Source organism: Oncorhynchus kisutch, linkage group LG11, assembly GCF_002021735.2.
Source record: "Oncorhynchus kisutch isolate 150728-3 linkage group LG11, Okis_V2, whole genome shotgun sequence".
Lineage (NCBI taxonomy): Eukaryota > Metazoa > Chordata > Actinopteri > Salmoniformes > Salmonidae > Oncorhynchus > Oncorhynchus kisutch.
This window is the reverse complement of record NC_034184.2, coordinates 17189382-17261470: the sequence shown is the minus strand read 5'-3', so window position 1 is coordinate 17261470 and position 72089 is coordinate 17189382. Positions and strand designations below refer to the sequence as shown.

At 44.2% G+C, this 72089-nt stretch overlaps 2 protein-coding genes across 3 annotated transcripts in view; both read right to left on the bottom strand.

Moving 5' to 3' along the window:
- LOC109899155 (tripartite motif-containing protein 16-like) overlaps positions 1 to 10810 on the bottom strand; it is a 19224-nt gene extending 8414 nt beyond the window's left edge. The window contains exon 1 of the mRNA XM_031835387.1: positions 9871 to 10810. Within this exon, the coding sequence (XP_031691247.1) occupies positions 9871 to 10785 (915 nt within the window). The 5' untranslated portion in view covers positions 10786 to 10810. The remainder of the gene's footprint in view (positions 1 to 9870) is intronic.
- Positions 10811 to 29690: 18880 nt separating this feature from the next.
- LOC109899934 (fatty acid desaturase 6-like) lies at positions 29691 to 70145 on the bottom strand. 2 transcript variants are annotated; one of them, XM_020495588.2, is made up of 6 exons: positions 69604 to 70136; positions 60849 to 61015; positions 59429 to 59609; positions 48197 to 48384; positions 47476 to 47655; positions 29691 to 33121 (listed from the first exon to the last, which is right to left on the bottom strand). In XM_020495588.2, exons 1-6 carry the CDS (start codon positions 69923 to 69925, stop codon positions 32972 to 32974), a joined length of 1188 nt encoding a protein of 395 aa, XP_020351177.1. In that variant the 5' UTR covers positions 69926 to 70136; the 3' UTR covers positions 29691 to 32971. The 2 variants fall into 2 exon arrangements, with proteins under 2 accessions (XP_020351177.1, XP_020351178.1); XM_020495589.2 differs by lacking the exon at positions 29691 to 33121 and adding an exon at positions 36225 to 36336 and having other exon boundaries at positions 69604 to 70145.
- Positions 70146 to 72089: the final 1944 nt, after the last annotated feature.

Below are 72089 nucleotides of genomic sequence, written 5' to 3'. Positions count from 1 at the left end.
CGCCTGGGCTGGATCATCGGCCCCCGGGACTACAGCGAGTCCTTTCGTTCTTGGTGCTCCAGCCAATACAGCAGCCGACGAGAGATATTGCACTCCAACCGCTGCCACAACCAGAAACCCAGCCTGTCCCTGATCTAGGGGCCATCCAGCAGCACCTGACTTGCCTGCTGCAACCTACGATGACCGGCCACACCACTGTCACCAGCTACTGACAGCAAAGCCCCACCAGACCCAGCCACAGCTCTGGGTCCCATTGGGATGTCCAGGATACCCCTGCCCAGCATGCACCACCTGACCCAGCTCCAGTCCTGGTCAAACCGCCGCTTGTCTTTCTGGACGTACCACCACTGAGTCCTCACCCAGCCTTAACCTTGGGTCTACCACCAGGGCCTGCTCCAGACCATCCTTCAGTTCCTGCACATCCACCGTGCCTGGGTGTATAACTTCTGTGAGGCTGTCTTATAACCAGGGTGGTGTCAGTGGGTCACTGATCAGGAAAACATGTAGAACAGGTCGCTCTCTTTCACCAATCTTAATAATTCAGTTCAATTGATTTATTTGTCCAATTTATCGAAAACATTTACTATGCTGCTGGGTCACATAAAGAATGTGTTTCCCTCTCTGTTTCTCTACTATCAGATTAAGTTATTTTTGAAAGAAATTAAGCTTTTAGACATTTACAAACATGTACCTACAATTGCTTACAGCCATGAGAAGTATTGTGAGATTTCTAGACAACTTACAGAGGCAATTATTAGGCCATTATGTCACGCCCTGACCTTAGTGAGCCATTTTATTTCTCTATTTGGTTAGGTCAGGGTGTGATGTGGGGTGGGCATTCTATGTTTTGTTTTCTATGTTTCTTTAATTCTATGTTTTGGCCAGGTATGGTTCTCAATCAGGGACAGCTGTCTATCATTGTCTCTGATTGGGAATCATACTTAGGTAGCTCTTTTTCACTCCTTTCAGCGTGGGTAGTTAGCCCTGATAAGCTTCACGGTTGTTTTGTTATTTCTTGTTTTGTTGCCGACATTTTATATAAATAAAAGAAAATGTACACTCACCACGCCGCACCTTGGTCTCCTTCCAACAACGCCCATGACAGAACTACCCACCACCAAGGGACCAAACAGCGTGGCCAGGAGGAGCAGGGATCCTGGGCCCGGGAGAAGAGAGAATGGAGGACATCTTGGACATGGGAGGAGGTTATGGCAGGGGACAAGACCCTGCCATGGAAACAGGCTAAAGTAGCGAGGGAGGAACTACTTCGCTATCAGGACTCACGGCAATGGAGCAGGCATGAGAGGCATCCCCCCCAAAACATTTCTTTTGGGGAGAGGCACACGGGGAGTTTGGCTGAGTCAGGTTGGAGACTTGAGCCAAGTCCCCGCGCTTACCGTGGCGAGCGTTGTACTGGTCAGGCACCGTGTTATGCGGTGGAGCGCACGGTGTCTCCAGTGCGCGTTCACTGCCCGGTGCGCTACCGTCCAGCTCCCCGAATCGGCCCGGGCTAGAGTGGGCATCCAGCCAGGTCAGGGGTCGCCGGCTCAGCGCATCTGGCCGCCAGTACGTCTCTACGGCCCAGGATATCCTGTGCCGGCTCTGTGCACTGTGTCTCCGGTGTGTCTGCACAGCCCAGTGCATCCTGTGCCTGCGCCCCGCACGTGCCAAAGTAACCATCCAGCCAGGACGGGTTGTGCAGGCTCTACGCTTGAGACCCCCTGTGCCCGCTCCCAGAACCAGGCCTCCTGTATGTCTTCCCACCATGGTGAGTCCTGTGCCTGCTCCCAGTGCCAGGCCTCCTATGTATCTCTCCAGCCCAGTGATGATCCATGGCAAGAAGCCTCCAGCGATGATCCATGGCACGAAGCCTCCAATGATGATCCATGGCAAGAAGCCTCCAGTGATGATCCATGGCACGAAGCCTCCAGTGATGATCCATGGCAAGAAGCCTCCAGTGATGATCCATGGCAAGAAGCCTCCAGTGATGATCCATGGCAAGAAGCCTCCAGTGATGATCCATGGCACGAAGCCTCCAATGATGATCCATGGCAAGAAGCCTCCAGTGATGATCCATGGCACGAAGCCTCCAGTGATGATCCATGGCAAGAAGCCTCCAGTGATGATCCATGGCAAGAAGCCTCCAGTGATGATCCATGGCACGAAGCCTCCAGTGAGGAGTCATGGCACAAAGCCTCGAACGACGGCCTCCAATCCGGAGCCTCCAGCGACGGCCTCCAGTCCGGAGCCTTCAGCGACGTCCTTCAGTCCGGAGACTCCAGCGACGTCCTCCAGTCCGGAGCCTCCAGAGACGGCCTCCAGTCCGGGGCCCCCAGCGACGGCCTCCAGTCCGGGGCCATCAACGAGGGTGCCCAGTCCGGGGCCCGCAGCGAGGGGGGCCCACACCAGAGGCGCCACCAAAGCCCAGTCCGGGGCCCACACCAGAGGCGCCACCAAAGTGGGGTGAGCCAGAGGTGGAGCGGGGTCTACGTCCCGCACTACGTCCCGCATAATACCAATTAAAATACAATGTTAGAGTTTACATAATTGGCCATTAATGGATGTTGCATTTTACTTTATGGGTTAGTTATGTATGCTTCTTCTAACCAATTGCTTTTTACTATAAAATAATATGATTAGGCTATATCTTTACAATAAAAACCCTTGATCTTCAAGAATAGGACTTGGAAATATGGAAATATAGACTAGCCAAAATTGTTTTCTTAAATGAAACTATTTTTTTTTACAGTATGAAGCACAATACCACGGAGGAGTTTAGATGGGAACTCCCTCAAACTTTTATTCCGTAGGCTGGGATCCGCACTATGCAGCTGTTGCAAGAGCACATTTTTCACTGGCCACATAAACAATGATTGATAGGCAGCTCAAGCTTTTTCACAAATGATATTGAGCAATAAAAGCCCCACTCGTGATCTTCTTAAATTAAACTTGTTTTTGAGAGTATGAAGCACAACACAGGCTTTTTGATCCTACAATCCTAAGTAACAGTACATATCAATTATCACATGTACATATTACTGTAGACATTATTGTTGATAGAAAGTCTAGGTTGGAACTGTTGCTGTTAAAACACATATATTTTATTCTGAACTGGAATAAAATGATTGATCACATCACACAGATGTAGACCAGAAAACTCACACGTACACACAATCCTAAAAAGAGGTTTTTGACAATGCAATAGTCACGCCCTGACCATAGTAAGCTGTTTATTCTCTATGTTGGTTGGGGCGTGATAGTGACTAGGGTGGGTCATCTAGGTTTTTGTATGTCTGGCTAGCATGAGTCCATTTCATGACAGTGGTGGGTGATGTCGAGTGGGAATGACAAGTCAGTGGCGCATCGTCTGCTGCTGAACAACAGCACTGCAGCGTATGCATCGCAGAGTGATCTTCAAGAAAACTACAGAAAAAAGATCTGGGAAAACCACAAAGCACACGGGCATCACCCTCTATCTCTCCCACTCTCGCAGCTACCAAATTGAGCATTAATTAAATAACTATACATTTACGTTGCGACCCATACTTTAAGGAACGCTGGTCTACACGGACAAGTTCTTGCCTGATTTAGTTCTTATCTGTTGGAAAGATATAAGTTAGTCTCTGTGGATGGTTTGTCCTCTGACAAATCAATTGTAAGTTTCGGCGTTTCTCAAGGTTCCGTTTTTGGACCCCTATTGTTTTCACTATGTATTCTGCCTCTTGGTGATGTCATTTGGAAAGACAATGTCAACTTTCACTGCTATGCGGACGACACACAGCTGTACATTTCAATGAAACATGGTGAAGCCCCAAAATTGCCTACCCTGGAAGCCTGTGTTTCAGACACAAGGAAGTGGATGGCGGCAAATGTTTTGCTTTTAAACTTAGACAAAACAGATATGATAGTTCTAGGTCCCCAAGAAACAAAGATATCTGCAATTGGATCTGACAATTAATCTTGATGGTTGTACAGTCGTCTTAAATAAAAACTGAAGTACCTCGGCATTACTCTGGACCCTGATCTCTCTTTTGATGAACATATCACAAATATTTCAAGGACAGCTTTTTTCCATCTTCATAATATTGCATAAATCAGAAACTTTTTGTCAAAAAATTATGCAGAAAAGCTAATCCATGCTTTGTCACTTCTAGATTAGACTACTGCAATGCTCTACTCTCCGGCTACACAGATAAAGCACTAAATAAACTTCCGTTAGTACTAAACACGGCTGCTAGAATCCTGACTAGAACCAAAAAATGTGATCATATTACACCAGTGTTAGCCTCTCTCCTGTTAAGGCTAGGGCTGATTTCAAGGTTATAATGCTAACCTACAAAGAATTACATGGGCTTGCTCCTACCTATCTCTCTGACTTAGTCCTGCCGTACATAGCTACACGTACGCTACGGTCACAAGATGCAGGCCTCCTTATTGTCCCTAGAATTTCAAAGCAAACAGCTGTAGGCAGGGCTTTCTCCTATAAAGCTCAATTTTTGAGCAAAGATCTGCCTATCCATGTGAGAGACGTAGACTCGGTCTCGACCTTTAAGTCATTACTGAAGACTCATCTCTTCAGTAGGTCCTATGATTGAGTGTAGTCTGGCCCAGGGGTGCAAAGGTGAACGGCAAGGCATTGGAGCAACAAACTGCCCTTGCTGTCTCTGCCTGGCCGGCTTCCCTTTCTCCACTGGGATTCTCTGCCTCTGACCCTATTACGGGGGTTGAGTCACTGGCTTACTAGTACTCTTCCATGTCGTCCCTAGGAGGGTTGTGTCACTTGAGTGGGTTGAGTTACATACGTGATCTTCCTGTCCAGTTTTGAGCCCCCTCATGTGGTGGAAGAGATCTAGCTTGTCCCGGACATGCTGTTTTTGACTCTCTATCTCTGTTCCTCACCTGCTCTCTCGACCTCTGAATGCTCGGCCATGAAAAGCCAACTGGCATTTATTCCTGAGGTATTGACATGATACACCCTGTACAACCACTGTGATTATTATTTGATCCTGCTAGTCGTCAATGAACGTTTGAACATCTTGAAGAACAATCTGGCCTTAAATGACCATGTACTCTTATAATCTCCACCCAGCACAGCCAGAAGAGGACAGGCCACCCCCTCGGAGCCTGGTTCCTCTCTAGGTTTCTTCCTAGGTTCCTGCATTCCTGTACATCTGCATTGCTTGCTGTTTGGGGTTTTAAGTTGGGTTTCTGTATAGCACTTTGTGACATCTGCTAATGTAAATAGGGCTTTATAAATACATATAATTCAGAAAACAGTGAAAGTAATCCTAGAAGTAAACGTCTATTTTTCAAAAGTATCTAATCTGAGTGAAATATTTTTGCTGGTAAAGGTATGTCTATTGGTATGTTATCCTCCTCCCTTACCCAATATTTTAGTTCTCAATGTTTATTATGATTTTATTGGCAAAGCAGAATAAAAAAATCTAAATATGAGGTAAACTCCCAGCAGAGCCCCAAGTCCAATGGGTATATCCTCTGGCGTGTTCATGTTAATGTGTTGATGTTCTCAGAATCCATAGCCAGAATGATTTTGCAGTGCATGGTGATGAAACAGGTTTCCTGTTATATTCATCAGAGGTGTAGGGAGGGTGAAGACTGTGAATCCAACAAATAGTAATTATACAGATGATTAACAAAACTTGCACATGGTGGTTTTTGTGGTGAATGTGAATGAAAAAAACTATTTTGATAATGGTTTTCATACACATACCATGTCCATAATGTAGATGCCTATGGGATATTAATTGAATAGGTAAGGGAGGAGGATGGTAAATGTGATCTGCATAACATACCAATACCAATTGACATACCTTTGCATGCCTCCTCATAAGTATACCTGCAGACACAGGCACAAAAGTGTGCAGTTCATCTGCACGCTATACAGCTAGCCTCCAACATATTCTTATAGCCTATATATTCTGACCTTTTTGTTGATTGATATCCATTGAATTGTGTCCATTTTCTGTTTTAGAAAGATTGGCACAAATATGAAAAGATAAATGGTATCATCATAAACACGATCAATTTAGATCATACAAGGGACAAACCTTACCTTAAATTGAGAAGATTTAAAGTGGCTGAGTTAACTTAAGTGCCTCAGTTAAATGCCTGCATCTGCTGTCCTTTCAAATCAAAATGTTTCAGTTGGGCAGTTACATTCCTGCAAGAACCCCCACCAACTAAGGAGGTTCCTCGATGAACCCCCACCTCCTATGTGGTTCTTGGAAGAACCTTTTGTGGGCCATTTACAGTGTCAAGAACCCTAAGGTTCCTCCAAGAACTTTGAGGATCTTAGTTGAACCCTTGTCGAAACTTACATTTTTACAGCTAGTTTTTTTTGTAATCTGTTAATCCTTTACTCCCCAACCTTGGCTGTGGATGAGATGTGTGATCATTATGAGCACCCTATTGAAAGGCAACACTTTGAAAACCTCCCAGTCAGCCCAGTGTGTGACTTTCAATGTTGCATTTCCACATTCTAGCATGGTGCCAGATCTGATTGTGCTGTCTTGCCAACTACCTATGTTCCTTGTCAATGATGGAGTTAGCAAAACAGCACAAACAGATCTGGGACCAGGTTACTCAACATCTGCACTTGTGTCTTTCCCTCTCCCTTCCCCTCAGTAGATTCCTGTTCAGGTCTGAACATGCTCTCCTTGCTCTGAAAAGACCCATACCTTGTTCTAAAGACAGGAACAGCAAAGCCACTCGACCTCTTTGGGTTTAAACCATTTGTAGATGATGTGTAAATTTGAATTATGTCAAAGACGGGGCCATCATTCAGTCCAGAATGTCGACACCTTCTCCCGAAGGGAATTCTATTGTCCTATATTGTCTCATAATTTGGCACAGAGATGCATATCTCACGTCACAAAACATTACTTACAGCTATTCATCTGTTGTGTCTTGTTATGTTGCGAGACAACAGTTAGAACCCTTGAAGGGAAACTGAGTCCAAAATCATGTGTCTCAAATGTTACCGAAATATCTTGTTTTGATGTTCCCTGAGCCAGCATTAAACAGTAACTCAACAAAGATAATTAGATACATCTAGATAAATGGCACAAACTGTTGTATAATGTTATGAGTCAGCACAGACAGAAGACTCTGCCTCCTGTTCAATCCCACCCTTATTCCATTATGTAATTCCTCAAAAGAGGTATTTGCTCAGGATGACACAAGAAGAACATGAGGAATGAGCTGTTGACGAAGAGGAGCTTTCCCTCCTCAGTCATACTTTGAGTTTAGTTCAGAATATGAGCTTATTGCAGCTACATTGCATGTAAATTACCAAGGATTCAGCTAGTAATTGAGTTGTTGCATGACTATTGTCAAATATTGACTTATTGGATTGTCATACGTTTACTTAAGGAATGGCATTATTACAAGTTTTGCAACAACTCACTGTGCAAATAACAGGTGTGAGCTACACTGTAAAGCCCAACGTGCTGTCATTACTCAGAACTTTTGAGGAAATCCATTGCACATACTATGCATTATCTGAGTGCGGTTAATTAAAGTGATTTTGTATTTTTACTCAAACAGATAGTTTCTGTTTTGATTTGAAATTTTGAGTAACGCACCCACTTGCAGGTAGGGTTGCAAAATTCCCAGGTTTTCCAGAAATCCTGGTTGGAAGTTTGCTGGAAAAGGAAGCAGAAAATATTGGAATTTTGTGAATGTCACAGGAATTTTGCAACCCTACTTCCATGCCTGATGTGGCCTGAACTGGGGTACAGTATGAACTGGGGTACAATTATGCACTTATAACTAAAGGGTACCACTACAGTGACGACCAACCAGTGCTCCCTCACATTGGCTAACCGGACTATCTGCATTGTGTCCCGCCACCCACCACCCACCACCCACCACCCACCAACCAGTTTACACTACTGCTACTCTCTGTTCATCATATATGCATAGTCACTTTAACCATATCTACATGTACATACTACCTCAATCAGCCTGACTAACCGGTGTCTGTATGTAGCCTCGCTACTTTTATAGCCTCGCTACTGTATATAGCCTGTCTTTTTACTGTTGTTTTATTTCTTTACCTACCTATTGTTCACCTAATACCTTTTTTGCACTATTGGTTAGAGCCTGTAAGTAAGCATTTCACTGTAAGGTCTACACCTGTTGTATTCAGCGCAAGTGACAAATAAACTTTGATTTTAAGTGTTTGTACCCTTTTAGGAACAAATCTAGACCTTTTTGCCTGAGAGTGTAATATAATGGCCTGAAACACATGGTTTACAGGCCACATCAGGCCTGCAAATCACATTATGCTAGCTTGCAAGGTGATGTGTAATTCCTATTTGAATCCAGCTTTTGTGGTGAAATTGTCTGATGTGGCATGTAAACCAGGAGATTCAGGCTGCAGTATTAGAGTAAAACTAGGCCCTCAAAATAAGGCAATATGAAAGTGTTTGTACCCTTTTAGGAACAAATCTAGACCTTTTTGCCTGAGAGTGTAATATAATGGCCTGAAACACATGGTTTACAGGCCACATCAGGCCTGCAAATCACATTATGCTAGCTTGCAAGGTGATGTGTAATTCCTATTTGAATCCAGCTTTTGTGGTGAAATTGTCTGATGTGGCTTGTAAACCAGGAGATTCAGGCTGCAGTATTAGAGTAAAACTAGGCCCTCAAAATAAGGCAATATGAAATATGTATCCTATTGACTTAAATATATACATTTTAATGATAATATATATTAGCTTTGGATCTCACTTGGTGAAGGCTATAGGACAAAACATGTATGACTGCAACAACCATGTCTCTGTCATTAATCAATACAGCCATGGGTAGTAACTCTACAATCCACTCGAAAGGCAAGACAACCTGGGAAATATACAATTAAGGCTTTACACTAAGCAATGTGTTAATTTAACACTGAAAAGTGTAGACCCGTATAGACATTGGAACAGTGTTACATTTAACACTCTCAGTGTTGATTTAACACGGGATAATTTGCTGTGTTGTACCAGCAGGGGTTGAAGCTCTCTCTGTGACAGAATGCACTAAGAATGTCAGTCAATATATTATTTTGGTCAGATTTTCCATTCTGTTCTTGATTTGCTGTCTCCTTGTGGTGTTTTTGTTTGAGTGCTAAACTGTATATGTTAGTCCAGAGTTTCCAGAATGTACTGCTGTACTGTGAAACTTGGACAATAATCACACAGTGATATCGGACAACCTTTATATGGGAATATCCCTGTAATTGAATTAAAAGTAATCCTGTCGTCTTTGCAGTCAATATGAAAAGTCAACTTTATTAAAAAGCAGTGTGTCATTACAGTGACTATAGACTGAGACCAAAACGACATAGTGGGACTCCATCATTCTCCATGTCCTGGCTGACAGAAGTGCTAACATAACCCCCACTGTTAAGACCTACCGGTCAGACACTACTATAGCCTAGCTGTTGTCAAATGTGTGAAGGCTCTAGTTGATACAAGTTCATTATTACTTTAAATAAGAGCAGCTGCCTTTGATGCAAGCCAAATTCATTATGGCATAAGACTTGGGTAAGAACATGTGGACTGATGAAGGACATCTTCTTTATATACTTTTTATGGACAAATTATGAAGTTTGCCATATTATCATTAAGGATACTAATACAAGCTCGGTGCAGGCTACCATGACAATAGCCAATGTATTACTACACGTGCTCATGCTGGTGAAATGTTCCTGGATGTTTTAGACTTCCACACCTGTTGTAAGGCTTTGGATGAGTTTGTGAACAAAACATCCTGTTTAGAGAGAAGTGAGTTTTTATTCCACTCTAAACTGAGAATAAGAGAGAGGGTGAAAGATTGCATGCAGAAGAGAAAGTGCAATACCTCTATGGTTCTGCGCGCCTCTAACACAGGAACAGTGTTATGTCCCCTATGGTCTTCTGTCACACAGTCCTGACAGACACACACAGCATCAGAACAGCAGAACAGCTCCAGGGACCATTTGTGAATCTCACAGGTCCGTCTCTCGATGTCCCTCAGCGGCTCCACCAGGCGGTGGTTCTGGAACTTGGGGTTCTCCAAGTGGGGCCTGAGGTGGGCCTCGCAGTAGGACACGAGGCAGGTGTGGCACGACTTTAGGGCCATGCACGGGCTCGTCTCCATACATGAGTCACACACAACATCATAGAGTCCCAACGACTCTACTTTCACCTCTTCCTTGACCTCTTCTTTGTTTGCCTTGTCTTCTTCCTTTGCGTTCTCTTCTTTTGCTTTCTCTTCCTTTGATTTCTTGTTCACCCCATCCTCATTCACTTCCTCTGCAGGCTGTGGAGGGTCACTCTCTTTCTCTTTCCTTTTCTCTTCCTCTGTTTTTTTAGGGTCCTCTGCTTCCTTCAGCTCTTCCTTTATCATTGTTTCCTCTGCGGTCTTTGAATCCTGAGCTTCTATGTCCTTTATGTATTTTTCTTTGGTTTTGATCACCGGTGGAGACTCAGCCACCATTCCATTCAACATTCCATTCTGTTCCACAGGTGCAGTTTCAGGCTTGCCAGAGCTCTGTAGACACTCAGGACAGCCTTTACCTTTCTTCCCCAAGCAGGATGCACAGACTGAGTGGCCACAGGTAGCGAGCTTATCCTTATTGAGAGGACTGGAACACACAGTGCAGCAGAGTTTCTGTTCTGGTTTGGATTTTGATTCGTTTTGTGTGTCTGCCATGTCTCTCTCTACAGTAGTTTCCTCTGCTCTCTTACTCTCTCTGAGACGAACTTCCTCAGCCGCTCCTGTTCCGTTCTGCATCTGCCTCTGGCTAACCCGAGTCAGTTTCTTCCTGGATCCCTCTGGAGTCTCCCAAGCCACACCTCAACTATGTGATTTCTATAGTAAGTAGGGTAGTATTCTATAGTAAAGTGATGTATTTTTTTCATGTGGGAGCCCTCCCCTTTTGCTTCCTTGTGTGTCAGATCACAGAGAAAAAGAAGCAACATGGGTGGAACTCATGTTACAGATTGTACACAGAGGTGTAGTACTGCTCTCTTCTGTGTGTAATGGTTTAAATGCTGGAGTTGATCATGACTTGATAATTGACGATAACACTATCAGATGATTATACAAAGGTGTCTATCAAGCCTTTAATTATTAATTGATTCCCCATATTTTCTGATAAGAAAAACTAGGGTATCCTACAAGAGGAATAGGCTTGTCCTTCATATTTCCAAGCGGTTGGTCAATTTCAAAATTCTGAAATGCAGGGAAGTTCAATTCAAAGGCAAGTATTGATTGAATCTTTGATATTTAATAGAGGCCAGGGCCCGTATCCACAAAGTGTCTCAGAGTAGAAAAATTGGTCGTAAGTGCTGAGAATAGAGACAATTTACTCCTACTCTTATGTGCATAAAAAAATGCTATGCACGAAGCGTCTTTAGTCATAAGCGTCACACCTAGTCGGCAGATATTATGGAGACCTCAAGGCCTGTCGTAAGCAGTTACCAGCAGGTGTCTTGACAATAGAAAAAGGCAGTGAGTCAGTGGTTCCTGCACCATAGACAGGCAATTGGTTTGGAGTTGTTGAAAGAATGTTTTGATATTTCTACATTATCAACCCATAAATTATAGACCTATATGCGACAAAATATTTTGTGAGTTTGACAATGATTTCACATTAGGCCAAATTCACATGATATGCCTAAATACTTATAACAACTAGGCTAATAAATCATTTTATTTTGATTATTTAATTAACCTACATCATGTTATTTCAAGTTATCCCTTCTGAGCGCAAAATCATGTTGTTCAAAAATATGCCTAAGCTTATAAGTTAGGCAATTGAAAGCGTCTACGGCCTATGTTAACTTGGATCGTGTTCAGTAAAAATGATAGACCTTTCAAACGTTTATGCAACATTATCAGCAAGTAACTTGATGCCTACTGTGCCACATTTTTTAATTTGTTGAACGGGAGTGACGAGCGTGTTGATACAATGGTAATATTATCCAAATTCAGCTTTTAATCACCATCATTGAGTGGTGAGTGGTGTAAGTTGAGCCATTCAGCATCACTCCGTCAAGGGACATATAGTGTTCTTTCTAACAAAGATATCTACTTATATTTACAGATGTTGTGCATCCCTGGAAATGTATCAGCACTCATGTAAACATTACAGTTTTTAAAATATAGCTTGTCCAAAAATAGTGGTCTCTTGGCACAACTTAACCCATGTATGGGGTAAGTTGAGCAGCGAGACAGGCTAAGTTAACCCAGCTACCAATTTCTGTACTGAATTGAATATTATACTACATTTTTTAATACCATATCTATCTTTATTTCCATAACACAATCACAATCACTTTTTTGTGTTTTAATCATTTTAAACATATTTTAACACAGACTTACAGTAACACCAAACAAACACTTTGTACTTTTTAAAACACCTTAAACATAGGCCAGGCCCTGTTGTTACCTCATATTCCAGCGATAATGCCTTGCATTGCACCTGGGAAGAAAACAATTTGTTCAACTTGCCATTGGCTCAACCATTGGCTCAACTTACCTCATTGCCATTGGCTCAACTTACCCCAAGGCAAACTATTTTTCTGCAACAAGGATGTACTTTCATGCTAGGTCTAGGACCTCATATTGCAGCCAACTGATGTATAGAGAAATCTTTAAAATAATTTACTTTGGATTTGATAAAAGCATCATAAAACAATAAATTATTTTGACCTTGTCAAAATCATTTTTTTCTGAGAACAGAAGTGAACATTTCAACCTGTTCTTGGAATAGTAATTTTTTGTTTTACTGTGTTTCCCTGAAAGTTTTCCTGGGAGACGTTATTAACGCTCTGAGAATGGAAATTATAGGTTATTTGAAGGTAATTAAATAACATTCTAAGAAATTATCTAAATGTGAATGTTTGATAGTTGAATGTTTTCTTAACACTATAAGAACAAAATGTAAAGGTTATTTAGAGGTTTTTGAATAACTTAAATAAGAATGTTCAAAACACTGCTAGCGTATTTTGGGTTGACTTTTCAAACGACAAGCACGGAAAAAAAAAAATATATATATTTGATTTTTTTATTTCACCTTTATTTAACCAGGTAGGCTAGTTGAGAACAAGTTCTCATTTGCAACTGCGACCTGGCCAAGATAAAGCATAGCAGTGTGAACAGACAACACAGAGTTACACATGGAGTAAACAATTAACAAGTCAATAACACAGTAGAGTCTATATACATTGTGTGCAAAAGGCATGAGGAGGTAGGCGAATAATTACAATTTTGCAGATTAACACTGGAGTGATAAATGATCAGATGGTCATGTACAGGTAGAGATATTGGTGTGCAAAAGAGCAGAAAAGTAAATAACTAAAAACAGCATGGGGATGAGGTAGGTAAAAATTGGTGGGCTATTTACCGATAGACTATGTACAGCTGTAGCGATCGGTTAGCTGCTCAGATAGCAGATGTTTGAAGTTGGTGAGGGAGATAAAAGTCTCCAACTTCAGCGATTTTTGCAATTCGTTCCAGTCACAGGCAGCAGAGAACTGGAACGAAAGGCGGCCAAATGAGGTGTTGGCTTTAGGGATGATCAGTGAGATACACCTGCTGGAGCGCGTGCTACGGATGGGTGTTGCCATCGTGACCAGTGAACTGAGATAAGGCGGAGCTTTACCTAGCATGGACTTGTAGATGACCTGGAGCCAGTGGGTCTGGCGACGAATATGTAGCGAGGGTCAGCCGACTAGAGCATACAAGTCGCAGTGGTGGGTGGTATAAGGTGCTTTAGTGACAAAACGTATGGCACTGTGATAAACTGCATCCAGTATGCTGAGTAGAGTGTTGGAAGCAATTTTGTAGATGACATCGCCGAAGTCAAGGATCGGTAGGATAGTCAGTTTTACTAGGGTAAGTTTGGCAGCGTGAGTGAAGGAGGCTTTGTTGCGGAATAGAAAGCCGACTCTTGATTTGATATATATTTCACCAGATACAGCTGGATGGAATAGATGGAAATTCATTTGGTTAGGCATTAATCATGCAAACATTTATTTCTATATTATTGTGATACAGCATCAGTGATTTAAACCTATGATGTTCTATTCCCCAGAATGAATCCACTGCGCCACCAGGATGGAGCAAAAATGTCATGTTTATTGTTACGCATACAAAGCTGTTCAATTTAATCTGTTTAAACAGACCCCATTTTACATTTAGCATCACTACGTCAAGAGAAATGTAGTGTCCTTTCTAACAAAGATATCTACATACAGTTGAAGTCGGAAGTTTACATACACCTTAGTCAAACACATTGACACTCAGTTTTTCACAATTCCCGACATTTAATCCTTGTAACAATTCCCTGTCTTATGTCAGTTAGGATCACCACTTTATTTTAAGAATGTGAAATAATAGTAGAGAGAATGATTTATTTCAAATTGTATTTCTTTCATCACATTCCCAGTGGGTCAGAAGTTTACATACACTCAATTAGTATTTGGTAGCATTGCCTTTAAATTGTTTAACTTGGGTCAAATGTTTCTGGTAGCCTTCCACAAGCTTCCCATAATAAGTTGGGTGAATTTGGCCCATTCCTCCTGACAGAGCTGGCGTAACTGAATCAGGTTTGTAGTTCTGCCCACAAATGTTCTATAGGATTGAGGTCAGGGCTTTGTGATGGCCACTCCAATACATTGACTTTGTTGTCCTTAAGCCATTTTGCCACAACTTTAGAAGTATGCTTGGGGTCATTGTCCATTTGGAAGACCCATTTGCGACCAAGCTTTAACTTCCTGACTGATGTCTTGAGATGTTGCTTCAATATATCCACATAATTTTCTTCACTCATGATGCCATCTATTTTGTGAAGTGCACCAGTCCCTCCTGCAGAAAAGCACCCCCACAACATGATGCTGACACCCCCGTGCTTCACAGCTGGGATGGTGTTCTTCGGCTTGCAAGCATCCCCCTTTTTCCTCCAAACATAACAATGGTCATTATGACCAAACAGTTTTATTTTTGTTTCATCAGACCAAAGGACATTTCTCCAAAAAGTTAAATTTTTGTCCCCATGTGCAGTTGCAAACCGTTGTCTGGCTTTTTTTATGGCAGTTTTGGAGCAGTGGCTTCTTCCTTGCTGAGCGGCCTAACAGGTTATGTTAGCATCTTCACAAGGTCCTTCACAAGGTTGTTCTGGGATTGATTTCCACTTTTCGCACCAAAGTACGTTCATCTCTAGGAGACAGAACGTGTCTCCTTCCTGAGCGGTATGACGGCTCCGTGGTCGCATGGTGTTTATACTAGCATACTATTGTTTTTACAGATGAACATGGTACCTTCAGGTATTTGGAAATTGCTCCCAAGGATGGTCTTGGCTGATTTCTTTTGATTTTCCCATGATGTCAAGCAAAGAGGCACTGAGTTTGAAGGTAGGCCTTGGAATACATCCACAGGTACACCTCCAATTTGACTCAAATGGATGTCAATTAGCCTGTCAGAAGATTCTAAAGCCACAACATCATTTTCTGGAATTTTCCAAGCTGTTTAAAGGCACAGTCAACTTAATGTATGTAAAATTCTCACCCACTGGAATTGTGACACAGAATTATAATTGAAATATTCTGTCTGTAAACAATTGTTGGAAAAATACCTTGTGTCATGCACAAAGTAGATGTCCTAACCGACTTGCCAAAACTATAGTTTGTTAACAAGAAATTTGTGGAGTGGTTGAAAAACAAGTTTTAATGACTCCAACCTAAGTGTATGTTAACTTCCGACTTCCACTGTATAAATAATTTCCAGATGTTGTGAATCCCTGGAACTAATCAGAATTAATGTACAGTACATTCAGAAAGTATTCAGTCCCCTTGACTTTTTCCACATATTGTAACTTTACAGCCTTATTCTAAAATTGATTAAAGTGTTTTTTCCCTCATCAATCTACCCCATACCACATAAAAACAAAACAAAAACAGTTATTTTTAGATTTTTTTGCCAATGTATAATTTTAAAAACCCTGGAAATATTACATTTACATAAGTATTCAGACCTTTTACTCAATACTTTGTTGAAGCATCTTTGGCAGCAATTACATCCTTGTCCTCTTGGGTATGACACTACAAGCTTGACACACCTGTATTAAGGGGGGGTTTCTCCAATTCTTCTCTGCAGATCTCCTCAAGCGCAGTGAGGCTGGATGGAGAGCATCACTGTACAGCTATTTTCAGGTCTCTCCAGAGATGTTTGGTCGGTTCAAGTCCGGGCTCTAGCTGGACCAATCAAGGACATTCAGAGACTTAACCCAAAGCCACTCCTGCGTTGTCTTCGTTGTGTGCTTGTCCTGTTGGAAGATGAACCTTCGCCCCAGTTTGAGGTCCTGAGCGCTCTGGAGCAGGTTTTCATCAAGGACCTCTCCGTACTTTGCTCTGTTCATATTTCCTTCGATCCTGACTAGTCTCTCAGTCCCTGCCACTGAATAACATATCCACAGCATGATGCTGCCACCACCGTGCTTCACCGTAGGGATGGTGCCAGGTTTCCTCCAAACGTGACATTTGGCATTCATCCCAAAGAGTTAAATCTTGGTTTTATCAGACCAGAGAATCTTGTTCCTCATGATCAGGGCCTTTAGGTGCCTTTTGGCAAACTCCAAGCGGGCGGTCATGTGCCTTTTAATGAGGACTGGCTTCCGTCTGCCCACTTTACCATAAAGGCCTGATTGGTGGAGTGCTGCAGAGATGGTTGCCCTTCTGGAAGGTTCTCCCATCTCCACAGAAGAACTCTGGAGCTCTGTCACCTCCTTGACCAAGGCCCTTCTCCATCGATTAATCAGTTTGTCTGGGCAGCCAGCACTAGGAAGAGTCTTGGTGGTTCCAAACTTCTTCCATTTAAGAATGATGGAGGCTACTGTGTTCTTCGGGGACCTTCAATGCTGCTGACATTTTTTGGTACCCTTCCCCAAATCTGTGCCTCGACACAATGTCTCAGAGCTCTACGCACAATTCCCTCGACCTCATGGCTTGGTTCTATCACTGACATGCACTGTCAACTGTGGGACCTTATATAGACAAGTGTGTACCTTTCCAAATCATGTCCAATTAATTGAATATACCACAGGTGGACTCAAGTCGTAGAAAAATCTCAAGGATGATCAATGGCAACAGGATGCACCTGAGCTCAATTTCGAGGCTCATAGCAATGTGCCTGAATACTTATGTAAATAATGTATAATAACTTATGTAAAAAACAGTTTCGCTTTGTCATTAAGGGGTATTGTGTGTAGATTGAGGGACATTTCTTTTTCATCCATATTAGAATAAGGCTGTAACGTAAAAAAAATGTGGAAAAAGTCAAGGGGTCTGAATGCTTCCGAATGCACTGTCAACGTAGCAGTTTTGAAAACATAGCTTGTCCATAGAAAGTGGTCCCTTGGCACAACTTACACTGGGTAAGGGGTAAGTTGCGCATAGGGAAAGGGTTGAGCAAACATGGGGTAAGTGGGTGATGGTGCTGGTGGGTCAAAGTTTAATTCATGGAATGTGGGTGTGGTATATTGTATCTCTTAACTTCTTATGGTATAGGGGACGCTTGTGTCCCACTTGGCCAAAAGCCAGGGAAATTGCAGCGCGGCAAATTCAAATAAAATGATATAAAAATCTAACTTTCATTAAAACACACATGTAAGATACTAAATTAAAGCTACACTCGTTGTGAATCCAGCCAACATGTCAGATTTTAAAAAGTATTTTCGGTGAAAGCATAAGAAACACAACAGTAAACAAAGAGGGTAGCATATTTCAACCCTGCAGGCGCTACACAAAACGCAGAAATAAAATATAAAACATGCCTTACCTTTGACGGGCTTCTTTTGTTGGCACTCCAATATGTCCCATAAACATCACAATTGGACCTTTTGTTCGATTAATTCCGTCCATATATATCCAAAATGTCCATTTATTTGGCGCGTTTGATCCAGAAAAAAACAGCTTTCAAATTGTGCAACATCACTACAAAATATTTCAAAAGTTGCCTGTAAACTTTGCAGAAACATTTCAAACTACTTTTGTAATACAACTTTAGGTATTTTTAAACGTTAATAATAGATCCAATTGAAGACTGGTCTATCTGTGTTCAATACAGGAAGACAACAAACCAAGCTACTTTTCAAGTGTTGCGAAACTCTCAACAGTGTTACGCAGCTCCTAGATGGCCATACTTCTTCTTGATAACCTCAACCAAATTCCAAAGACTGGTGACATCCAGTGGAAGTGGTAGGAACTGAAAACAAGTTCCTAAGAAATATCATTTCCCAATGAGAACTCACTGAACAGACAGAGACCTCACCCAGTGGAAGTGGTAGGAACTGAAAACAAGTTCCTAAGAAATATTGTTTTCCAATGAGAACTCACTGAACATACAAAAAAATACAAATCTGAACTGTTAGTCCTCTGGGTTTTGCCAGCTACATAAGTTCTGTTATACTCACAGACATGATTCAAACAGTAGAAACTTCAGAGTGTGTTCTATCCAAACCTACTAATACTATGCATATCTTATATTCTTGGCATGAGTAGCAGGAAGTTGAAATTGGGCACGCTATTTATCCAAAAGCGAAAATGCTGCCCCCTATACCTTAAGAAGTTAAAGTTATGCCTACATTCAGATCGCTCTGTTCAAATCACTTACCCTTCCATTTGTTGACCACCTGTCTGGGACAGGGATGATGTTTTGATGTGCCAATTCGTAGGCAAGTTCCCTGCATTTAAGGCTATTACGCCTATGAAACTGGTCTTGATATAGATTCTTGATATATTTATCAAGCTAAATATGACTCCAGCCACCCTAGTCATAGACTGTTCTCTCTGCTACCGCATGGCAAGCGGTACTGGAGCACCAAGTCTAGGTCAAAAAGGATTCTTAACAGCTTCTACCCCTAAGCCATAAGACTCCTGAACAGCTAATCAAATGGCTATGGATTATTTGCACCCCCCCACCCCCTTTTTTATGCTGCTGCTACTCTCTGTTTATTATCCATGCATAGTCACTTTACCTCTACCTGCACATATTACCTCAATTACCTCGACTAACCTGTGCCCCCACACATTGACTCTATACTGGTACCCCCTGTATATAGCCTCGGTACTGTTATGTTATTGTTGCTTCTTAATTATTTGTTTTTCTTTTTTTCTTTCATTTATTATGTTTTACTTCAGTTTGTTTTGGTAAATACTTTAACACTTGTTTTTCTTGGGCTTGTAAGTAAGCATTTCTGTAACGGCTTTCTTCCGTCGAAGGAGAGTCGGACCAAAATGCAGCGTGGTTAGTTCGATACATGTTTAATCAATGAATAAACACAACAAATACAAAAACAAGAAACGGAACGTGAAAACCTATACAGCCTATCTGGTGAAATACAAACACACTGAGACAGGAACAATCACCCACAAACACACAGTGAGACCCAGGCTACCTAAATATGGTTCCCAACCAGAGACAACGAGAATCACCTGACTCTGATTGAGAACCTCAGGCAGCCATAGACTATGCTAGACACCCCTACTCAGCCACAATCCCAATACCTACTAAAACCCCAATACAAAAACACAACACAAAATAAACCCATGTCACACCCTGGCCTGACCAAATAAATATATAAACACAAAATACTAAGACCAGGGCGTGACAGAACCCCCCCCCCCCCCCCAAGGTGCGGACTCCCGGCCGCACACTAAAACCCATAGGGGAGGGTCCGGGTGGGCATCTGTCCACGGTGGCGGCTCGGGACGTGGACCCCACTCCAACCAAGTCCCCCTGTAATGCGTCCTTTGATTGGCGACCCTCGCCGCCAACCTAGGCCTAATAACCCTCACCAAGGACCCCACTGGACTGAGGGGCAGCTCGGGACTGAGGTAGAAGCTCGGGACTGAGGTAGAAGCTCGGGACTGAGGGGAAGCTCGGGACTGAGGGGAAGGGGAAGCTCGGGACTGAGGGGTAGCTCGGGACTGAGGGGTAGCTCGGCACTGAGAGGATGCCTAGTACCGAGAGGAAGCCAGTACTGAGAGGAAACTCAGGCAGGTAGTAGACTCTGGCAGATCCTGGCTGACTGGCGGATCCTGGCTGACTGGCGGATCTGGAAGATCATGGCTGACTGGCGGATCCTGGCTGACTGGCGGATCTGGAAGATCCTGGCTGACTGGCGGATCTGGCTGCTCCACGCAGACTGGCAGCTCTGGCTGCTCCATGCAGACTGGCAGCTCCATGCAGACTGGCATCTCTGGCTGCTCCATGCAGACTGGCTGCTCCATGCAGACTGGCAGATCTGGCTGCTCCATGCAGACTGGCAGCTCTGGCTGCTCCATGCAGACTGGCAGCTCTGGCTGCTCCATGCAGACTGGCAGCTCTGGCTGCTCCATGCAGACTGGCAGCTCTGGCTGCTCCATGCAGACTGGCAGCTCTGGCTGCTCCATGCAGACTGGCAGCTCTGGCTGCTCCATGCAGACTGACAGCTCTGGCTGCTCCATGCAGACTGACATCTCTGGCTGCTCCATGCAGACTGACAGCTCTGGCTGCTCCATGCAGACTGGCAGCTCAGGCTGCTCCATGCAGACTGGCAGCTCTGGCTGCGCTGAACAGGCAGGAGACTCCAGCAGCGCTGTAGACGAGGAAGGCTCTGGCTGCGCTAAACAGGCGGGAGACTCCAGCAGCGCTGTAGAGGAGGAAGGCTCTGATAGTGCTAGACAGGCGGGAGACTCCGGCAGCGCTGTAGAGGAGGAAGGCTCTGACTGCGCTGAACAGGCGGGAGACTCCAGCAGCGCTGGAGAGGAGGAAGGCTCTGGCAGCGCTAAACAGGCGGGAGACTCCGACAGCGCTGGAGAGGAGGAAGGCTCTGGCAGCGCTAAACAGGCGGGAGACTCCGACAGCGCTGGAGAGGAGGAAGGCTCTGGCTGCGCTGAACAGGCGGGAGACTCCGACAGCGCTGGAGAGGAGAAAGGCTCTGGCTGCGCTGAACAGGCGAGGCGCACTGAAGGCCTGGTGCGTGGTGCTGGCACTGGGTAGAGGACATGCACAGGAAGCCTGGTGCGGGGAGCTGCCACCGGAGAACTGGTGTGTGAAGGTGGCACAGGATGGACCGGACCGTGAAGGTGTACTGGAGAGCCTGAGAGCAGGACTGGCACAGGACTTGCAAGGCTAGGTAGGTACACAGGAGGCCTAGTGCGTGAGGCTGGCACACTCTTCACCAGCCGACTAACACGCACCTCAGGACGAGTATGGAGCGCTGACCCATGTGCCATCAAATCCCCGACACGCTCCGTCGGACGAATATGATACCTAAAGCACCAAACTAGCAACTCCCTCATAACTCTCTCCTCCACTTTCCCCATTAACTCCTTCACAGTCTCTGCTTCACTCACCTCCAACACCGGCTCTGGTTCTGGTCTCCTCCTTGGCTCCTCACGATAAACAGGGGGAGTTGGCTCAGGTCTGAACCCTGACTCTGCCACACTCTCCCTGAGCCCCCCCCCCCAATACATTTTTGGGGCGGACTCTCGGGCTTCCATCCGCGTCGCCGTGCTGCCTCTTCATACCAGCGCCTTTTTCCGCTTTCTCCGCCTCCAGTTCTTCTACCCCGGCAGGGTAGCCTAGTGGTTAGTGCGTTGGACTAGTAACCGGAAGGTTGTGAGTTCAAACCCCCGAGCTGACAAGGTACAAATCTGTCGTTCTGCCCCTGAACAGGCAGTTAACCGGAAGGTTGTGAGTTCAAACCCCCGAGCTGACAAGGTACAAATCTGTCGTTCTGCCCCTGTTCCCAGGCCGTCATTGAAAATAAGAATGTGTTCTTAACTGACTTGCCTGGTTAAATAAAGGTAAAATTTAAATTAAATTTTTTTGGGGGGCGGCGATATTCTCCAGGCTGTGTCCAGGGTCCTTTTCCGTCCAATATCTCCTCCCACGTCCAAAAGTCCTGTGATCGCTGCTCCTCACGATAAACAGGAGGAGTTGGCTCAGGCTTGAACCCTGACTCTGCCGTACTCTCCCTGAGCCCGCCCCCCCCAATACATTTTTGGGGCTGACTCTCAGGCTTCCTTCTGCGCCGCCGTGCTTTTCTCTTCGACTCCATTCTCCTATAGCCCTCTTCGCACTGCTCCAGCGAATCCCAGGCGGGCTCCGGCACTCTCTCAGGGTCGACCGCCCACCTGTCTATTTCCTCCCAAGTCGTATACTCTATACTCCTGCTGTCCATAACTTCCATCCATGTCCATTCCTCTTTTCGCTGCTGTTGCTGTCGCTGCCTGTCACCACGCTGCTTGGTCCAGTTGTGGTGGGTGATTCTGTAACGGCTTTCTTCCGTCGAAGTAGAGTCGGACCAAAATGCAGCGTGGTTAGTTCGATACATGTTTAATCAATGAATAAACACAACAAATACAAAAACAAGAAACGGAATGTGAAAACCTATACAGCCTATTTTTTTTTTTTTATAAAAAATAATTTATTATCTTCAATACCATTCATTCTTTACAACTCACAATTTTCATACATACTCAAATAATGGTATTTTAATTTAACTAATTTAACTAAACATAAACCCCAAACAAAACCTCAGGGGAGCATCTTCCCTCCCGTCACCCTACAAAATACCTTTCCCTATCTCCCCATCCCTAATCTATCCCCTTACAAATCTAAATGACACCCAGCCCTAAACCCCCCTTCCACCTCTCCCGAGCAGCATGCTGCCCCCACTTCCTCTCCTCCCTCTTCATCCTCCCCCTCAAATCTCCTTCCACCCTCCTCACTATCCCTTCCACCCCCCAATCTCTCCCTGTCTTCACCATGTTCTGCCTGGCTTCCCACAGCCCCCGTTTAAAGAGACTCATGAGAAGCCAGAGCAGAAACCTGTCCCTATCCGTCCCTCTCGCTCTCCCTACACCTCTCTCTAACCTGGCCCACGTCAATACAAAATCCCCCCTTACCAAACCTAACAACACCCGTGCCCTAGACCATACTACTCCGGCAAAGGCACAGTCCCAAAAGACATGGCGCACAGTCTCCTCCCTGCCACAAGAGGATCTTGGACAGGTGGGGGATTGCACCAAACTATACCGGTACATGATGGAACGTACCGGCAAGCACCTATGGAGGCTCAACCAATTCAGGTCCTTGAGCCTGTTGTCCAGACCCCGCGTCTGCACTCCCTCCCAGACCACTTCCGAGATGCCCACTACAGGCACCGGACTCCCTGCCTTTCTGGCCTCCTCGTACAGGTGCCTGTGATCTAAACCTACTCGGGCAACTTCAACCTCAGGGTGCGCACGCAGCCACTTGGCCGCATGACCAAAGTGCCACGGCAGCTGTTCTGCCCGAGGACCCGTGTTAGACCACACCATTATGCTTCTCGCCTGATAAGAGAAGAACACCCGCAGGAGGTAACCGGATGGGTGTATCACTGGATGAGCAAGCTCCGTTAACAAGAAAGAAACAAAAATTGTGTCCAGCTTGAGGGGGAAATGTGGTACCCCCCTACCTCCCTCCCCGATGGGACAGATCATGCGCGCCCTGGCGACCCACTCGCACCTGCCACTCCACATGAACTGAAACACAAGCCTCACTAGAGGCCTCCTCAGACAAGCCGGCAATGGGTAGATGTACGCCAAATACAAAAGAGACGGCAACACATCCACCTTTAGGACCAGGACTTTGCCCATAAAAGACAAATACCTAGCCTTCCACATTGCTAGCTTCCTCTGTACCACTGCGATACGCATGTTCCAGTTCAGCGTCGCTGAGCCAGAGGTCTCAAAATGGACCCCGAGAATCCTCAGGGCCCCCTCACAGAGAGATAACCCCCCGGGCACATCCGTTCTACCGCGCCATCTACCGAAAAACTTGACGGAAGACTTTGCATGGTTCAGAACCGCTCCCGACGCTCGGGTGAAATCCCCAAAGATGGCAAGGGACCTTGTCAGGCACGAGTCCTTGCACAGCAGCAAGGAAGTGTCGTCGGCGTACTGCGTCATCTTAACACGCAGCCCACCACTTCCAGGGATCAACAAGCCTTCCACCCCTGTGTCTGCCCTAATGGCAGCCCCCAGAGGCTCCATGTACAGAACGAAGAGGAGAGCCGAGAGTGGGCACCCCTGCCTGACCCCAGACGAGAGGTCAAAAACGTCACCCAAGTGACTATTTACACTAACTCGGCACCCCGCTCCGACATATAATGTACGAATCCATCCTATGAACTTCTCCCCAAATCCTAATCGACCTAACACTCTGAATAAAAAGGATCTATTCACGCGATCAAAGGCTTTCGCCTGATCTAGCGCTGCTACCATTAAAGGCAGTCCTCTATCTTCAACCCAAGCGATAGAGTCCCTGATTAACTGTAGGTTCCATCTAATAGAGCGGCCCTCTACCCCGCACGTCTGATCCTCATGAACGACGTAGGGAAGGGCTGTGCGCAACCGGTCTGCTAAAACCTTTGCAAGTAGCTTGTAATCTACGCACAGCATGGTCAATGGCCGCCAGTTGCCAAGGTCTGTTACTTCCCCCTTCTTATATAAAAGTGACAGCACACCAACAGCCATTGATCCCCCCGGGACCCCCGTCTCAAGGATGGCCTTCAAGACTTCGAGGACCACTGGTCCAAGTATACCCCAAAACTTGAGATAAAACTCAGCCGGCAGCCCATCCATCCCAGGCACCTTCCCTTTTCCCATCCTCCTAAGAGCGCTCTCAACCTCTTCTAGTGAAATCTGGGCCTCCATCACTTCTCTAATGTCCTCCGGCAACCGCCTGGACAAGTGTTCTAAAAACACATTTCCCTGCTCTACATCTATTTCCCTTTCCTTAAATAAACCTTGGAAATGATCAGTTGTCACCCTGACCATATCCTCTGGTTCTCTAACTATACTACCATTTTCTTCCCTAATGCCATGCATTACCTTCCTACTCTGTCTGGCCCTAACCGACTTAAAGAACATAGCGGAACAAGTCTCATTGTGTTCTAGAAAGCCACTATGCGCACGCTCCAGGAAAGCTCGAGCCTTCCGCTCCTGCAACTCCCTGAGCTGCGCCTTTAGGGTAGCGGATCTCTCCCAGTCAAACGACCCGCCGAGGTTGCCTGCCTCATACTCGAGTTCAATTAACCTTTGGATACGATCCACCTCCCTCCTCTCCTCCCTTTTTTTCCTCTTGCAATACCCTATTATAAAAGCCCTAATCCTCACCTTAACTAATTCCCACCACTCTAACACCCCCTCGCACATGGACCGGAGGCCTTCAAGCCTCCAAAAGAAATCATAAAACCTGTCAACAAAAGCCTGCTCCTCCAGCACATCCCGATCTAACTTCCAGTACCCCCTACCAAAGAGGCAGACTGGAGACCCCACCTGCAGGAGCACCCCGTCGTGATCCGAAAAGAAAACAGGCAACAGCCGCCCAGACAACTTACCCAAAGACCTGGGTACAAAAATATAGTCGAGCCTCCGCTCAACCCCCCTGGAGTTGCGCCATGTAGGACCGGCCATTTTCGGAGTAGTGTGCAGACCACCATCAACCAGACCATGGCAAGCCATTAGCCTGGTAATGGCGCCTGCACTGCTATCCCCCCCTATTCCTAAATCTGTATTAAAATCCCCCCCTATCACTAATTTCCTATTTGTGACACACAGGGGCGTCAGACAGTCCACCATCTCCCTCCTGTCTGCCACCACCTGTGGCCCATACACCACCACTAATCTAAATTTACAATCCCTTATCGTGACATCCACCCCTATAACCCTCCCCTGCATTACCACAAAAGAATCCTCCACTTTTACCTCCCTGTGCCCACACAAAATCCCTACCCCCGATGAGTGCACCCCCCCAATACCCCAAACCGACTCCCCCTTGTCCCACTCCCTCTTAAACCTACTAACATCCCCTCCATCCCTCAGGTGAACCTCCTGTAAAAAACAAAAATCAAACCCCACACCCTCCAAATAACTAAAAACCGCCCTCCTCTTAACAAAATCCCTTAAACCCCTTACATTTAAAGTAACAAAAGTAAAATTAGACCCCATGAAAGAATCAAATAAAACATGTAATACACTCAAATTCTAAACCCAGACAGAAAAAAACAAAAACAGGAGACTCACCCGATGCTCCCCTGCTCCATATCTACCGGTGAAAACACCATCCGTACTCCCGACATCCCCCCCACTTCCTCCATCTCACCAACCCAGGATGCAGGAATAGTGTTTGGCTCCGGGGTGCCCTGCACCCTGGGTCTACCCCCACAATCCTCCCCCTCCCCAGTGCTGCAGCTGGATTGGAAAAAAATCGGGGAGGCTGAGTCCCCAAACAAAAAACTCCCCACCTCCTCCTGTACCCAGTCCTGAGTCTTGTTAGGTGTGTCCCCACCCAACAGAAGTTGAGGGCCTGGGGAAACCAGCAGCAACCCAGAGGTTTCTCCCACCCCCATCACTCTCTTGGCCATCCCCTCCCTCTCACTGTCGGCCAATCGCACCCTCCTCTTCATTCTCTTCTTTGGTGATGGCGGTAGTGGAGAGATACCACCCCCCCCCCCCCACCAGCTCCTCCACCATACCCCTCATCTCTTCCACCAGGGCACTTTCCCCCCAGTCCACTTGCTCTTCCACCGTCTCCTTCTCCAACACTCCTCCCTCGCTTTCTTCTCTCTCATGCTCCTCCACTCGGTTGCCTTCTTCCGCCGCTTTTCCTGGTTCTCCTACTCCCGTGCCTTCCGTTTCCTTCTCTCTTCCATCCGCCGCTTCTTGCTCCTCCTCCTTCCTTGCGGCCTTCCCCTCTGGACCTGTACTCTGGTCATGAGGCTTGCTTCCTTCCCCCCCTCTTCTTCCCCCATCCCCTGCTCCTGCTCCCCCCCCAGCCGCAGACGCATATGACCTCTGACGAGCCGGGCACCCCCGCCACAGGTGTGCTGACGAGCCACACCCGTGGCACGCCTTAGGCTTGTCACAATCCTTCGCCTCGTGTTCCTCAGATCCACAAAATCTGCATTTTCTTGTGCTGCACGAGGCGAATATGTGGCCGTAGGCCATACAGCGCCTGCAAAATGGGGGCTGACGTGTATAAAACAACGTCCCCCTGTCAGCCCCTAGGGAGAACATAGCAGGAGGATGGAGGTAGCCACCATGTCCCTTTGGGTCCTCTCTGAGGAGGGCCTGGAAGCCTCTCCTCCCATTCCAAAACCCAAGGGAGTCTTTGAGGTGCCTTGCTGAGGAGACGTTATCCATGTATCTCCCCAGAAAGGCCCTCACCTCTTCATCCTTAACGTATGGGTTGTAAATGTTGACAGTTACAACCCTAAAGTTATTCTTCGCCAGGCTTGTTATTTCATAGTGGCTCATCGGCCTCTCGCCTCCCACTGCTCTTGCCCTTCTCAGGATATCATCGTGTTTCTCCTCTGTATATAGTGCCACATCGTATGCTCCCTCCAACGAGTTGCCTTGGAAACAAAACACGTCCTTCACCGTCAGCTTTAGAATCCCCATCAATATTATCCTTCCAAAAGTTTCCCGTCCTAAAGGCTCCAACTCCTTTTCCTTCCAAGCAAAACGAATCGTGTTGGCCAGCCCAATCCCAGGGACCGACCGTGTTGATGTATTTAGCACCATCTCCGCAAGGAGAATGGCGCTCGTTCTCTTCTCTTCCAAAACAATGAAAAAAGAAAAACCAAAGTGACTGAGCCTATCTGGTGAAATACAAACACACTGAGACAGGAACAATCACCCACAAACACACAGTGAAACCCAGGCTACCTAAATATGGTTCCCAATCAGAGACAACGAGAATCACCTGACTCTGATTGAGAACCTCAGGCAGCCATAGACTATGCTAGACACCCCTACTCAGCCACAATCCCAATACCTACTAAAACCCCAATACAAAAACACAACACAAAATAAACCCATGTCACACCCTGGCCTGACCAAATAAATATATAAACACAAAATACTAAGACCAGGGCGTGACAATTTCACTGTAAGGTACCTGTTGTATTCGGCATTTGATGTCATCAGATAAGAACTTGTGTGCCTCTGCTACTCTATCATTTCCTCTCTTTAGCACAGGTACCCCAGCTAGCATGTGTTTCTTGGTGAGATCATGGTTGTCCTACGATTGTTTTGCATTCAACCTTCCCACAACTTTCTGGGAATGGTACAAGATACCCAGCTAGCACATAACATTCTGAGAACCATATGTTTCTTAGGTGGGAATTTCAGTACGTAAGTAAAATGTTTTCTACAGGATTTCTCATGGTTCTATGTAAAGTCATGTTCTCAGAACATTAAGACAACTTTCCATGAAAACCACAAGAAAACATTACTAATGTTCTAAGAATGTGATTTAAAAACATATACATTCCGTTCTTAGTGTCAACAAAACTTTATCAATCCTCTATCTTGTGTGTTCAGGTATGTTGGCCATGCCCACTAATTGGCCACACCTGATCTTAATGAGTGCTTGTTTCCTTTGAAATGGGGTCTGTTTGAAGAGACTGAAAGTAACTGCTTTGTATGATGGCGCAGTGTACTAATTCCATGGATAGAAAACAGAAGATCATACGTAGGATCAAATCTCACTGATGCTGTGCCACAATAAAATAAAATAAATGTATTTGCATGATTAATGTCTAAGCAAATGAATTTCCATGTGTCCTATCTGTGCTTGAATGTTTAACCGACGCTAGCAGTGTTTTTGTCTTATTGAAACATGTACAAGGAAACGCTATTTAATTTCCTTCAAACAACCTATAATTTTCAGGGAACCATAGCAAAACGTTCTCAGAACCTCCCTGCAACCTACAAAGGAACTTTCCCAGAACAGGCTACATTTTCACTTCTGATCTCAGAAAAAAAAACAGTTTTACTGGTCAGGAAATGTATGGCTTCATTACCAGATCAATGGGAAACCAAAAATGTATTGTTCCCACAACTTCCAATGAACCAAAAATGCTAGCTGGGACATGTATATTGACAAAAAAGAAAACAAACCTCTTCAGTGTCATTCAGTCATTATTTTTTATCCCTTACTACTTCTCGAATGTACTTCTACGTGTATATACACGCTGCATGATGATATCTGCTCTGTAACAAGAAAATGCATTATTTTTAGTAAACACATTGCAAAAATACTATGCATATTATGCATTAAACTGACAAAATAACATAATTTGTATGGTGACCATTGGCTAAACTTACCCCATGGCCATTGGCTCAACTTACTCCAACACGAACATCTTTACTATATTAGCCCACACCGCTACAAGGATGCACTTTCATGCTAGGTTTAGGACCTCATATTGTAGCTTATAGAGACTCCAACGGATATATAAAACAATCTACTTTGGTTTAGATACACGCATGATAAAACCTGTAAGACAATACATTAATCTGACTTTGTGAAAATCCATTTTTTGGACTTAACTTGCATACCAGACTGACTCCATGAAATGATGATCTCTTCCTAAATATTTGGTCACATGATTAATTTTGTGTTTCCTAGAAACAACTAACCATTGGGTCAATATACCCCACTATTCCCTACCGGTATTTAGCATTTCTAATCTAAACCCCATGTGGTATTTACTTGCAATAAAAACTGGTATTTTATGTAACCACAATGTCTCAGCTGGTACGCTAGAACTTGTTTTGCCTTGTAATTTCTTTAAAAGTAAACATGGCACACTTGAATGGACATTATTACATTATTTATTTCATATAGAATGTAATTAGTGCAAACAAGGATGTGCTTTTGAATTAAAGACACTGCAAAATAATTGGCACTCACAACTCAACAACATCTGTCTATGGTAAAAAGAGGTCAATTCAGAGGTGTTGACTAATCTCCTTATAGTCAGTTAAAGCAGCATTTAGGTTACATCCTAAATGGCAACCTATTCCCTATATCGTGCACCACTTTTGACCAGAGCCTTATTGGCTATAGAGTGGTGAATAGGGTGCCATTTGTGACGCAATCTCAGTCATTTCGTTTATTCAAGTCACAGCTCTTGGCAGAGTAATCATCAAACACAAACTGTCTATAATTCCATGAAGTTCGAAAGAAATCTGTGTACAATTAATTCCATTCCCCACCCCCAAGAACCCCCCCCCACAAAGCACCAACAACCAAGAGAATGAACTAAAGAGAAAAAAGAAAAAGCCAGAAGACAGCAAACAACAATGCAAAAAAAAGAATTAAACAAATAAATGTAAAACAAAGGACATCAAGGCCAACTAAAATCATAACAGCAATGCCAACTGTATATGTTTGTGTGCATGTCTGGCACTATTACATGTATGTGTGTGTTCTTGTATGTGTTTATTTGAATGAGTGTGTGTATATGCATGTGTACAAACACCTGCACGACATCAGTCTCAGACAAACCGGCATTAGTTGTAAAAACACTGCCCCTCAGTGTCATTCAACATTTTTCATGCGGAAGATTTACCTGACACATAAAAAGGTCACGACAGGGTTTATAGAAACAGGAAAAGTCCATACAATTTCATAAATGTCAACAGACAGTTAGTTTCGTTCGACATGGTGGGATCTTTTTGTGTCTGTAAAATGAATTATGTTAGAAATGGCCATGGAAACGCCTTTATGCTGAAAATATTGATTTAAAAACCATCATATCGAGGTAAACTTGGAGTCACGCGATATGGGCCTACCACCACATAGTGGAAAAGCATTAAGTTTATAGGCAGATAAAATAAGTAATGATGAACTTCACATGGTGGTGCACGGTGATCATGCAAATGTCCAATTGGCTAAATATCGAGGGAAGGCTATTATTTGAATGCTCGTGACATGATGATCGGTTCTTGGCTGCCAATTATTAAATTAAATTACATTCTATCCATATCTCATCACAGAACCCCCTATCCAGTTTATCAGTGAAGTCTTGTCTAGAGAGTATGCGCCAAAATCAGATTGTGCAAGAGTTTTTGTAACAAAACCATCGGTACAGTTGAAATTGCGATGGAAACTCATTTGACTTGTGTTTGTTATTTGGTACATGGGAACTTAACCACAAAAGTAATTTTTTATGTGCACTATGTAATCACGCACAGCCTTTTTTTATCCGCAACTAGTCTGTTTGATGGAAACACACCTCTGGTGGTAAACCTAGTTTATGTTATGTTTTATTGCTATGTTAGATCATAAACTGGCCAGTTGGTAGAGTATGGCGCTTGCACCGGGTTCGATTCCCACGGGGCACCAGTATGAAAATGTATGCACTCACGCACCGGTGTTTTGCGGGTAATATTTAATGAAGCTGCCAGTTGAGGACTTGTGAGGCTTCTGTTTCTCAAACTAGACACTCTAATGTACTTGTCCTCTTGCTTAGTTGTGCACCAGGGCCCCCCACACCTCTTTTTATTCTGGTTAGAGACAGTTTGCGCTGTTCTGTGAAGGGAGTAGTACACAGTGTTGTACGAGATCTTCAGTTTCTTGGCAGTTTCTCGCATGGAATAGCCTTTATTTCTCAGAACAAGAATAGACTGATGAGTTTCAGAAGGAAGGTCTTTGTTTCTGGCCATTTTGAGCCTGTAATAAAACCCACAAATGCTGATGCTCCAGATACTCAACTAGTCTAAAGAAGGCCAGTTTTATTGCTTCTTTAATCAGGCCAACAGTTTTCAGCGGTGATAACATAATTGCAAAAGGGTTTTCTAATGATCCTTTTAAAATGATCAAATTGGAATAGCTAACTGTTAAAAGATTTTATGAAGGTTTAAGATACATGATTAAATAATTCTACCCGGAAACTTAACCATTAGGGATCAGAGGTTATGTAGCATGAACAAGGAGTAATTAAAAATAATAAACACAGCTCCATCTAGGTTGGAGGGGGGGAAGAGAGGAATGTATGTGTGTGCCTTACGAAAACAAAGAGGATCCTTAACCTATGTTTGAACCGACCCATCTATAACTCTGGGGAGATAAGATAGGACAGGGAGAGCCCCTCCAAGTTTCCCGTATCTGAGGGGGACTGGACCTGTCAGCTGAGTGGTAATAAACTGTGGTGAGACTTCAGGAGAAAAAGAGAGAATCTGAATGTTAGTGTGTATGTATGTTCGTAGGTTAGAATGTCATAAAATGAAAGTCTTTGTGTATGCACGAGGGAACTCTTGCAAATAAACTTGGATTTGATCAATTGTGAGCTGGGAATTCTGTCTGTTTCATTTCAACCAGAACTTTACAAACTCTGGGTTTCAGACCAATTAAGATGAATGAAAATTTATGAACATGGATTACAAAATTACATATCACTAACACAATGTGTCATTGGAACACAGGAGTTATGGTTGCTGATAATGGACCTCTGTACACCTATGTAGATATTCCATAAAAAAATCTGCCATTTCCAGCTACAATAGTCATTTACAACATTAACAACATCTACACTGTATTTCTGATCAATTTGATGTTATTTTAATTCAAAAACAAGGACATTTCTAAGTGACCCCAAACTTTTGAATGGTAGTGTATGTATCCCATAAAGTGCCTTATTATTGTTCCCAATGGGCACAGACTCAATTAGTCTATTCTACTTTGGTTCCACATAATTTCATTAAAATGAAGTGTAAACAACATTGATTCAACCGGTACGTGCGCAGTGGGTTGTTTAACTACACATTGTCTTGAGTAAAGATCATTGGTATAGCCTATCATGTTGTAGTGTTAGATCGTGCAGATAAATTTACAATGTATTTGTTTCATGTAATTGTTTTTTGACAGAAATAATATATTAATAATGCAGTGTATATATATATATATATATATATATATAGCTATGTTAATGTCAGTGAGTTGGAGTTTGTGCACTTAAAGAATGATCCTCCTAGAAACAGTAGGACAGTGGTAGCAGTCTCTTAATTCAGTGACTGCACATAGCAGCATGGGTTAGTAGATGGTATATTCCCTGTTTCCTGTTCTCCGCCTCATCCTCGACCTCTCTGCTCCATCACTGCACCCCCACCAGCTCCGTGATGGGTGGGGCGAAAACCATGAGCTCCTGGTACTTGTGAAAGAAGAGCTGCAGACGGGAGAGGTAGCTATCCTCCTGGTATGGGAGCTCCTTCTCCTTCAGATACTGGGACACGATGGGCTTTACCTGAGAGGAGAGGAGGGAGGAAAGGGTTCATATTAATCAACAACATTGATTTTATAAAGCCATTTTCGACATCCACAGTTCTCACAAAGATCCACATAATTTAGAGGTGAAAGTGAATGTCATTTTCTTGAAAGAAGCTTCTGTAACCAGGTTTCCATCCAACCTTTTTATGCGAGTATATGTATATGTCAGATTAAATTTCAGAATGTTGACAAAACAAAATACTTTAAACAAGGTGGGATCTTTTTGTTTCGGTAAAATGAATTATGTGAGAAATGTCAGTGGAAATGCTTTTATGCTCAAATATTGATATAATAACCATAATATTGAAGTAAACTTGGAGTCACGCAATGACATGTTGTGTGGTCCTCACACCACGACTCATAGCATACAGTTTATTAGGCTACAGATTAAATGATTAATGATGAACTTCACAGGGTGGTCAATGTGCAAGGTGACGTGCTTGATGCGCCATTTCAATAAATAACAAAGGTCTTATTCTGGTGACGTGAACATAGATTTGATATATTAGGATCCCCATTAGCCAACGCCAATTGCGACAGCTAGTCTTACTGGGGTCCGACAAATGTGTGTGTGTGTGTTTCTATCAGTTACACGTACATCCCGTTGAAGTCGGAAGTTTACATACACCTTAGCCAAATACATTTAAACTCAGTTTTCACAATTCCTGACATTTAATCCTAGTAAAAATTGGGTTCACCACTTTATTTTAAGAATGTGAAATGTCAGAAAAATAGTAGAGAGAATTATTTATTTCTGATTTTAATTCTTTCGTCAAATACCCAGTGGGTCAGAAGTTTACTTACACTTAAGTATTTGGTAGCATTGCCTTTAAATTGTTTAACTTGGGTCAAAAGTGTCTGGTAGCCTTCCATAAGCATCTCACAAAGAGTGAATTTTGGCCCATTCCTACTGACAGAGCTTGTGTAACTGAGTCAGGTTTGTAGGCCTCCTTGCTCGCAAACACTTTTTTAGTTCTGCCCACACATGTTCTATAGGATTGAGGTCAGGGCTTTACGATGGCCACGCCAATACCATGACTTTGTTGTCCTTAAGCCATTTTGCCACAACTTTGGAAGTATGCTCGGGGTCATTGTCCATTTGGAAAACCCATTTGGCGACCAAACTTTAACTTCCTGACAGATGTCTTGAGATGTTGCTTCAATATATCCACATCATTTCCCTCCCTCATGATGCCATCTATTTTGTGAAGTGCACCAGTCCCTCCTGCAGCAAACCACCCACACAACATGATGCTGCCACCCCTGTGCTTCACGGTTGGGATGGTGTTCTTCGGCTTGCAAGCCTCCCCCTTTTCATTCAAACATAACGATGGTCATTATGGCCAAACAGTTCTATTTTGGTTTCATCAGACCAGAGGACATTTCTCCAAAAAGTACGATCTTTGTCCCCATGTGCAGTTGCAAAATGTAGTCTGGCATTTTTATGGCGATTTTGGAGCAGTGGCTTCTTCCTTGCTGAGCGGCCTAACAGGTTATGTTGATATAGGACTCGTTTAACTGTGGATAAAGATACATTTTTTTGCTGTTGTTCTGGGATTGATTTGCACTTTTCGCACCAAAGTACGTTCATCTCTAGGTAACAGAACATGTCTCCCTCCTGAGCGGTATGATGGCTGCATGGTCCCATGGTGTTTATACTTGCGTACTATTGTTTGTACAGATGAACGTGATACCTTCAGAAGTTTGGAAATTGCTCCCAAAGATGAACCAGACTCGTGGAGGTCTACAATTATCTTTTCGAGGTCTTGGCTGAGTAATTTGGATTTTCCCATGACGTCAAGCTTCTAAAGCCATGACATCATTTTCTGGAATTTTCATAGCTGTTTAAAGGCACAGTCAACTTAGTGTATTTAATCTTCTGACCCACTGGAATTGTGATACAGTGAATTACATGTGAAATAATCTGTCTGTAAACAATTGTTGGAAAAATGACTTGTGTCATGCAGAAAGTAGATGTCCTAACCGACTTGCCAAAACTATAGTTTGTTAACAAGACATTTGTGAAGTGGTTGAAAAACGAGTTTCAATAACTCCAACCTATGTGTATGTAAACTTCCGACTTCAACTGTACATTCAACAAGTAGGTCACATGGGGGAGAGGCGTTGTGCCGTGAGGTGTTGCTTTATTAGTTATTTTTAAACCAGGTTTGTTGTTCACTTGTGCTATATAAGATGGAAGGGAGCTCCATGCACTCTTGGCTCTGTATAATACTATACATTTCCTTGAAATTGGTCAAAACGTGCTGCTCTGTTCTGGGCCAGCTGCAGCTTAACTTAGTCTTTCTTTGCAGCACTTGACCATATGACTGGACAATAATCAAGATAAGATAAAACTAGAGCATGCAGGACATGCTTTGTGGTGTCAAATACCTTTATTACTGACTGACCTCTCCCTACCTTTACAACCATTGAATCTATATGTGAATCTATAATCTATATGAATCTATACCACCCTTTACATGTTTGACATTAGAGAAGCTTTCAAGACATCCCCCTTAGTTCTAATAGATTGGGTGCCATTTTGTAGATTCAGAGCTAAATTCAGGTTAAAACACGTTTTCTCAACAACAGGTTATGGTCAATAATATCAGAGGCTGCACTGAAATCTAACAAAAGTCAGACAATCTTCTTATTATCAATATCTTTCAACCATTTATCAGTCATTTGTGTCAGTCACATGTTGAGTGCCCTTCTCTATAAGCATGCTGAAAGTCTGAAAGTTGATTTGTTTACAGAGAAACACCATTGTATTTGGTTAAACACCATTTTTTCCAACAGTTTTCTAAGAGCTGGCAGCAAGCTGATAGTTCTGCTGTTTGAACCAGTTTACCACTCTTGGGTAGCGGAATTACTTTGGTTTCCCTCCAGACCTGAGGACAAAGACTTTCCTCTAAGCTCAGATTAAAGATATGACAGATAGGTGTGGCTATAGAGTCAACTACCATCCTCAGTAGCTTTCCATCTAAGTAATCAATGCCAGGAGGTTTGTTATTATTAATTTTAAAAAAAAATCCACCTCTCCCACACTAACTTTACAAAATTTAAACTTAAAATACTTTTCTTTCTGTTGCTTGGCTGCCGTTTGACAAATAAATGTCAATGGTGTGTACGGGAGGTGAAGTCAGGTGCAGGAGAGCAGAGTGTCGTGAACAGGCGCACTTTAATTCCGTCCTACAAAATACAGCACATAAAAACAATAACGTGTCAAAAACAGGGAACATGGCAAAAGTAAAGAGCCCGACAATAATCCACAACAGAAACAAACAATTACACACAAAGACATGATGGGAAACAGAGGGCTAAATACATGTAAATTGATTAGGAAATGAAGACCAGGTGTGTATGGACAAAGCAAAAATGGAGCGGCGATGGTTAGAAAGCCGGTGACTTCGATCGCCGAATGCCGCCCGAACAAGGAGAGGAGCCGGAGTCGTGACAGTACCCCCCCTCCCCCCTTGACGCACGGATGCAGCGGCACGCCGACACCGGCCTTGGGAACGACCCGGAGGGCGAGGAGCAGGGTGATCCGACTGGCGACTGTGAAACTCCCACAGCAGTTCAGGATCCAAAACATCCGCCACCGGAACCCAGCACCTTTCGTCCGGACCGTACCCCTCCTACTTCACGAGGTACTGAAGGCCCCCTTCCCGACTCCTCGAATCCAGGATGGAATGAACGATGTAGGCCGAGCCCCCTCGATGTCCAAATGGGGCGGAGGGACCTCCCGCACCTCAGATTCTTGGAGCGGACCAGCCACCACCGGCCTGAGCAGAGACACATGAAACGAGGGGTTAATAAGATAATCAGAGGGTAGCTGTTTTCTGTAACATACCTCGTTCACCCTCCTCAGGACGTTAAATGGCCCCACAAACCACGGACCCAGCTTCCGGCAAGGCAGCTGGAGTGGCAGGTTACGGGTCGAGAGCCAGACCCGGTCCCCCATCACTGCGATGATGGTCCGTGCTGGTTTTCTGGTGATGAGCGGTTCGCTGGAGGTGTACACGGACGGCCTCCCATGTCTCCTCCGCGCACCTAAACCAGTCATCCACCGCAAGAGCCTCGCTCTGACCCTGATGCCACAGCGCAACCAGCTGGTACCCCAAAACGCACTGAAAGGGGGAGAGGTTAATGGAGGAGTGGCGAAGTGCGTTATGTGCCATCTCGGTCCAGGGCACGAACACTGCCCACTCCCCTGGCCGGTCCTGGCAATAGGATCGCAGAAACCTGCCCACATCTTGGTTAACTCTCTACCTGCCCGTTACTCTCAGGGTGAAATCCTGAGGTAAGGCTGATCGAGACCCCCAGACGTTCCATGAACGCCTTCCAAACTCTCGACGTGAACTGGGGACCCCGATCCGACACTATATCCTCAGGCACCCATAGTGCCGGAAGACGTGAGTAAACAGGGCTTCCGCAGTCTGTAGGGCCATAGGAAGACCAGGCAGAGGGAGGAGACGACAGGACTTAGAAAAACGATCCACAACGACCAGGATCGTAGTGTTTCCCTGTGAAAGAGGAAGATCTGTTCGGAAATCCACTGACAGATGTGACCAAGGTCATTGTGGAACGGGTAAGGGATGTAACTTACCTCTTGGCAGGTGTCTCTGAGCCTTACACTGGGCACACACCAAGCAGGAGGAAACATAAACCCTCAAGTCCTTAGCCAAGCTGGGACACCAGTACTTCCCAGTCAGACAGCGCACCGTCCAACCGATCCCCGGATGACCAGAGGAGGGAGACGTGTGGGCCCAATAGATCAACAGATCACAGACATCAGACGGAACGTACATACGCACAATGGGACACTGGAGGGGAGCGGGCTCTGTACGCAACGCCTGCTCAATGTTCGCATCCAGCTCCCACACGACCGGCGCTACCAGGCAGGAGGCCGGGAGTATGGGAGTCTGATCCATGGGCCGCTCCTCTGTGTCATACAGCCGGGACAGTGCATCTGCCTTCTTATTCTGGGAACCTGGGCTGTAGGATAGGGTAAACACAAAACAGGTAAAGAACATGGCTCACCTAGCCTGACGAGGATTCAGTCTCCTTGCTGCCCGGATGTACTCCAGGTTGTGGTGGTCAGTCCAGATAAGGAAAGGGTGTTTAGCCCCCTCAAGCCAATGTCTCCATGCCTTCAACCATTTTACCACAGCCAACAACTCCAGGTCCCCCACATCATAGTTACGCTCCACTGGGCTGAGCTTCTTCAAGAAGACAGTGCAGGGGTGGAGTTTCGCTGGCGTACCCGAGTGCTGTGACAGCACGGCTCCTATCCCAGCCTCGGATGCGTCCACCTCCACTATGAATGCCAAAGAGGGATCCGGATTCGCCAGCACGGGAGCCGAAAGTAAACAGAGCCCTTAGCTGCCCAAAAGCCCTGTCCGCCTCAGCCGACCACTGCAACCTTACAGGACCCCCCTTCAGCAATGAGGTAATGGGAGCAGCAACCTGGCCAAAACCCCGGATAAATCTCCGGTAGTAATTGGCAAACCTCCTTTACCGTGGTAGGAGTCGACCAATTACGCAAGGCTGCAATGCGGCCACTCTCCATCTCCACCCCGGATGTGGAAATGCGAAACCTTAGGATGGAGACGGCCTGCTGAAAGAACAGGCATTACTCAGCCTTGACATACAGGTCATGCTCCAACAGTCGTCCAAGTACCTTGCGCACCAAGGACACATGCTCGGCGTGTGTAGCGATGTAGCCCGTGCAGGTCCCTGAAAATCTAATCTACAAAGGATTGGAAAACTGATGGAGCATCATCAACCCGTATGGCATGACGAGGTACTCATAATGCCCTGTGGTGGTACTGAACGCTGTCTTCCACTCGTCTCCCTCCTGGAGACGCACCAGGTTATACGCACTCCTGAGATCCAGTTTCATGAAGAAGCGCGCCCCATGCATTGACTCAATCGCTGTGGCGATAAGAGGTAGCGGGTAACTGTACCTCACCGTGATTTGATTGAGACCTCTATAGTCACTGCACGGGCGTAAACCTCCATCCTTTTTCTTCACAAAAAAGAAACTCGAGGAGGCGGGTGAAGTAGAGGGCCGAATGTACACCTGACGCAGGGAAACAGACATACAGTGGGGCAAAAAAGTATTTAGTCAGCCACCAATTGTGCAGGTTCTCCCACTTAAAAAGATGAGAGAGGCCTGTAATTTTCATCATAGGTACACTTCAACTATGACAGACAAAATGAGGAAAAAAAATCCAGAAAATCACATTGTAGGATTTTTAAGTCATTAATTAGCATTTTATTGCATGGCATAAGTATTTGATACATCAGAAAAGCAGAACTTAATATTTGGTACAGAAATCTTTGTTTGCAATTACAGAGATCATACGTTTCCTGTAGTTCTTGACCAGGTTTGCACACACTGCAGCAGGGATTTTGGCCCTCTCCTCCATATAGACCTTCAGGTTTTGGGGCTGTCGCTGGGCAATACGGACTTTCAGTTCCCTCCAAAGATTTTCTATTGGGTTCAAGTCTGGAGACTGGCTAGGACACTCCAGGACCTTGGGATGCTTCTTACGGAGCCACTCCTTAGTTGCCCTGGCTGTGTGTTTTGGGTCATTGTCATTCTGGAAGACCCAGCCACGACCCATCTTCAATGCTCTTACTGAGGGAAGGAGGTTGTTGGCCCAGATCTCGCGATACATGGCCCCATCCATCCTCCCCTCAATACGGTGCAGTCGTCCTGTCCCCTTCCTTTGCAGAAAAGCATCCCCAAAGAATGATGTTTCCACCTCCATGCTTCATGGTTGGGATGGTGATCTTGGGGTTGTACTCACCCTTCGTCTTCCTCCTAACACGGTGAGTGGAATGTAGACCAAAAAGCTCTATTTTTGTCTCATCAGACCACATGACCTTCTCCCATTCCTGCTCTGGATCATCCAGATGGTCATTGGCAAACTTCAGATGGGCCTGGACATGCGCTGGCTTGAGCAGCGGCCCCTTGCGTGCGCTGCAGGATTTGAATCCCAACGGCGTAGTGTGTAACTAATGGTTTTCTTTGAGACTATGGTCCCAGCTCTCTTCAGGTCATTGACCAGGTCCTGCCATGTAGTTCTGGGCTGATCCCTCACCTTCCTCATGATCATTGATGCCCCACGAGGTGAGATCTTGCATGGAGCCCCAGACCGAGGGTGATTGACCGTCATCTTGAACTTCTTCCATTTTCTAATAATTGCGCTAAACAGTTGTTGCCTTCTCACCAAGCTGCTTGCCTATTGTCCTGTAGCCCATCCCAGCCTTGTGCAGGTCTACAATTTTAACCCTGATGTCCTTACACAGCTCTCTGGTCTTGGCCATTGTGGAGAGGTTGGAGTCTGTTTGATTGAGTGTGTGGACAGGTGCCTTTTATACATGTAACGAGTTCAAACAGGTGCAGTTAATACTTTTATTTTTTATTTTTTATTTAACCTTTATTTAACCAGGTAGGCTAGTTGAGAACAAGTTCTCATTTGCAACTGCGACCTGGCCAAGATAAAGCATAGCAGTGTGAGCAGACAACAAAGAGTTACACATGGAGTAAACAATTAACAAGTCAATAACACAGTAGAAAACAAAGGGGGAGTCTATATACAATGTGTGCAAAAGGCATGAGGAGGTAGGCAAATAATTACAATTTTGCAGATTAACACTGGAGTGATGAATGATCAGATGGTCATGTACAGGTGGAGATATTGGTGTGCAAAAGAGCAGAAAAGTAAATAAATAAAAACAGTATGGGGATGAGGTAGGTGAAAAAGGGTGGGCTATTTACCAATAGACTATGTACAGCTGCAGCGATCGGTTAGCTGCTCAGATAGCAGATGTTTGAAGTTGGTGAGGGAGATAAAAGTCTCCAACTTCAGCGATTTCTGCAATTCGTTCCAGTCACAGGCAGCAGAGTACTGGAACGAAAGGCGGCCAAATGAGGTGTTGGCTTTAGGGATGATCAGTGAGATACACCTGCTGGAGCGCGTGCTATGGATGGGTGTTGCCATCGTGACCAGTGAGCTGAGATAAGGCGGAGCTTTACCTAGCATGGACTTGTAGATGACCTGGAGCCAGTGGGTCTGGCGACGAATATGTAGCGAGGGCCAGCCGACTAGAGCATACAAGTCGCAGTGGTGGGTGGTATAAGGTGCTTTAGTGACAAAACGGATGGCACTGTGATAAACTGCATCCAGTTTGCTGAGTAGAGTGTTGGAAGCCATTTTGTAGATGACATCGCCGAAGTCGAGGATCGGTAGGATAGTCAGTTTTACTAGGGTAAGCTTGGCGGCGTGAGTGAAGGAGGCTTTGTTGCGGAATAGAAAGCCGACTCTTGATTTGATTTTCGATTGGAGATGTTTGATATGAGTCTGGAAGGAGAGTTTGCAGTCTAGCCAGACACCTAGGTACTTATAGACGTCCACATATTCTAGGTCGGAACCATCCAGGGTGGTGATGCTAGTCGGGCATGCGGTGCAGGCAGCGACCGGTTGAAAAGCATGCATTTGGTTTTACTAGCGTTTAAGAGCAGTTGGAGGCCACGGAAGGAGTGTTGTATGGCATTGAAGCTTGTTTGGAGGTTAGATAGCACAGTGTCCAAAGACGGGCCGAAAGTATATAGAATGGTGTCGTCTGCGTAGAGGTGGATCAGGGAATCGCCCGCAGCAAGAGCAACATCATTGATATACACAGAGAAAAGAGTCGGCCCGAGAATTGAACCCTGGGGCACCCCCATAGAGACTGCCAGAGGACCAGACAGCATGCCCTCCGATTTGACGCACTGAACTCTGTCTGCAAAGTAATTGGTGAACCAGGCAAGGCAGTCATCCGAAAAACCGAGGCTCCTGAGTCTGCCGATAAGAATATGGTGATTGACAGAGTCGAAAGCCTTGGCAAGGTCGATGAAGACGGCTGCACAGTACTGTCTTTTATCGATGGCGGTTATGATATCGTTGAGTACCTTGAGTGTGGCTGAGGTGCACCCATGACCGGCTCGGAAACCAGATTGCACAGCGGAGAAGGTACGGTGGGATTCGAGATGGTCAGTGACCTGTTTGTTGACTTGGCTTTTGCAGCTCTTTCAGAACATCTGCGATCTGGATTTGGTTAAAGGAGAACCTGGAGAGGCTTGGGCGAGGAGCTGCGGGGGGGGCGGAGCTGTTGGCCGAGGTTGAAGTAGCCAGGCGGAAGGCATGGCCAGCCGTTGAGAAATGCTTATTGAAGTTTTCGATAATCATGGATTTATCAGTGGTGACCGTGTTACCTAGCCTCAGTGCAGTGGGCAGTTGGGAGGAGGTGCTCTTGTTCTCCATGGACTTCACGGTGTCCCAGAACTTTTTGGAGTTGGAGCTACAGGATGCAAACTTCTGCCTGAAGAAGCTGGCCTTAGCTTTCCTGACTGACTGCGTGTATTGGTTCCGGACTTCCCTGAACAGTTGCATATCACGGGGACTATTCGATGCTATTGCAGTCCGCCACAGGATGTTTTTGTGCTGGTCGAGGGCAGTCAGGTCTGGGGTGAACCAAGGGCTGTATCTGTTCTTAGTTCTGCATCTTTTGAACGGAGCATGCTTATCTAAAATGGTGAGGAAGTTACTTTTAAAGAATGACCAGGCATCCTCAACTGACGGGATGAGGTCAATGTCCTTCCAGGATACCCGGGCCAGGTCGATTAGAAAGGCCTGCTCACAGAAGTGTTTTAGGGAGCGTTTGACAGTGATGAGGGGTGGTCGTTTGACTGCGGCTCCGTAGCGGATACAGGCAATGAGGCAGTGATCGCTGAGATCCTGGTTGAAGACAGCGGAGGTGTATTTGGAGGGCCAGTTGGTCAGGATGACGTCTATGAGGGTGCCCTTGTTTACAGAGTTAGGGTTGTACCTGGTGGGTTCCTTGATGCAGGTAATGAGTGGAGAACAGGAGGGCTTCTTAAAGAAAAACTAACAGGTCTGTGAGAGCCAGAATTCTTACTGGTTGGTAGGTGATCAAAAACTTCTGTCATGCAATAAAATGCAAATTAATTTCTTAAAAATCATACAATTTTTTTTTTTTTTTAATTTATTTCACCTTTATTTAACCAGGTAGGCTAGTTGAGAACAAGTTCTCTCATGATTTTTGTTTTAGATTCCGTCTCTCACAGTTGAAGTGTACCTATGATAAGAATTACAGACCTCTACATGCTTTGTAAGTAGGAAAACCTGCAAAATCGGCAGTGTGTCAAATACTTGTTCTCCCCACTGTATATACACTACCGTTTAAAAGTTTTACAACACTGACTCATTCAAGGGTTTTTCTTCATTGTTACATTTTCTAAATTGTAGAATAATAATGAAGACATCAGAGCTATGCATTAACACATATTGAATCATGTAGTAACCAAAGAAGTGTTAAACAAAGCTAAATATATTATATAAAATAGATTCTTTAAATAGCCACCCTTTGCCTTGATAACAGCTTTGCACACTCTTGGCATTCTCTCAACCAGCTTCACCTGGGATGCTTTTCCAACAGTCTTGAAGGAGTTCCCACATATGCTGAGCACTTGTTGGCTGCTTTTCCTTCACTCTGTGTCCGACTCATCCCAAACCATCTCAATTCGGTTGAGCGATTGTGGAGGCCTGGTCATCTGATGCAGCACTCCATCCATTCTTGTTCAAATAGTACTTACACAGCCTGGAGGTGTGTTGGGTCATTGTCCTGTTAAAAAACAAATGATAGTCTCACTAAGCCCAAACCAGAAGGGATGGAGTATCACTGCAGAATGCTGTGGTAGCCGTGCTGTTTAAGTGTGCCTTGAATTGTAAATTAACCACAGACAGTGTCACCAAGAAAGGCACCCCCACCCCATAACACCTCCTCCTCCATGCTTTACATACAGAGCTCATCTGTTCACCTACGTCTTTGTGAGACACGGTGGTTAGAACCAAAGGACAAATTTCCACCGGTCTAATGTCCATTGCTCGTGTTTCTTGGCCCAAGCAAGTCTCTTCTTCTTATTGGTGTCCTTTAGTAGTGGTTTCTTTGCAGCAATTCAACCATGACCTGATTCGCACAGTTTCATCTGAACAGTTGATGTTGAGATGTGTATGTTACTTGAACTCTGTGAAGCATTCATTTGGGATGCAATTTCTGAGGCTGGTAACTCTAATTAACTTTTCAAATCAAACTTTATTTGTCACATGCACCGAATTCAACAAGTGACCTCTCCACTACAGCCCCGTTGATGTTAATGAGGGCCTATTCGGCCCGTCTTTTCCTGTAGTCCACAATCAGCTCCTCTGTCTTGCTCACATTGAGGGAGAGGTTGTTGTCCTGGCACCACATTAACAGTTCTCTGACCTCCTCCCTATAGGCTGTCTCATTGTTGTCGGAGATCAGGCCTACCGCTGTTGTGTCGTCAGCAAACTGAATGATGGTTTTGGAGTCCTGTTTTGTGAATTTTTGTGATTTTTTCCCCCCACAAAAGTAGTGCACTGGGCCTTTCATAGTCCTATATTAGTAGACCTATATAGCCGTCTGCAACTGGAGGAAAACATTTTTTCCAGCACCCCCACCCCAAACTACTTAACGCGGCTATGTCGCTGTCAGCTGGCTACTGAAAAAAAAGTTCCAATCTAATGAAACATTTGTTAAATAAAATAGACTTTTAGCCGATATACTGTGTTATCCTATGAAGTGGACGTTATGTTGCACACACACTCGTCTTTCTCTCTCATTTTAGTAGATATATTTTGCCATAATTATCTGATCACACGATGCAATGAGAATACAGTCAGAGGGAAGATGGATAATGTTGATTGGCAGGTGAAATTATGTCCAATGGGGTTGCAGTGGCAGGCGGGATTAGGTTGGCTCCTTTCCTCCTTGCTTGGCAGAGGTTTCATAAAAGGTACAATTCTGAACCCGTGGCCCAAATGTATCATATAAAATGTATATGCCATATCTCACAATCAATTGGACTTCCGGAACTTACACTAAACAAAAATATAAATGCAACATGTAAAGTGTTAGTCCCATGTTTCATACGCTGAAATAAAAGATCCCCAACATTTTCCATACGTACAAAGTTTTGGCACAAATTTGTTTACATCCCTGTTAGTGAGCATTTCTACTTTGTCAAGATAATCCATCCACCTGACAGGTGCGGCATATCAAGAAGATGATTAAACAGCATGATCATTACACAGGTGCATCTTGTGCTGGGGACAAATAAAGGCCACTCTAAAATGTGCAGTTTTGTCACATAACACAATGCCACAGATGTCTCAAGTTTTGAGGGAGAGTGCAACTGGCATGTAATTGGCATGCTGACTGCAGGAATGTGGGCACGTGGTTTGCTGATGTCACTGTTGTGAACAGAGTACCCCATTGTGGCGGTGGGGTTATGGTATGGCCAGGCATCAGTTATAGACAACAAACACAATTGCATTTTATCTATGGCAATTTAAATGCACAGAAATAACGTGATGAGATCCTGAGGCCCATTGTCGTACCATTCATCCACTGCCAATCCCTCATGTTTAAGCATGATAATGCACGGCACCATGTCGCAAGGATCTGTACACAAATCCTGGAAGCTGACATGTCTGGTGAGCATGCCCTGCATACTCACCAGACATGTCACCCATTGAGCTTGTTTGGAATGCTCTGGATTGACATGTTTGCATGTTCTAGTTCCCGCCAATATCCAGCAACTTCTGACAGCCATTGAAGAGGAGTGGAACAACATTCCAATGGCCATACCCAACAGCCTGATAAACTGTATGTGAAGGAGATGTGTCGCACTGCATGAGGCAAATGCTGGTCACACCAGATACTGACTGTTTTTTTAAGGTATCTGTATTCCCAGCCATGTGAAATCCATAGACTAAGGCCTAATTTATTTATTTCAATTGACTGAATCCCTTATGAACTGTAACTCAGTATAGTATTTCCTCTGTGACAGAACGATTATATTTATGTCGTACATTTGTGTTATTCCACAAAGTTCTATCTAGCACTACAGTGAGTGGGGGATTGTATAACTCTGTGATGTAGCTCTCCCTCTCACTCTACCTCACTCTCCCTGTGAGAGAGGTGCGCACTTTGACAGACAGTCCAACAATGAGTCAGAGGAGTTTAGGAACACAGACACATTTTCAATAGTGTGCAACTGCAGCCCGCAAATCGGGGCGTTCCTGCATGTGGGCTTTCCTTCATCTGCAAGAACGCCCCCCCCTCGAGCATCCCATTGGTTCCTGCATAAACAGTGCCCGACAGGCAGGGACGAAGGACACTGTCTACCGACGTACGGTTGGCTAGCTACCGTTGTCTATCTGCGGCTAGCTACCGCTTGCTATCGGTGGCTGGCATCCACAATATTGTGCATTAACGCCACCTACTGTACTGAAGCGCCCCTCCTGCCTGTCCTAGCTTAAATGCTGGCCAATCGAAGTATCAAGTGGGGTTCTACATGCAGGAATGCCCCAAATTGCAGGCCGCAATTGCTCCCTTCTCCACATTTTTACATTTTCCATTATTCACCTTTAAGCTCACCCAAATTACAAAATTACAATGTCATAGTTCATAGACTGCTTAAGTATAAGGAAACCAATATGTAATTAGGGTGAATTATCCCTTTAAATGGATCAAAATAACCTAACCAGAAATATATTGCATGTCAACTCCTCATTGGTAAACATTTTTAAAAATGATATAATTATATCGATATTATGTATATATTAGTTATGTGCGTATACAATTATAATTACTTGATCGATTGAAAACAAAGTTTGCATTCAATTTTAATGCATCACCTCCAGTAACTGGAATTTGAACAATTACAACACAATTCCAGTTTTTTAATTCTAAATTTAAAATTCCACTCTGGGGATGTTTTTATTTTCCAATTAAAATTCAGTCTAAATTCCAAATCAATTTCAATTCCATTCCAATTATGGTTTTCTTCAATTCCAATTCAATAAATATTCAGACAGTCTAAATTCCAATTCCATTCCAAGGATGGTTCTTGTTCAATTCAAATGTATAATTTCAATCAAATTAAGACAGTCTAAATTCTAATTAAATTCCCCCCCCCCAAAAAGTAGATTGCTGCAATTCCAATTCAATTCCAATAAAATGTTCCACTTCCTGCTTGAATTCTAGAATTTAATTTGGAATTAGAAATATAATTGGAATTAACCCCAACCCTGGTTGTCTGTATTGTACCTTAAGACACATTGTACGTTGAGATACACATTGTCTGCATTGTACCTTGAGATACATGTTGTATTGTATTGAGGTGCACGTTGTCTGCATTGTACGTTGAGATACACGTTGTCTGCATTGTACCTTGAGACACATGTTGTCGGAGAGGAAGGGGAACAGGTGGTGTTCCACGTGACAGTTGATGAGGGAGTGTCCGAAGATCCAGTCCAGCAGGGGGTTCCGAGGAAGGTTCAGAACCCCGTGGGTCATCTGGTAAATCCTCTTGGGCCGACGGGTCGGGGAGAACATAGGCAGGCCGATGTGCTGTACAGAACAGGAGAGAACGGTTTAATGGAAAGGTGTGTGGGTGTGTGAGTGAGCCCCCGCTGATTCACTGAACGGAAAGATACCCAGAGAGAAACTGTTGGCATGATTTTGCTGCCCTGGACACTTTTACAATGAGATGCAGAGTCGAGCATAATCTGTCTGCGGGAGGTCTACCCAAAGACAAATGTCATTCTATCTCTATGGACCCACCATTCAGTTAAATGCCTCTACAATGGTCTTAACAGTACAGGGTCAAATTCACATGTGCATTAATACACACTTGTATATATGTGAAATAGGACCAAATACAAGCAGGCACCCACAGTGGGAGTACCGGGGAGGATGGAGACAAGACTGCTGCCATCAATAGTAACACAAATGGAGAAACAACATATTGGAGATGTTTTTTCCTTCATAACTGGTGCTCCCTACTAGCCAAATAATACCAGCCAAATCGTAAGTTACCCATTGATTATATACTTTGCTGAGGGTGCGTGTGTGTGCTTGCCTAAATCAATGTGTGTATATGCTTTCTCACTTGGAAGATGTTAACGTGTATGTAGGGCAGGGAGAACATAGCCCTGCAGAGCAGCATACAGAGGAGGGTGCTGTAAAGACACTGGAACCCAGAGACATGGATCAAAAGCCAGTACTGAGCGTACAACCCCAGGAACACCATCAGGACTGTCCTCAGGGCCTGGCCCATTGAGTGCTCTTTCAGCTGACCTATAACAGAGGGACACAGACGACTCAGTTAGATACAGTCACAGTCGGGGACAGACACAGTCAGTTACAACACACCACAGGAGGTGTGTGTGGCACCTTAATTGGGGAGGACGAGCTCATGGTAAAGACTGGAGCGGTATTAGTGGAATGTATCAAATACATTAAACCCATGGTCTCCCGGTGTTTGATGCCATTCCATGTATTTAATTGTTTGTAATCCAATTGAAGACATTTGTGATAGGTAATTCCTAAGTGAAGAAAAATCTACTTGGTACAACATGAAAAAAAGCTTGCATATACACTGTGTACAAAACATTAAGAACACCTGCTCTTTTCCATGACATAGATTGACCAGGTGAATCCAGGTGGAATATATGGTCCCTTATTGATGTCACTTGTTAAATACACTTCAATCAGTGTATTGTATTTGTATTTATTATGGATCCCCATTAGCTACTGCCAAAACAGCAGCTACTCTTCCTGGGGTCAAACAATATTAAGTTTCTACAAATTTAAAAACATTGCATTCACAGATTTCACAACTCACTGTGTGCCCTCAGGCGCCTCCACCACTACCACATATCTACTGTGTGTGTGTGTGTGCGTGTCTGTGCCAATGTTTGTGTTGCTTCACAGTCCCCGCTGTTCCATAAGGTGTGTTTTTATCTGTTTTTAAAAATCTAATTTTACTGCTTGCGTCAGTTGCTTGATGTGGAATAGAGCTCCATGTAGTCATGGCTCTATGTAGTACTGTGTGCCTCCCATAATCTGTTCTGGACTTGGGGACTGTGAAGAGACCTCTTGTGGCATGTCTTGTGGGGTATGCATGGGTGTCCGAGCTGTGTGCCAGTAGTTCAGACAGACCGCCTAGTGCATTCAACATGTCAATACCTCTCATAAATAAAAGTAGAAGAGGTCTCTTCTAAAATGGCGCCGAAAGAAATGGGAGCAGTTTTACGGGCGCCCAACCAATTGTGCTATTATGTGGGGGGGTTTTGTGTTATTTGTAACTTATTTTGTACATAATGTTTATGCAACCGTATCTTATGGCAAAAAAGAGCTTCTGGATACTGGACAGCGATCACTCACCTCGGATTAGACAAGGATTTATTCTTCAACAAGCAGGACGCACAGGACATTCTCCGAACACCCGACAAGGCCAAAATCCCAGTTATTTGCAAGAGGAAGAGACGCAGGTACAGAGTACACAGAGCGGGATGCATTGTAAGGATCCGCAGAAGGCGAGTGGGAAAACTGCCGTTACCGTCAATATTACACGCCAACGTGCAATCATTGGTCAATAAATTAGACGAGGTACGATCACAAATATCCTACCAACGGGACATCAAAAACTGAAATATCTTATGTTTCACGGAATAGTGGCTGAATGATGACATGGATATTCAGCTAGCGGGATATACGCAGCACACTCCGGTAAGACAAGTGGGGGCGGTCTGTGCATATCTGTAAACAACAGCTGGTGCATGAAATGTAAGGAAGTCTCTAGATTTTGCTTGTCCGAGGTAGAGTATCTTGTGATAAATTGCAGACCACACTACTTGCCTACAGAGTTTTCATCTATACTTTTAGTGGCTGTTTATTTACCACCACAGACGGATGCCAGCACTAAGACCGCATTTATCAGCTGTATAAGGAAATAAGCAAACAGGAAACCCCTCAGCCAGAGGCGGCGCTCCTAGTGGCCGGAGACTATAATGCAGGGAAACTTAAATCAGTTCTACCTAATTTCCATCAACATGTTAAATGTGCAACCAGAAAGAAAACAAATCTAGATCACCTGTACTCCACACACAGACCCGTACAAAGCTCTCCCTCCATTTGGTAAATCCAAACACAATTATATCCTCCTGATTCCTGCTTACCAGCAAACATTAAAGCAGGAAGCACCAGTGACTATAAAAAAAATGGTCAGATGAAGCAGATGCTAAACTACAGGACTGTTTTGCTATCACAGACTGGAACATGTTCCGGGATTCTTCCGATGGCATTGAGGAGTACACCACATCAGTCACTGGCTTTATCAATAAGCGCATCGAGGACGTCGTCCCCACTGTGAGTGTACGTACATGCCCGAACCAGAAGCCATGGATTAAAGGCAACATTCACACTGAGCTAAAGGGTAGAGCTGTCGCATTCAAGGTGCGGGATTCTAACCCGGAAGCTTATAAAATATCCTGCTATGCCCTCCGACCAACCATCAAACAGGCAAAGGGTCAATACAGGACTACACCGGCTCCGACGCTCGTCTTACGTGGCAGGGCTTGCAAACTATTACAGACTACAAAGGGAAGCACAGCCGCGAGCTGCCTAGTGACACGAGCCTACCAGACGAGCTAAATCACTTCTATGCTCACTAAATAACTTCTATGCTCAAGCTAAACTGAGGCATTCATGAGAGTATCAGCTGTTCCGGACGACTGTGTGATCACGCTCTCCATAGCCAATGTGAGTAAGACCTTTAAATAGGTCAACATTCACAAGGCTGCGCGGCCAGATGGATTACCAGGGCATGTGCTCTGGGCATGTGCTGACCAACTGGCAGGTGTCTTCACTGACATTTTCAACATGTCCCTGATTGAGTCTGTAATACCAACATGTTTCAAGCAGACCACCATAGTCCCTGTGCCCAACATGAAGGCAAACTGCCTAAATGACTACAGACCCGTAGCACTCACGTCCGTAGCCATGAAGTGCTTTGAAAGGCTGGTAATGGCTCACATCAACACCATTATTCCAGAAACCTTAGACCCACTCCAATTTGCATACCGCCCAAACAGATCCACAGATGATGTAATCTGATGCAATCTGATGCAATTGCACTCCACACTGCACTTTCCCACCTGGACAAAATAAACACTTATGTGAGAATGCTATTCATTGACCACAGCTCAGCGTTCAACACCATAGTACCCTCAAAGCTCAAATCAAGTAAAATGTTATTGGTCACATACAAATGGTAAGCAGATGTTAATGCGAGTGTAGTGAAATGTAGTGAAGCTTGTGCTTCTTGTTCTGACCATGCAATAATACCTAACAAGTAATCTAACAGTTTCACAACAACTGCCTTATACACACAAGTGTAAAGGAATGAATAAGAATATGTACATATAAATATATGGATGAGCGATGGCCGAATGGCATAGGCAAGATGCAGTAGATGGTATAGAGTACAGTATATACATATGAGATGAGTAATGTAGGGTATGTAAACATTATATAAAGTGACATTGTTTAAAGTAACTAGTGAAACATTTATTACATCCAATTTTTTATTATTAAAGTGGCTAGAGACTTGAGTCAGTATGTTGGCAGCAGCCACTCAATGTTAGTGATGACTGTTAACAGTCTAATGGCCTTAAGATAGAAGCTGTTTTTCAGTCTCTCGGTCCCAGCTTTGATGCACCTGTACTGACTTCGCCTTCTGGATGTTAGCGGGGTGAACAGGCAGTGGCTCCGTTGGTTGTTGTCCTTGATTATCTTTTATGCCTTCCTGTGACATCGGGTGGTTTAGGTGTCTTGGAGAGCAGGTCCTTAGATCATCACTAGCTAAGGATCCTGGGACTAAACAGCTCCCTCTGTAACTGGATCCTGGACTTCCTGACGGGCCGCCCCCCAGGTGGTGAAGGAAGGTAGCAACACATCTGTCACTCTGATCCTCAACACTGGAGCCCCCCAGGGGTGCATGCTCAGTCCCCTCCTGTACTCCTTGTTCACCCACGACTGCATGGCCAGGCACGACTCCAACACAATCATTAAGTTTGCAGATGACACAACAGGGGTAGGCCTGATCACCGATCACGAGTCAGCCTATAGAGAGGAGGTCAGAGACCAGGCCGGGTGGTGCCAGAACAACAACCTATCCCTCAACGCAAGACTAAGGAGACGATTGTGCAATACAGGAAAAGGATGACCGAGCACATCCACATTCTCATCGACGGGGCTGTAATGGAGCAGGTTGAGAGCTTCAAGTTCCTTGGTGTCCACATCACCAACAAACTAGAATGGTCCCACCACACCAAGACAGTCATGAAGAGGGCACGACAAAGCCTATTCCCCATCAGGAAACTAAAAAGATTTGGCATGGGTCCTCAGATCCTCAAAAGGTTATACAGCTGCAACATTGAGAGCACTGGCTGCATCACTGCCTGGTGCGGCAATTGCTCCGACTCCGACCGCAAGGCACTACAGAGGGTAGTGCGTACAGCCCAGTACATCACTGGGGCTAAGCTGCCTGCCATCCAGGACCTCTACACCAGGCGGTGTCAGAGGAATGCCCTAAAAATTGTCAAAGACCCCAGCCACCCCAGTCATAGACTGTTCTCTCTACTACCGCATGGCAAGCGGTACCAGAGTGCCAAGTCTAGGACAAAAATGCTTCTCAACAGTTTTTACCCCCAAGCCATAAGACTCCTGAACAGGTAATCAAATGGCTACCCGGACTGTTTGCATTGTGTGCCTCCCCCAACCCCCATTTTACGCTGCTGCTACTCTCTGTTTATCATATATGCATAGTCACTTTAACTATACAGCCTGTCTAACCGGTGCCTGTATGTAGCCTCGCTACTGTTATAGCCTCGCTACTGTATATTGCCTCGCTACTGTTATTTTTCACTGTCTTTTAACTTTTTATTTCTTTACTTACCTATTGTTCACATAATACCTTTTTGCACTGTTGGCTAGAGCCTGTAAGCAAGCATTTCACTGCAAGATCTATACCGGTTGTATGCGGCGCACTTGACAGAAACTTTGATTTGATGAAGTCAATTTCTCCTCCACGTTCAGAAGGATTTTTGAGCCTTGAGACAATTGAAACATGGGATTGTGTATGTGTGCCATTCAGAGGGTGAATGGCAAGATAAAATATTTAAGTGCCTTTGAAAGGGGGAACACCGGTTTGTGTCAAAAACTGCAACACTGTTGGGTTTTTCATGCTCAACAGTTCCCCGTATGTGTCAAGAATGGTCCACCACCGAAAGGACATCCAGCCAGCTTGACACAACAGTGGGAAGCATTGGAGTCAACAAGCGTGAGCATCCCTGTGAAATGCTTTCAACACCTTGAGTCCATGCCCAGACAAATTGAGGCTGTTCTGAGTGAACACCTATTACAAAGGTGTTCCTAATGTTTTGTACACTTAGTGTATTAATTTATATGTTCTTTATTAGGTTTAACCAAAGGGGAAAAGTAAGTTGAGTCTTGAAAGAAATATGGGTTGCAACTTGAAGTATACAGGTAACTGCCAAAATAATGAACACTTGAGTAAATGAGGAATACAAAGTATATTGAATGCAGATGCTTCCACAAAGTTTTGGTTCTTGAATTAATTAAGCAATTAACATCCAATCATGCTTAGGGTCATGTATAAAAATGCTGGACACACCATTATTTTGGCCATTCATTTTGCTTCCATAGCTAAGCCCCCATAGGATGACAGGACACGAATGGTCACTGAATGTTTTGATGAGCATGGAAACGATGTAAGCCATATGCCATGGGCATCTCAGTCACCAGATCTCAACCCAATTGAACACTGACAGGTAGTTATGGGGAAATTAAGCTTCCTGAAGCATTGAGTGTTTCCTGCCAATTGTGTCTGACATTGGTTCATTACTGCAGGCCTTGATCAACATGGTGTACACTAGAGGCACCTGCTGGGCAAAATAATTTAGAACAGCAAAGTTATTATAGATGACGTTGCACACGCAGGAGCACCTGTGCAGGGTAGCCTTTTTTATCTTCTACCAAAACCAATACCAAACTAATTGGGTGAAAAACTGCTTACACCTCAAACACACACAGTGTCATTGCATTATGGTACATCAGAAGTACATTCATTTCCAATGGAATGCTGCGTTTGCCTAGCAGCAATGCATTGCAGAGGCAGTTGTAGCACGTTCTGTGCAGCGGCATGTATTCATGGATGCCAAGCGAAGCCAGGCTTCTTTTTTTTAATGATTTATTTCATCTCTGAATGTATCACACCGTAGAAAGAAAAACAGCACCCCTTTGTCTCTGGATGTAAGGAAAGCCAGTGAGCATTTGGCCTCCCTTGAAATACATTTTTCAAATAAAATAATAGCCAATCTGCCTTGAGCTAAACTGAGTGAGCTCAACTGTGAATGGTCCTGGTGCATCAAAAAAAAGTGTTCAGGGAAGCTTCAGAGAAATACGTCTTCAATAGAAACATCTTGTTGTTTTGTTGTCCTCTGGTAGCTAGCTAGCTAAAATTGGCCCTATCCTAAATTAGCCACGGATGGAGGTAGGGATTTGGACTTGTGGTTTTACTTACATTTGAAGTAAGAGGTTTACATACACTTAGGTTGGAGTCATTAAAACTCATTTTTCAACCACTCCACAAATTCCTTGTTAACAAACTATAGTATTGGCAAGTTGGTTAGGACATCTACTTTGTGCATGACACAAGTCATTTTTCCAACAATTGTTTACAGACAGATTATGTCACTTATAATTCACTGTATCACAATTCCAGTGGGTCAGAAGTTTACATACACTAAGTTGACTGTGCCTTTAAACAGCTTGGAAAATTCCAGAAAATGATGTCATGGCTTTAGAAGCTTCTGATAGGCTAATTGACATCAGTTGAGTCAATTGTACCTGTGGATGTATTTCAAGGCGTACCTTCAAACTCAGTGCCTCTTTGCTTGACGTCATGGGAAAATCAAAAGAAATCAGCCAAGACCTCAGAAAAAAAATTGCGGACCTGCACAAGTCTGCTTCATCCTTGGGAGCAATTTCCAAACGCCTGAAGGTACCAAGTTCATCTGTACAAACAATAGTACGCAAGTATAAACACCATGGGACCATGCAGCCGTCATACCACTCAGGAAGGAGACGTGTTCTGTTACCTAGAGATGAACGTACTTTGCTGGAGGAAACAGGTACAAAAGTATCTATATCCACAGTAAAACGACTCCTATATCGACATAACCTGTTTAGGCCGCTCAGCAAGTAAAAAGCCACTCCTCCAAAACCGCCAGACTACATGGGGACAAAGATCATAGTTTTTGGAGAAATTTCCTCTGGTCTGATGAAACAAAAAATAGAACTGTTTGGCCATAATGACCATTGTTATGTTTTGAGGAAAAAGGGGGAGGCAGGGGGTGGCAGCATCATGTTGATGGCATCATGAGGGAGGAAAATTATGGGGATATATTGAAGCAAAATCTCAAGACATCAGTCAGGAAGTTAAATCTTGGTGGTAAATGGGTCTTCCAAATTAACAATGACCCCAATCATACTTCCAAAGTTGTGGCAAAATGGCTTAAGGACAACAAAGTCAAGTTAAAGCCCTGTCCTCAATCCTATAGAAAATTTGTGGGCAGAACTGAAAAAGTTTGTGCGAGCAAGGAGGCCTACAAACCTGACTCAGTTACACCAGCTCTGTCAGGAGGAATGGGCCAAAATTCACCCAACTTATTGTGGGAAAGTTGTGGATGGTTACCAGAAACATTTGACCCAAGTTAAGCAATGTAAAGGCAATGCTACCAAATACTAATTGAGTGTATGTAAACCTCTGACCCACTGGGAATGTGATGAAAGAAATAAATGCTGCAAAAAATCATTCTCTCTACTATTATACTGACATTTCACATTCTTAAAATAAAGTGGTAATCCTAACTGACCTAAAACAGGGAATTTATACTAGGATTAAATGTCAGGAATTGTGAAAAACTGAGCTTAAACGTATTTGGCTAAGGTGTATGTAAACTTCCGACTTCAACTGTAATTTTCCGTACTGGCCAATGATTATAATGGCGATTCTGATCCAGCCATAAAATACATTGTGCCCCTGGACTGAGAGGATGGAAGTTCCATATGTAGCAAGATGTAGAAGGCTAATGTTAATAAGTAGCTATCCCATGAAAGGAACTTAGGCTAGCGAGCAAGCATTTTAGCAACGTAGCCTAGGACAACAAAAAATAAAAGTTATAGTCCGTTTCTTCAACATGAAATAGAGCAGGATGGCATTGGCGATTTTAAGTAGGGTGAGTCAACATGTTTTTTCTACTTGCAAAAAATGCACACACACACACAAATCTGAACCATGGACAGTATATTTACTGTAGCTTACGTTGATTGGACTAAATCATTTTTGGTATCATTTAGTTGTCGCTGTATTGGAGCATAGGTAATTTGATTATTTTGGAATGTTGAAGTTGAAATGGTGCTGGAATAGTGGAGGCGGATCCTGCTTTCTTTGCAACTTGCAGTAACTCTCCATGGTTGTTTAATAGTCTGAACATGTTGGAAACATTAACTTTCTTCACCATGCTGTAGGTCATGTAACTGTTTCTTACATGCAATATGCTTTGTGGACTTCACCGGACAGATGTTGCTCTCCGGTTTTGTGATGAAACAAATGTCTAGTTAATTGTATTCTGCCACGGTCTTCTTATTGTCTAGGCCTTAGGCATATGTCACGGTTGCAATTCATATGAACTAACCGTTTATAGAGCACACAACACAATTATCACAACACATGTTTTTTTCTGCCTTGGCTTCCCCAGTGATTTTACCCACGCACCCTACTGGTTCTGTGTGCTGCATGTGTTGGATTTATCAAACAAATTGTATGTGCAGACAGCTTGACAGAAACGGGAGCAGAAGGTGAATGTTTAGCTTTTGTTGCACACATATTCAGATAAGGCTGCGTACCATTTTGCACAATGACCTTGTAGGTGTGATCGAGGCGTTAGCGATTTCGATGTAGGCCTCGGAGCTCCAGTATAAAACGTAACATCACTACTTATGGGAGATTCTGGAGCAGCGCCTGAGACAGCGTTTTCCAACACCATCAACAAAACACCAAATGATTTCTATGTGGAAGAATAGTGCTGCATCCCTATAATAAAGTTTCAGAGTCTTGTAGAATCTACAGTATGCTAAGGAATATAGAAGCTGGTCTGGTTCGTGGTGGCCCAATGCACTATTAAAACACTTTATGTTGGTATTCCAAAATAAATGTTTCATTTGTTTTGTAATTTACCTGTAGGTTTGTTAATAATCAAATATAACATTTGGCGTTGAATCATATATTTGCTTTCAACAAAAGTCATTTTTTCAATTGAGAAAACCTAACTAATTTATTTGTAACCAGTTGGAAGTATTTTTAAAGATGATCCTGAGAGTAATTTTTTTTACAGTGCAGTAAGATACAGTTATGGACAGGGACAGGGACAGAGACAGAGAACCAAAAACACATACAGAAACAAGAGAGAGAAAGAAAGAGGAACAGATACAGACAGACAGTTACACCATCACAGATTGGAGTGAAGATATCAATCCAAATTAGAAGGTGCCATACGTCTGAACAACAACCACGTTATTTTGTCAGCCATCTAAACACATGTACTGTATACAGTACCTTCAGAAAGTATTTAGACCCCTTGACTGTTTCCACATTTTGTTACATTACAGCTTTATTCAAAAAATGATTCAATCAAAAAAAAAACTCAGCAATCTACACACAATACTCCATAATGACAAAGCCAAAACAGGTTTTTAGAAACATTTGCAAATGTATTAAAAACAAAAGAAGACCTTATTTACGTAATTATTCAGACCCTTCGCTATGAGACTCGGAATTGAACTCAGGTGCATCCTGTTTCTATTGATCATCCCTGAGATGTTTCTACAACTTGATTGGAGTCCACCTGTGGTAAATTCAGTTTATTGGACATGATTTGGAAAGGCACACACCTGTCTATATAATGTCCCACAGTTGACAGTGAATGTCGGAGCAAAAACCAAGTCATGAGGTCGAAGGAATTGTCCGTAGAGCTCTGAGACAGGCTTGTGTCGAGGCACAGATCTGGGAAAGGGTACCAAAAAACATCTGTAGCATTGAAGGTCCCCAAGAACACAGTGGCCTCCATCATTCATAAATGGAAGAAGTTTGGAACCACCAAGACTCTTCCTTGAGCTGGCCGCCCTGCCAAACTGAGCAATCTGGGGAGAAGGGCCTTGGTCAGGGAGGTGGTCAGGGAGGAGTTCCTCTGTGAAGATGGGAGAACCTTCCAGAAGGACAACCATCTCTGCAGCACTCCACCAATCAGGCCTTTATGGTAAAGTGACCAGAATGAAACCACTCCTCAGTAAAAGGCACATGACAGCCCGCATGGAGTTTGCCAAAATGCAACTAAAGACTCTCAGACCATGAGAAACAAGATTCTCTGGTCTGATGAAACCAAGATTGAACTCTTTGGCCTGAATGCCATGCGTAACGTCTGGAGGAAACCTGGCACCATCCCTACGGTGAAGCATGTTGGTGGAAGCATCATGCTGTGGGGGTGTTTTTCAACGGCAGGGACTGGGCGACTAGTCAGGATTGAGGCAAAGATGAACGGAGCAAAGTACAGAGAGTTCCTTGATGAAAACGTGCTCCAGAGTGCTCAAGACCTCAGACTGGGCCAAGGTTCACCTTCCAACAGGACAACAACCCTAAGTACACAGCCAAGACAATGCATGAGTGGTTTCAGGACAAGTCTATGAATGTCCTTGATTGACCCAGTCAGAGCCTAGGCTTGAACCCTAGGCACATCTCTGGAGAGACCTGAAAATAGCTGTGCAGCAACACTCTCTATCCAACCTGACTGAGCTTGAGAGGATCTGCAGAAAATAATGGGAGGAACAAATACAGGTGCCAAGCTTGTAGCGTCATACCTAATAAGACTCAAAGCTGTAATCGCTGCCAAAGGAGCTTCAACAAAGTACTGAGTAAGGGTCTGAATAGTTATGTAAATGTAACATTTATGCTTTTTTTTATTTTATAAATTAGCAAAAAAAATGCTTTGTCATTATAGGATATTGTTTGTAGATTGATAACCTGAAAAAAAATTGGAAAACGTCAAGGGGTCTGAATACTTTCCGAAAGCAATGTATCAACATGTTCCTATTTCAAAACGACAGCAACATAACAGAGAGAGCATTATGTGTCTTAGATAGTGAACAGGTAGACACTACCCCTGGAAAAACATACACACAGACCCTGGCTGTGCCTCACCTAGTGCCACCAGAGGAGTGATAACAGGTACAGCCAGGGGAGCAATGAACAGGTATACACCCCGGGGAAGGTAGGGTATCTTCCAGGTGCTGGAGTCACCCAGGCCGATCACGTTGGTGTGGGCATGGTGCATCTTAATGTGGCTTGTTACACCTGCCCTTGCTGTGAAAGACCCACACACCTGTACACACACACACAGACAGACAGACAGACAGACAGACAGACAGACAGACAGACAGACAGACAGACAGACAGACAGACAGACAGACAGACAGACAGACAGACAGACAGACAGACAGACAGAAGACAGACAGACAGACAGACAGACAGACAGACAGACAGACAGACAGACAGACAGACAGACAGACAGACAGACAGACAGACAGACAGACAGACAGACAGACAGACAGACAGACAGACAGACAGACAGACAGACAGACAGACAGACAGACAGACAGACAGACAGACAGACAGACAGACAGACAGACAGACAGACAGACAGACAGACAGACAGACAGACAGACAGACAGACAGACAGACAGACAAGACAGACAGACAGACAGACAGACAGACAGACAGACAGACAGACAGACAGACAGACAGACAGACAGACAGACAGACAGACAGACAGACAGACAGACAGACAGACAGACAGACAGACAGACAGACAGACAGACAGACAGACAGACAGACAGACAGACAGACAGACAGACAGACAGACAGACAGACAGACAGACAGACAGACAGACAGACAGACAGACAGACAGACAGACAGACAGACAGACAGACAGACAGACAGACAGACAGACAGACAGACAGACTTGTGATCAAGATGTGTGATGAAACAACACTAGAAAATGCAAAGACAAGCATGTTTATATTTTCATAGAGCACTATGGAAGTGAATGGCACAGACATGGGGATCGATATCCAGACAAGCGTGTCATGAACATAGATACTTGACACGTAAGTGACTGATAGCTGAATGACTAGCTTGAAAAAAACAGGCCAAATTAAGGACAAAGTCCAGCAGTTATGTTATTACATTTTAGTAGACACTCTTATCCAGAGCGATTTACAGCGGCAATTGGAGTTAAGTGCCTAGCTCAGGGGCATATTGACAGATTTTTCACGTGGTTGTGAAGGGGAATCAATCCAGCGACCATTTTGTTTCTGGCCCAGCGCTCCTAAACGCTAGGCTAACTGCCTCCCTCATCTGTAATATCATGTCTGGTGAAAGGATAAAATGTTGGGTCAATGAACAAAAGTAAATTCAAATTCAAGAGAGATTAAACCCACCTTGATTTGGCTACTGTGGCTGAATTCATTGATGAAGCTTTGGCTAACAGGAATATCTCTCTCTCTCTCCGTCCCTCCCTCCCTCAACAATCCACTCTCTCTCTCTCAATCTCTCTCTTACCTCTATGAAAAACACAGCCCAGACATCGGCCCAGGTAGGGGACTCGCTCAGCGATCCGTGACTTGCCAGATGGGTGCCCTTGACGGTGATGACAGCATGGGACACGCCCATCAGCACCATGCCCAGGACAAACACCAGGGCCTGGGACGAACCAAGCAGCAGGAATGCTGGAGGAGAGAGGGAGAGGAGAGATGGGGTTAAGGAGAGGGGGAGATGGGGTTGAGGAAACAAGGAGATGAGGAGAGAGGGATAAGGGCAAGGGGAGGGAATAGGAGTCAAACAAAGGATAGCAAGTTTACATGTTGTTCTAAATGCAAATATTCCACAATATGGAGAGTAGCTTAGATCTGTAGAATACATATGTTAGCATAAATATGTTAGCATTTGCCTGGTCCCAGATCTGTTTGTGCGGTCTTGCCAACTCCTATGGTAATTGTCTTGCCAAACAATAGACAATGTTCCACTCTACTCTACACCTGCCATTTGAAACACATTCTAGAACAGGTTCCTTGAACATTCTGTTCTGCAGTCAAGCAAGTGGATGTTCCTGATCTTTCTCCTGTGGTGGACCTTGCTTGGCCAGATGACTGACATCTGCAACTTTTCAAGGAAGTTAGGAACCAATATACACAGGCAGTTAGGAAAGCTAGCTTTTTCACACAAAAATGTGCATCTTGTAGCACAAACTCCAAAAAGTTCTGGGACACTGTAAAATTCATGGAGAATAAGAGTACCTCCTCCCAGCTGCCCACTGACTGAGGCTAGGAAACACTGTCACCACCGATAAATCCATGATACTTGAGAATTTCAATAAGCATTTTTCTACGGCTGGCCATGCTTTCCACCTGGCTACCCCTACCCGGGGCAACAGCCCTGCACCCCCCAAGCCTCCCCCGTTTCGGCATCACCCAAATCCAGATAGCTGATGTTCTGAAAGAGCTGCAAAATCTGGACCCCTACAAATCAGCCGGGCTAGACAATCTGGACCCTCTCTTTCTAAAATTATCCTCTGAAAATGTTGCAAGCCCATATTACTACTATTACTAGCCTGTTCAAACTCTTTCGTATCGTCTGAGATCCCCAAAGATTGTACTGCCCTGGTCATCCTCGTCTTCAAAGGGGGAGACACTCTAGACCCAAACTGCTTCAGTCCTATATCTATCCTACTCTGCCTTTCTAAGGTCTTCGAAAGCCAAGTTAAAACCTGTTAGAGATAGGGGGCAGTATTTCCCCTTTGGATGAATTGCGTGCCCATAGTGAACTGCATCAAAATCTGTCCTAAATTGCTAATATATGCATATTATTATTAATATTGGATAGAAAACACTCTGAAGTTTCTAAAACCGTTTGAATTATGTCTGTGAGTATAACAGAACTCACAGGGCAGGCAATCTTCCAAACTAGTTTTGAAATCCTGAAAGTTGGGGCAATGCTTCCCAACAAGTTATGGATCTGGAAACACTTCCTATGTCTTCCACTAGATGTCCTCATTCAGTAGAAAGTGTAATTGAGCATTTGCTGTGAACTTTGACCTAATGGGAAGGAAAGTAGTAAGTGTCGCAAAAGATTTCCATGTGCTTGAGGCTCGTTTGCGTTTGAGTGCTTCGGCTGTTCCAATCAGCCCCCGATGAAAATGAATGGTCCGGTTGGAATGCTATTCGATCTATATGATTATAACATCCTGAAGATTGATTCTGCACTTAGTTTGACCAGTTTCGTCGACCTGTAATATGTAATTTGGAAGTTTTGATGCAAAGTTATCCTGGAAGTCATTTTTTGGGCATTTGAGCTGAAAGTGGTAGCAAATGCTGCTACTTGGACACTAGAATTGAACATTATGAAACAAAACGATTTATTGTTGAACTAGGACTCCTTGCACTACATTCTGATGGAAGATCATCAAAGGTAAGGAAATATTTATGTTGTAATTTTGTATTTCTGTTGACTCCAACATAGCGGAGTAATATTGTTACGTCTGAGCGCCGTCTCAGATTATTGCAATGTTAGGCTTTTTCCGTAACGTAAAAAAAAATGTGACACAGAGGTTGCATTAAGAACCAGTGTATCGTTTTAATTATATGTAGAACATGTATCTTTAGTCAAAGTTTATGATGAGTACTTCTGTTATCTGGCGTAGCTTTCTATAATTCCTCCTGATATTTTGGAGAATTTTCTGAACATGGCGTCAATGTAAACCGAGATTTATGGATATAAAATGCATATTATCGAACAAAACATAAATGTACTGTGTAACATGTCATATGACTGTCATCTTATGAAGATTTTCAAGAGGTTAGTGAATTTTTATTTTTTTATCCTGCTTTTGTCATTTTATATTTTGCTGGACAAAATGGCTACGTTTTTTCTTTGTTTTGGTGGTGGTCTAACATAAATATATGCTGTGTTTTCGCCGTAAAACATTTAAAAAATCTGACACCCTGGATAGATGAACAAGGTGTTTATCTTTCATTTGAGGTATTGGACTTGTTAATGGGTGGAGGGTAAATATTTCTAAGAATATTTTTGCATTCCCTGCGCCACCGTTTCAGCTGAATGGGGGGGGGGTGGAGTTCCTGTAGGGGAACCCATAGCCTTAAGTTAACAAACAGATCACCGACCATTTCGAATCCGTACCTTCTCTGCTATGCAATCTGGTTTCAGAGCTGGTCATGGGTGCACCTCAGCCACGCTCAAGGTCCTAAACGATATCATAACCGCCATCGACAAGAGACAATAATGTGCAGCTGTATTCATCGACCTGGTCAAGGCTTTCGACTCTGTCAATCACCACATTCTTATGTGAAACCTTGGTTTCTCAAATGACTGCCTCGCCTGGTTCACCAACTACTTCCTAGACAGTGTTCAGTGTATCAAATCGGAGTGCCTGTTGTCCGGACCTCTGGCAGTCTCTATGGGGTTACCACAGGGTTCAATTCTCGGGCCGACTCTTTTCTCTGTATACATCAATGATGTCGCTCTTGCTGCTGGTGATTCTCTGATCCACCTCTAAGCTGATGTCACCATTTTGTATACTTCTGGCCCTTCTTTGGACACTGTGTTAACTAACCTAAAGATGAGAGAGGCCTGTAATTTTCATCATAGGTACACTTCAACTATGACAGACAAAATGAGGGGAAAAAATCCAGAAAATCACATTGTAGGATTTTTAATGAATTTATTTACAAATTATGGTGGAAAATAAGTATTTGATTACCTACAAACAAGCAAGATTTCTGGCTCTCACAGACCTGTAACTTCTTCTTTAAGAGGCTCCTCTGTCCTCCACTCATTACCTGTATTAATGGCACCTGTTTGAACTTGTTATCAGTATAAAAGACACCTGTCCACAACCTCAAACAGTCACACTCCAAACTCCACTATGGCCAAGACCAAAGAGCTGTCAAAGGACACCAGAAACAAAATTGTAGACCTGCACCAGGCTGGGAAGACGGAATCTGCAATAGGTAAGCAGCTTGGTTTGAAGAAATCAACTGTGGGAGCAATTATTAGGAAATGGAAGACATACAAGACCACTGATAATCTCCCTCGATCTGGGGCTCCATGCAAGATCTCACCCCATGGGGTCAAAATTATCACAAGTTATCACAAATTTCCCAGAACCACACGGGGCGACCTAGTGAATGACCTGCAGAGAGCTGGGGCCAAAGTAACAAAGCCTACCATCAGTAACACACTACGCCGCCAGGGACTCAAATCCTGCAGTGCCAGACGTGTCCCCCTGCTTAAGCCAATACACATCCAGGCCCGCCTGAAGTTTGCTAGAGAGCATTTGGATGATCCAGAAGAAGATTGGGAGAATGTCATATGGTCAGATGAAACCAAAATATAACTTTTTGGTAAAAACCCAACTTGTTGTGTTTGGAGGACAAAGAATGCTGAGTTGTATCCAAAGAACACCATACCTACTGTGAAGCATGGGGTGGAAACATCATGCTTTGGAGCTGTTTTTCTGCAAAGGGACCAGGACGACTGATCCGTGTAAAGGAAAGAATGAATGGGGCCATGTATCGTGTATTTTGAGTGAAAACCTTCCATCAGCAAGGGCATTGAAGATGAAACGTGGCTGGGTCTTTCAGCATGACAATGATCCCAAACACACTGCCCGGTCAACGAAGGAGTGGCTTCGTAAGAAGCATTTCAAGGTCCTGGAGTGGCCTAGCCAGTCTCCAGATCTCATCCCCATAGAAAATCTTTGGAGGGAGTTGAAAGTCCGTGTTGCTCAGCAACACTTTGTGAAGACTTACATAAAACGTTTGACCTCTGTCATTGCCAACAAAGGGTATGTAACAAAGTATTGAGATAAACTTTTGTTATTGACCAAATACTTATTTTCCACCATAATTTGCAAATAAATTCATTAAAAATCCTACAATGTGATTTTCTGGATTTTTTTTCTCATTTTGTCTGTCATAGTTGAAGTGTACCTATGATGAAAATTACAGGCCTCTCTCATCTGTTTAAGTGGGAGAACTTGCATAATTGGTGGCTGACTAAATACTTTTTGCCCCACTGTATATCACCCACTACTGCGACATGTATGCTTTCGTTGGCTGGCCCTCGCTCTCATATTCGTTGCCAAATCCATTGGCTCCAGGTCATCTATAAATCTTTGCTAGGTAAAGCCCCGCCTTATCTCAGCTCACTCATCACCAAAGCAGCACCCACCCGTAGCACTCGCTCCAGCAGGTATATCTCACTGGTCACCCCCAAAGCCAATTCCTCTTTTGGCCACCTTTCCTTCCAGTTTCCTGCTGCCAATGATGGGAACAAACTGCAAAAATCACTGAAGCTGGAGACTCATATCTCCCTCACTAACTTCGAGCATCAGCTGTCAGAGCAGCTCACAGATCACTGCACCTGTACATAGCCCATCTGTAAATAGCCCATCCAACTACCTCATCCCCCATATTGTTATTTATTTGATTTATTTTGCTCCTATGCACCCCAGTATCTCTACTTGCACACTCATCTTCTGCACATCTATCACTCCAGTGTTTAATTGCTATATGGTAATTATTTCGCTACTATGGCCTATTTATTGCCTTACCTCCCTTATCCTACCTCATTTGCACATGCTATATATAAACCTTTTCTATTGTATTATTGACTGCATGTTTGTTTATTCCATGTGTAACTCTGTGTTGTTGTTTGTGTCGCACTGCTTTGCTTTATCTTGGCCAGGTCGCAGTTGTAAATGAGAACTAGTTCTCAACTAGCCTACCTGGTTAAATAAAGGTGAATAAAAAAAATAAAAAAAATCTGGGATTCATTTACAGGCATAATCCTTCATGTTTTAGTACAGTGGTTTTCTCACTCTCCTTCCTGTGTTTGTATGTTAACCCACACCGGTCTAGGGAGGGGATGTTTTATGCAGCCAGGTCACCCGGGATACAAATCAGTATTTGACGTCGATCCATGTCTGACGACATCAGGAGAGAACATGGAAACTGGCCACTAGGGGCAACAGTGAGCACTGTCATCTTCAAGTAGGTTTCGGTTTTGTTAAGGAGTTGTGGACGAGAATGGCAGATGGGCATTAACATCTGCAAATCATTCCGAAGGTCGCAAGTTCAAATCCAGTGATATAAAGTTTCTATCCCAAATCCTTACTCTTACCTTAACTATTTGAAGTTAATGTCTAACCTTAAGAATTGGTAGTTAACAGCAGAACCCAACCCTAACCTAAACACTTTGGAGTTAATGCCTAAACTTAACCTTAAACACTTTGAAATTTGATGTTTGGAACAAATTCGAAATTTGACCTTTGAGGCTCATGGATGAACATCTAATTCTGACGTGAGACTGTGAGAGCTGGTAGGTTTTATGGCTGTGTTCACAGTGTTGGATGACCTCCCTCCCTACCCAGAACACAGTCAGCAAACAGTCTGTTATCTGGGAGCCCGACCATGCCAGGCCGCACCCTACTGCGGTACCAAGGTGTGGGTTACAGCACTGAAAGGAGATGCTCAGATGAAGGAGGGTAACTTGATCGCTACTTGGGAGGTGTTGGGATGGGAGTGGGTACATGTTGTGAGGGAGGGGTACAGGTTATCATCACAGGTATAGGTTGCTCCTGCAAAGTTGTCATGCCAACATGAGAAAGAACTAGGAACAATATCTAAATAATGGACCTAGAAGACTACAAAGTGACTTACACTAAAATGATACAACTATGTATTATTTGCAGTAGCTTCATGCATGCACTCTGGAATACATGACAAATGCATGCAACTTCAATGGGCTTCACCTGGACTATGCCTCTCTTGGAGCGGGGGATCTTTGGTTAGGTGATGGTGCCAATCTATTCCTAACATGGCAAAATCTGTCTGGCACTAATGTTCCACTTTTCCCCACCTCCTATTTTGAAGAGCATCATTGGGAGGCGATAAGTCACAAGGTCAGTAATACACCATGTTGACAGTAATACACCCCCAGGGCAGTATTGGACTGTCCAGTGTTGACAGAGAATTAGTAGCACAGAGAAGAGTGCTACTAAAATGCTACGTGCCATTGTAAATAGCAGAAACAGAAATGTGGCCCTTTACTGGCTGATCTTTGTGTTTTGAGCTAAATGTTTTTATTGAGCTGCCCTCTTGTCCAGGTCTCTATTGTTAAATAGGTAGTCTGACCTCAATGGGACCTCCTGGATGAATAAAGGTTCAATAAAACATCTGAAATAGGTATTGGAGAGCATGTAAAGCAATTTTCTAATCGTAAATATAACAGCATTTAGAATCTAAAGACTTTGATTTCCAAAGATAATCTCAAACAATGAACCTTGATGGGTGTGTTAACAAGCTGCCAAATTAAGCATAGCCTCTGGTGACATACCAGTCACACTGACCTAGAAAGAGGTCACAGACTCAGATAGGACAAGGGAGTATCAGACATCAAGCATGTGTGTGGTGTGTGTGCAGCCTTGTTGAAATCAGTATTTAATTGAGGTCTAATTGCTGGTCTACTTATACATTAGAACATGTGTATTTCTGCTCTGTCCCTGTCTCAACATCAAGTTCCAGGCTAGTGCTCAAGATCTAATACTGGCACAATGGATTAATAACATAATGTCCTGTGTATTTAGAACAAATCTGCATGTTACACGTTATGTGGTAAAGCTATCCAAACATATTCTTCAGCCTGAATCCTGCTCTCATTATTGATCCAATCGTTCAATCTGGTTTAACCAGGCTAATACCCAGTGAGAAAAACTGGTTTAACCAGGCGAATAGCCAGTGAGAAAAACTGGTTTAACCAGGCGAATAGCCAGTGAGAAAAACTGGTTTAACCAGGCTAATACCAAGTGAGAAAGACTGGTTTAACCAGGCTAATACCAAGTGAGAAAGACTGGTTCAACCAGGATAATACCAAGTGAGAAAATTGGTTTAACCAGGCTAATCCCCAGTGAGAAAAACTGGTTTAACCAGGCTAATCCCCAGTGAGAAAAAATGGTTTAACCAGACTAATACCCAGTGAGAACAACTGGTTTAACCAGGCTAATACCCAGTGAGAAAAACTGGTTTAACCAAGCTAATACCCAGTGAAAAAAACTGGTTTAACCAAGCTAATACCCAGTGAGAAAAACTGGTTTAACCAAGCTAATACCCAGTGAGAAAAACTGGTTTAACCAAGCTAATACCCAGTGAGAAAAACTGGTTTAACCAAGCTAATACCCAGTGAGAAAAACTGGTTTAACCAAGCTAATACCCAGTGAGAAAAACTGGTTTAACCAAGCTAATACCCAGTGAGAAAAACTGGTTTAACCAAGCTAATACCCAGTGAGAAAAACTGGTTTAACCAAGCTAATACCCAGTGAGAAAAACTGGTTTAACCAAGCTAATACCCAGTGAGAAAAACTGGTTTAACCAGGCTAATACCCAGTGAGAGAAACTGGTTGAAAATACCTAATTTCAACCAATTTTGCCGTTGTTAGATCGGTGTCTTACCTGGGGGTAGGGTGAACTGAATGTGTTTAAACCTCACTTTATAAACATATAATAACATATATACTGTATTACCTACCTTTAAAACAACATAATATAATACTATTATGCCATTTAGCAGACACTTTTATCGAAAGCGACTTAGTTATGCATATATTTTTCAAATGGGCGGCCTCAGCGACAATTGAAACCCAGGATTCTGGCGTTGCCAGCGCCAAGCTCTACCATCTGAGCTACAGAGGACTACTCTAAAGTGTGAGACAGGTGTATGTATTGTGGTGTGCAGGTAGATGTCTTACCTGGAGGTAGGATGAACTGAATGTGGTAAACCTACACTATATAAACATGTAATAGCATACCATATGTTGGCCTTGATAAGGACTATAAGGTGTGTGAAACGTGTGTATGAAGTGTGTGAGACGGGTGTATGAAGTGTGTGAGACGAGTTTATGAAGTGTGTGTGAGACGAGTTTATGAAGAGTGTGAGACGGGTTTATGAAGTGTGTGAGGCGGGTTTATGAAATGTATGATATGGGTGTATGAAGTGTGTGAGATGAGTTTATGAAGTGTGTGTGATACTAGTTTATGAAGTGTGTGTGAGATGAGTTTATGAAGTGTGTGAGACGGGTTTATGAAGTGTGTGAGGCGGGTTTATGAAGTGTGTGAGACGGGTTTATGAAGTGTGTGAGGCGGGTTTATGAAGTGTATGATATGGGTGTATGAAGTGTGTGAAGCGGGTTTATGAAGTGTGTGATATGCGTGTATGAAGTGTGTAAGACGGGTGTATAGATTACCTGGGGGTAGCAGGAGAAAGGAGAGGGCCAGGATAGTGATGTCGATGCCTCTCCGCTCCCACCAACTACTCTCCTTCACTGTCTTCTGAACCAGACGGGTCAGCTCCATCATCAGCGACTCTTTATCCGTCCCCTCCATCCCCTTTCCCCCTCCGTTCATCATCTCTCCATTCTTCTTCTCTTTGCCTGTGGACATGTCCTGTTTGGAGTTACCGATGTTCTTTTGGAACAAGGCCTCTCTACCCTCCCACGGTTTAACATCTTTGTCTCTTCCTCCTCCCACGCTCTGTTCTTCCCTCCACTCCTTTGGTACATTCTGCATGTCAGCTCCTTTTGTGCCTCCCTCCTGACCGACAACAAACTAAAATAAAAGTGACTGCTCGTGTGTCCAGCGGCTGTACGGACAGACTCATAGGCAACGTCCAGACTCTGAGGAAATCAGCCTGCACATTGTACCCTGAACACAAAGGGTCTGGACTGATGTTAGCATGGCAGGGTGCAAAGTTTTATTGGCAGTTATATCCAGTTACTCAGCTGGAGAAGCAATTCTGCTGATCTGTCTCTCTCTCCTCAACGGAGCCTCTCATGCATACCTCATGTCCCTCCCCTGCTGTCCTTGTTTCCCCTCACTTCTCCCATCACTGTTGTAACCTTGGCAGAGGTCCTGGGAAAGGAGGAGTGGGGGAAGGAGGAGGAGTGCGGGGAAAGGGGGTCTAAGTCAGGAGAGGATTTGCAGCCCCGGCTTAGTACTCACTGTGAGTTATTTCTTGTTGCTAAGGGAGAGATACACACTAAAGAGAGGTGGTTAAATTCAGAAAGAAAAAGAAAGAAAGAAAGAGTAGACAAGTGTTTTAATGGGCTGTTTGCCAGAGTTTTGGGTGGGCCAGGTGCCATGTTGGCTGCAGTGCTCTTAATGAGGTAGGCGAAAAAGGAGGACTGGAGGTATCTTGAGTGGACTGGACTACCACTACAACTGTTCAGCAGTGTTGCAGGGTAGTGTTCAATTGGGCCCACCAGCAAAACTTTTTGTAACGGAAAAGTAAAATATCGGTTTTCTAATTGGACAGGTATGACCTCCCCATTTTAAAATGTTTTCACTCTAATAAAAGGAGCACACGGCTATCCGACAGACCTTCATTTGTCTACCCAGGGGACATTTTTATTTATTTAACGAGGCAAGTCAGTTAAGAACTAATTCTTATTTACAATGACGGCCTACACCAGCCAAACCCAGATGACACTGGACCAATTGTGCGCTGCCCTATAGGACTCCCAATCACAGCCAGTTGTGATACAGCTTGGATTCGAACCAGGGTGTCTGTAGTGACACCTCAAGCACTGACTGGTCTAAGACACTCAAGCAGTGTAGTGTCTTAGCCTAGTGCTCCCGAGTGGTGCAGCGGTCTATCAGACAGACCTTAATACGTCCCTCTAGACTACAGTCGTGGGCAAAAGTTTTGATAATGACACAAATATTAATATTTCCACAAAGTTTGCTGCTTCAGTGTCTTTAGATATTTTTGTCAGATGTTACTATGGAATACTGATGTTACGGTTTTCTTCTGTCGAAGGAGAGTCGGACCAAAATGCAGCGTGGTTAATAATATACATCTTTAATAGACGAATAAACACGATCAATACAAAAACAATAAACGTACGTGAAAACCGAAACAGCCTAAACGGGTGCAAACTAACACAGAGACAGGAACAATCACCCACGAAACACTCAAATAATATGGCTGCCTAAATATGGTTCCCAATCAGAGACAACGAGAATCACCTGCCTCTGACTGAGAACCGCCTCAGGCAACCAGACTATGCTAGAACACCCCACTAAGCCACAATCCCAAAACCTACGAAAAAACCCCATACATAAACATAACACAAAATAAACCCATGTCACACCCTGGCCTGACCAAATAAATATAGAAAACACAAAATACTAAGACCAGGGCGTGACAGACCCCCCCCCCCCCCAAGGTGAGGACTCCCGGCTGCACACCTAAACCCATAGGGGAGGGTCCGGGTGGGCGTCTGTCCACGGTGGCGGCTCCGGCTCGGGACGTGGACCCCACTCCAAACAAGTCTTAGTACCCCTGTAACGCGTCCTTTGATTGGCGACCCTCGCCGCCGACCTTGGCCTAATAACCCTCACCAAGGACCCCACCGGACTGAGGGGCAGCTCGGGACTGAGGTAGAAGCTCGGGACTGAGGGGAAGCTCGGGACTGAGGGGAAGCTCGGCCCTGAGGGGAAGCTCAGCACTGAGGGGAAGCTCAGCACTGAGGGGAAGCTCAGCACTGAGGGGAAGCTCAGCACTGAGGGGAAGCTCAGCACTGAGGGGAAGCTCAGCACTGAGGGGAAGCTCAGCACTGAGGGGAAGCTCAGCACTGAGGGGAAGCTCGGCCCTGAGGGGAAGCCCAGTACTGAGAGCAAGCCCAGTACTGAGAGGAAGCCCAGTACTGAGAGGAAGCTCAGGCAGGTAGTT

Excerpts from the sequence above, each read along its gene's own strand:
- LOC109899934 (XM_020495588.2), bottom strand. The coding sequence starts at position 69,925 with ATGCAGAATGTACCAAAGGAGTGGAGGGAAGAACAGAGCGTGGGAGGA. Across the intron at positions 48,385-59,428 it reads CACTCCTCTGGTGGCACTAG|GTCAGCTGAAAGAGCACTCA; the intron begins GTGAGGCACAGC and ends CCTCTGTTATAG. Across the intron at positions 33,122-47,475 it reads CCGACAACATGTGTCTCAAG|GTAAAGCCCATCGTGTCCCA; the intron begins GTACAATGCAGA and ends CTCTCCTCTCAG.